Raw genomic sequence first — 72089 nt, 5'->3', positions numbered from 1 at the left:
GCTGTTGTACTAGTGCTATTAATGTACCTCTCAATCAATACCTTGCAGTTCTAGGTGGTTTTTTTGCCGAGCTTCATTTCACTTCCATATTTCTTATCAATATGACTGATGAAAAGCCTGGTTTTGTCTCAAACCGTTGCCAGGTATTCCGGGTCTCACTGCATGGGTGGGTATGAATGTCATTACCCAACTCCAAGCCAACGAGGAGGTCTTCATTTCTGCTGCAGCTGGGGCTGTCGGGCTTCTTGCTGGCCAGCTATCCAAACTCAAAGGATGCCATGTTGTGGGCAGCACTGGGACGGATGAAAAAGTAAGTCATCTGGCAAATTTGACAGTTTCAGATGCTCTCTGTTTTTGAGAGAAGAAATTCTGTATTTCTTAATGATAGAACCTTTAGTAAACAATGTATTTGTTAGCATTGCATTCAGAAAGCAGCTCCTTGTGTACTCAAGCAGCTTTTGCAGGAAGTAGCCACTCATGAAATATTTTCTTGTGCAAGATGAAAGACCAGTTTTGCTTGAGTAAAGAACAAAAATTTCTGAGATGCTTACAGATTTTGGATATCAATCAGTCACTTTGAATATGTTGCCTTCCACTGTCCATGCTGCATCACTTTGTGGATTATTTGGAAGGCTCGTTGCAACCAAGTGCCGCGCACTCAGAGCTGGTGCACACCTAATTATCTGATGCTCCAGCTGACTTGTAAATACGTGAATGCAAGCAATGGTGTGTCCAAGGAGTAGTGAAAGGGTGGCAATCTGTCCATAATAAAGCCGCGCAATTGTAACCAGGTCTATATATGTGCATACCGGCATCTCACCGAACGACGACCTGAAATCTCCCAGAGGAAGATACTGATCTAGTAAGAGCCTCAACCATGCACAATCCGTGTTATCATGCCCTCACCGACCACCTTGGTCTTGCCAAGGTTCACAGACAAATCTCTTTCCTCTGCTTAGCTCTGCAGTTGTCTTTGTAGCCCCTCTGGCGAGCAATTACGAAAACAATATATATGATCTGTGTAAAGCAACAAGAGTGATAACTCTACACCTCTATCAATATACATACCAAAAAGTATAGAGAGAGCCGATATCCCTGCTTTGGAGTGAACAATTTATGATAGGCCAAGATACTGCATGTAATCTCACTCAAAACTCCCTATTTGCATCCATGCATCAATCTCTCTTTGCGGAAATCCACAAAGCACTATTAAATATATGATTAATAGTAGAAAATCCTCTCCTGAATCCAGTTTGTTGTCCCTGTGCTTGCACACCCTGCAATCAAGAACCAATACAAATTGTCTAAGCAGTCTTCTTTTATTAAAGACTCTTACATAGGGATGCAGCCTAGTGGCTTTTAGACTGAAAAGGATCTATGTTTTTGCATACCTTAGGTCAGCTATGAGGTGAAGAACATAGCCAAATTTTAATTTTACCAAAATTACTACCAAATTAAGATTATGGTGATAAGTTTTAAGATGAAAAAATCATAGAAATTTGGTGTAGTTTTAATAAAATTTCCATAAATTGGATATAACTTCTCATCAAAATAAGATGTTTCATAGATTTCAAAGTGTATGGATAGGAAAAAACTTATTATTATAATAAAGCAAGCTTCACGACTTAGTTATGAGACCACATTTTTGTTATAATAAAAAACCCAAATCTTGAAAACGTTGTCAAAAAGGAAAATTTTGGTGTATCAAGGCCTCTTTCATTAACATGATGAGGTTATGGGACAAAACTTAAGATCTGTGATATATCTATAGGCCAACGCCTATCAATAAAACATTTTTCAAGGTTTCAAACTCATAAGCATCTTGTAATTTAAGCTCATTTAAGAAAATTTGTGTCTTGCATAGTTGGGAGTGGGTACTGACTTGTACATATAAGTTATGTCAATAGTTTTGGATTTTGCATTAACAGATTAAGGAAAGTTGTATAGGTGAGAATGTTGAAGGAGGTCTACCACTTCGACGAAGCTTTCAACTACAAAACTGAGAAGGATCTGAATTCAACTTTAGAAAGGTGCCTGAGTATATTGAAGACTTCAGCTTTACATTAGTTTTTTGTTGTACTAAGTATACTTTGTGCATGCAAACACTTTCTGTTTAGATGGTATTCTTTCTAGGAAAGATCAGTTACAATTCAGTTTTCGGCCGGCTTATACGTTTTCAAACTCATCTAAGTGGTTCATTACATGTCTGTCATCTTTTCAAGGTACTTTCCAAGTGGGTTTGATGTTTATTTTGAGAATGTGGGAGGAAACACACTTGAGGCAGTGCTCGAGAACACAAGAAGAAAGGGGCGAATTATTGCTTGTGGGATGATTTCTCAGTACAACAAGGTACAAACATATGAGGAGCTCATCTCTTGCAATAAATCTTTGTTGTTGCTTTTAATGTTTTCTCAACAGATATTGTCTGTACCGGTCTAATAAGTTGTTGTGTATGTTGAAGCAAAAAGTCTACTTCATAAGTTGTCCTGGGATTAGTTCTTTAAGCAACCGTATTAGGCCTTCACTTAATCACGGCTTGAATTTGTGTGCGAACTATTGGCAACAAAATCATTCAAAGCTCATTGGGGCCTCCTGCTAACATTCAAGAGTAGAGAAGCTTTGCTTGCTTGTGTGTGTTCATGTACATGGGTGAAAGCATGGTAACGTGACTCACTTTTTTCTGCTATTTTGCATATTCATATGAAAAAGTTGGGCATACGGTGAAATTTTTACAAATAATATCAGAATTTGTCGGAGTTTGTACATTTGGATCCTTTATTTCAAGAGCTTCTGACTGATATATAATATGACATAGATCTGTGAGATCTAGCCCATTTTATTATGCAAGTAAGCATACTGCAAAATTATGCTAATTAGCACTATCCGGGACATCTTTTTCTGTGCACGTTAACATTCTTTCACCCACATGCATATGCTTGCAAGTAATGTCCAAGTCGTTGGCCCATTAACTTGCATTTTCACTATGGATTGTGATGGCAGGAGTACAAGGAGAGGGACGGTGTGCGAAATCTGATGCATGTCATTGGGAAGAGCTTGAAAATGGAAGGATTCATGGTAGGAGACTATCGGCATATGAGGGATGACTTTATCAAGGAGGTAGGCAAGTTGTTGCAACAAGGGAGGATCAGTTACCATATGGATATCCTTGGAATAGGGATTGATGAGTTTACAAAAGCATTTGTTGGATTGTTGGGAGGCAAGAACATTGGCAAAGCTGTCTTGCTTATAGACGATGGCGAGAACCATGAGACTTTGCTTTGAGCTTCTTGGCTATGTCACTCAGCCATGGGCATTATAGGCAATGTACTTCATGTCCCCTTTGTTTAAAAATTACCCCACCTTTTACTTCACATTTTGTCTCTCATCAATTAATCATTAACTTGCATGTGCCTAAATAAATTTGGAATTTGAATGCATACATTACTTTATAAGCATCTCCTTCACGTAAATACATGTTTCTCCTTTTCAAGAGAAGACCCAAAAAATTTAGCAAAGCCATGTTTGGCAAGATTTATTTGATATCTTGGAGCGGCCCTATACAGTATCGTTAGGAAAAAAAAGAGTGAGGAATGCTTGACAATTACCTTGAAGGCGTAGTCCATAAAAGCTCTATTTCTATTGGAGGAGTTGGCCTTAAGGTATAGCCCCAAATCGTCCTCAAATCATCTGAAAGACAAATGGACTTATCAAAGACTTCATTGAATTGTAGGTTGTTGACAAGGTAACAACATCAACCCACGCCCTAATTCACGAGAAGTTTTGGACAAATTCGCACAACAATTCTCACATAGTGACTTACCTCAACATCATGAGCTAATTCACAAGAAGTTTTGGACCAATTCTCACATAGTGACTTACCTCAACATCATTAGCTTCTGTGAGGGAGCCAACGCATACCTAGCTAGGTACGATCCCACCGGGCCGGTGGTCCCCTGCCCCCAATCGTACCTAGCTAGGTATGCGGTGCCTCTCGAGCAGAAGCTCATGATGTTATGCATTGTATGAAAAACATTGAAAAAGACCTTGTTTTCCTACGTGAGAAAAATTCTAAATCTTCTTGTGTAACACACGTCGCCAGAGTAGGCGTCCCCAATTTTGCAAGCAGGTCTCATTAAGAGAAATCAAGCAAGATACCTCGACTCTTGAGTGAGGCGAGAGAAAAGGCAAGGATAAGGTGACGTGAGGGTGGCTAGCTGGCACGAATCGAGCATGAAGGTGCCAAACGTTGAGAGGAGCAGAGAGAGAGAGAGAGAGAGAGAGAGAGAGAGAGAGAGGGAGATTTCGTTGTGCATGAGATTGAGCTGTGTCTCTCTCTTTGCGAGAGCCAGACAATATCGGGGTGTGTCTGTGTGTGTGCGTGCGAGGCATTATGCAGGGAATGGTTTGTGCTGTGTTGGCCTGTCACAGCTGCAAATCCTCGTGCGAGTAGCTCTCTGGTTTCTGCCATAGCTGGGCGCATCGCGGAGGGGGGTATCCATCGGAGCTGTAGGGCAGAGGTTGCCACGCGGGAGGGTCCTTCATTGCACTGTAGATGCAGCAAGACGGCAGGGCCGCAGAGGGCAGCCATGGCGAACCACACAGGGAAGAGAGAGGAGAGAGAGGGTCTTTTTTTTGGAGGGGGGCGGGATCTAGGGAGATTCTAGTTAATGAGAGCGTAGACCCAACAGATAAAATTGACATTTGTGGATGCGTTTTTGGACTTCGGAACACTTCATGTAGTTTAGGTTGTTGAAAAGATAAAACCTTCCTACACTCGTTACCTAAATAAATATGAAAGAATGGCATTTGTGGATCCTATACTTCGGTATTTTGCCTCTTCATTAATTAATTACCACAGAAGATTCCTTTGCAAACAATTCCAAAAGCAAAGTTTGCACCCTTGCTCGCCCAGTCCCTGCAGATACCCGCTCTTGCATATGTTCTCGCTTCCATGTCCGGCCTCATCCTGCACTGCAGAGTCACACAAGAGCCAGAGCAACACCTGCTCCTGAGAACCTCGAAGCCTGTCCGGCCTCATCCTCATCAGTCTCCCAAACCACCTGCCATCACTAATGACAGCGACTCCTGCAGCCCCAAGCCTGTCATCCGCACCGCTATTGCGACCAGCATTAAACCACTCAACAACAACTCAACAATAAGTCACACCCACATCATTAAACCAGCAAGTCACACCCACGGACGGAGGTAAAGGGCACCGCCGTGGCTTGCTCTGCACCCCCCTGGGACACCGCTCTCTGCCTCGCAATGCTAATGTGCTTTCTCAGCATAGTCCCGCTACTGTCTATTTCCCCCAGCTCGCAGTCTCGGAGCAAACAAATGAGAAACTCTGCCTCCTGCACTGCTGCTCCTGCGTGCTGTTTTGGCCCGGGTCATACCTCGCTACTCACCCCTTCCTGCCTGGCTTCGTGCTTGCTCGATCTCACTGGCTCGTGGCATGCACTTGATAGACGTCTCTCTCTCTCTCTCTCTCTCTCTCTCTCTCTCTCTTCCCCACACGTGTCATCTGCACGCATTTTCTCCTCAAGGCATTGGCATGATCTTGCTAGATTCTTGCTAATTTGACTTGCTTGGAAAATTAGGAGGACATACTGGGTTTAATTTCAAATTGTTCAATAATTAGTTCGGGAGATTCCAAGGGAATCTATTAATCGAAAAGCAAAAGATGTCGCATCCCTCCATGTTGCCATCGCCATTTTGCAGAGGCGTGCATCCTCCTTACACCATCGTCCCCTCTGCAATCTCATCCTCTTTGTTCTTGTGCGGATCCACTTCCTACCCCCTTGTACGACTAGATGTTGCCCCTTGCTTCATCTCGCTTTCTCTGTTTGTCTGTGTTTCCCTCCTCCCATCTGCACCTCGAATGTCTATCTGTTGAAAGCAAGCCAAAAAGACACTAACACGCTAACCAATTCCAACCCCAAACCATAGCTCTCTCTCACTCCGTCTTGTGCCACACAACTCCCACCTGCACGAGGGCAATCAACACACCTGCAGTGTTAAGAAATAAGATGTAGCTAAATAGATTTTTGAGTAGATTACTTAATGGAGAGAGATAGATTTCATACACAAAAGATTATAGAGTAGAGAGAGAGAGAGTACACACGATATACGTGGTTCACCCAATGTGGGCTACGTCCACGGGAAAGCAACCACTCAATGGCTTTAGCACTTCAAAAGAAGAAGTAGTTTACAAAGGGATTAAACCTTTAATAGAGCTCCCGCCTTGCTTCACTCTCACCACCTCACACTCACCTTGTTGCATCAACACACACTATGAAATGTGTGTAGAAATGGCCTCCTTTTATAGGCCAAAAGGGCTGCTCTCTCTTATGAGAGACAGCCATGTGTAGCCGCCCTTGTGCGAATAAGTCCAAATCGGACCCTCCAATCCGCCCATGTGTGGCCGCCCTTGAGAAGACAAGTCCGCTTTTGAATTCGGCCACCGGCCACTGACTTCCGACCACCGGCCACCGGCCACCGGCCAACCGACCGGTTGTTTTCCGACCACTTTTCGGCCGCCGTCCGGCCATAATATTCCGGCGAAAAAAAAAGTCTCGGAGGCCTCCGTCCCCGAGGCCTCTAAAGTTGCCCCTGATTCTTGTCCGTGAAAATTTTGGTTTCCGGTGAGTGATTTTCCTTCACGCACGATTGCTTCTCCTCATAATGGGGGCCTTACAAATGTGCGTTTTTACCACAGAAAATTACAAGGGTAAATCAGGCTCCATACTTAACATACGGAATGACACTCAACACACGTGACCTCCTTTGAGTATGCTCTGTCGTCCAGTCCAGCATACACTATCCCTCCACACCTCGGACCTCCAGTAGAGAGAGAGAGAGAGAGAGAGAGAGAGAGAGAGAGAGAGAGAGAGAGAGAGAGAGAGAGAGAGGGATGATTCACTCTCAGCCTAGACCTCGCTCGTCACCTCTGGCCCGTCTCAGTGCCTTCAAAAGGAATAAAAAATATTTGTTTCCATGCTCCCTCCGCATTTCTGGATCCTGCTCTTGGTGACGAGGACACCCATCGCCTTGCAGACAAATAAGAGGCAAAGACAAGCATTGCCCCCCCCCCCCCCCCTTCCCCCGGGTCGTGCTGCCCCATGCGGCGAGTCAGAGATGGAAAGAGAGACAGACAAAGACAAAGGCAAAGCCAAGCATCGCCCTGCAGAATCCAACAACCTCAACCCCTCTTAACGACATGCTTGACTGCGCATCCTTGCGTACCTCTATACTTCGCTTCCTGTCCTGTTACACATGGTGCAGCTTCACATGCGGCCGATAAACAAGACAAATAGAGAGGGGGATGGTGCCGCACCCGCACCCACATTAAAAAAAATCTACTTTCTCTCTCTTCATCTCTCTCCACCGCGTGCCCTGCCCAAATTTTCTGTCTTATTTCCTTTTGCTCTTAAAACAACAAAGCATCTCCACAGATAACGTTTAATGAGCCCCAAAAAAAACGTTTTGGCCACCTATTTTGGGTCTATTCTTAAACTCATTAATTAATTAAGTAATCCTAAATATTCCCTCCCTTTGCCCAATCTCAAAGGGAAAGTCCCCCATCACTGTTGTTCCCACGCACACGGATGCGCTCCACCTCCCAACATCATCCATGCTTATCCTTCCTGGCACATCCTCTCGCTGAATCCCTCTTACTAACATGCAAGGCAGGGCAACATATTGCAGATCATTGAGAGAAGGAGAGACCTTGCCTTGCAACTTCTTAAACTGTTGCAAAGCACATCAGATTGGGAGAGCTACAAGCATTTGCCCCTCCCCCCTTGCTCTTTGATGCCCTCGTAGGATTGAATCCACCACACCTCCGCCCTTCCCCCTGCCTACGATCCACCAACTTGTAACGCTCGCATCTTATTGCATCCCCCAACTCTCATCTCTCAACACTGTGCGTATGCCCCAAACTTCCTCATCCTCATCGCGACACTTGTTCAAGCTGCTGCCATCAACCTGATTGCTCTAGCACGCGTCTCCGCGGTTGCAAATTGTGTGTGTGTGTGTGTGTGTGTGTGTGTGTGAGAGAGAGAGAGAGAGAGAGAGAGAGAGAGAGAGAGAGAGAGAGAGAGGTGCCATCTCCTCTTGTCTCACTGCCTGCACTGTCACTGGTCATCTCCCTCAATCGTGCATCACTTGCAGACAAATGGAGAGAGAGAGACGTACTGCCCCTCGCCCCAAAAAATCGTCGCCCCTCTCACTCTTCCACGTGCTATGCCCTACCTTTTTGCCTTCAGAATAAACATAAAAACATCCGTCTCTTAACTTTGTTTTTCCCTTTCCCAACCTGAGATGTATCTCTTAATTCCTACAAAAAGAAATGCAAAAAAGATTAGAGGGACATACTTTGTTTTAGACTTTGATTGTTTTCAATAGGGCACACAGCTTGCCTTTAAGAAAACCGTCAAGTTTTTATACGAGTTTTAGTGTAATTACCGGGAAAAGCTTCAAATTTTGACCTAAAAACCGGGAGAATTTCAAGTCTCCCCTTATTTTGATCGGTTATCCATAGTAGCTGATTTTCAATAGGCACTTTGTCACTCAAAGCCCCCTTTTTGCATATTGATTTACGTCCCAAAAAGATCACATCTTAGCCGATGACACCCACAGCCCTACAATCGTTTTTTCAAGCTGGTTGACTACATTGGGACAGTGACCTAATGAAAAACCTAAGCTAGGGATGTTGCTCTCTTAGCTCTTCTCCCCAAGCCAAGCCCAAAGCTGTTGTAAGGTCAAACCCCCCGCCGCCGCCCCCCCCCCCCCCCCCCCCCCCCCCCCAACAACATGCATGCTGCTGCAAGGAGGCAAAAAAGGGCTACTAATTAGTGTGTATCTTAGAACTCCAGTGTGCTGATTAGAGCATATTGTAGTGGTCTTACCTGGCCAATCTGGAAGGGAGGTATGACAGTGAGCCCATTGTCTTCATTCATGATCTCGCGGAGATAAGGATCGACAGAAAGCCAAAGAACCTTGACGAGCAGGAAGCCTGGGGGAGGTGGTACCTGGAATACAAGCTCCGACCGCCTTACTTCGAAGTTGGCTTCAACATGGCATCCCTTGCGGTCTAGATACCATCACCACTTCCTTCTTCCATACTCGCCCTTCAAAACCCCCCTCGCCCCTCCCCTCCCCCCCCCCCCCTCCCCTCTTCCCTTCCCTTCCCTTCCCTTCAAATGTTTACAACTCAACAGCAAGCATCAGCAATATATATAACCAAGAGGGCTTTTCCCCAGCGGTCCTAACTATTGCCAAGTAGCCAAAGCTTCTATGCGCGCGCGCGTGTGTTTGTGTGTCTGAGAGAGAGAGATCAGAGATGCGCGTACGGAAGCCCTGAGGGATGTCCATATTGTAAATCATTAGAGCTTTTCTATCTACAATGTGGTTAACGGCCAACTGCTCTCTCTCTCTCTCTCTCTCTCTCTCTCTCTCTCTGATATGTGCCAATATGAGGTTGATGGAAAACTTCTCTCGACGCCAATATGAGGTTTTCTATCTACCAATATGAGGTTAACTTCTCTCGACGCCTCCATTCAATTACTCGATGCATATCCTTAGCTACTGGGAGCCCGTCCCTTTTCCTGAGTTGATTGATTATTTGACACCCCTTCTCTCATGTGGAATCAATGATCCCTATTAATTGGGGGCGACGGGATCTTATATATATCTAACACGGGCATGGGAGATGGGATCAAAGGCTCCCATCACTTTTGGGCTTCGATATTAAGAGCGCGTCGTAGATCTTGTCGCATAAGTAAACTTGAGTATATTTGTAAACTCGGGTACTACAAAAATATTCGAGTTTACTTTTTCTCACGTTGATACTTTTGCACATTAAAACTCCATGGACACGTATACATTCCACGGGTGATGTGCGCGGGTGAGATGGATAGGCCACATGGCCCTCAAACCCCAGGTTGTGGGTTCAATCTCGGGGGGCGGGGGGGAAGGGTCGAAGTAAACTCGGGTACCCGAGTTTACATTGCCCAAGATCTACAGTCCTCAATCATCCACCTTAGATCCCATCTCCTCCCATGCCCGTGTGAGATATAGGTGAGAGCAGCGGGATTGGTTTTGCGCCATCCGATGGCGGACTAATCCCCAAGTGATCACAATCGAAGTGAATCCCAAGGAAACTCAATGTGAACATCCATCGATCTCTATGTGATTTTCAATTGAGATGTGATCACACTACAAGAGGCTCTTCATATTAGCGACGCTCACACAGCGACGCTCAAAAAAAAATTTCCCGGCGTCGCTATAAGCGTCGCTATGAGCGTCGCAAATTTCTTTGTAAATTTGCAATGCTCATAGCGACGCTCATAGCGACGCCGGTTGGGGTAAAAAAATAACCGAGCGCGCCCAAAAACTCAGATCTCAGATCTGAGTTTTTCGGTGTCCTTAAGCAAGGAGCAGGTAACGCTCTCCCTCACTCTCTCTCTCTCTCTCTCTTTTTCTTCTCCACACACACACACACACACACACACACACACACACACACGAGGAGAGGAAGGAGAGCCAGGTATGCTCCTTCCCTCTCCTCATTCTCATGTTCCCTTCCCCTCTTTCTCTCTCCCTCTCTCTCTCTCTCTCTCACACACACATACACACACACACACATAGTGTTTTTGAGAGAGAGAGAGAGAGAGAGAGAGAGAGAGAGAGAGAGTACAAACAAAAACAAAAACGCACACACACATACATAAACAAAGAATGCACACACACATTGAGAGAGAAAAAGAGAGAGAGAGCATGCATAAACAAAAAACGCACGCATTGAGAGAGGAAAAGAGAGAGAGAACATGCATTAACAAAAAACGCACACATTGAGAGAGGAAAAGAGAGAGAAAATATACATACGATCCAAAAAAACGCACACACATTGAGAGAGAAAGAGAGAGAGAAACTAATTTAACGTCGTAGGAAACTAATTAAAATTAAAAGACCTAAAGATCTAGCCGACGAGGAGTTGAACTCAAGACCTATTATTCAAGAGGGAAATGGCATAATCAATCTATCATACTTGGCATGGGTGATAGAAATGTTATACCATTTATCTCTTTTTATTGGCACACACATCCACACACGCGCATACACACAAGAAGAAGAGAGTTATAACGTCGTAGGAAACTATCTTAAAAGACGTTAAAGATTAAGTTATATGTAAACTTACATTAAATTAGATTTAGGTTTATTTTTAACTAGATTTATGTTTATTTAAGCTAGATTTAGATTTATGTTATATTAGATTAGATTTAGGTCTCCATAGACTGCGATGCCTGCATGAAGCGGGTGAAGAAAGCCCTCAATGGAATATAGGGTATTGCTGCCTTCACTCATGGTGGGCTCCGTCGATCCAAAAGTACTGGTGAAATGTCTTCAGAAGATAGGGAAGAAGGTGGATCTTCAGGGCGGCAAGAGTCACTACATCCCCGACACAATGACCATCTAGACAACCTCTAGTCATTAGACTTACGTTAAATTAGATTTAGCTTTATTTTTAGTTAGATTTACGTTTATTTAGATTTACGCTTATTTACGTTAGATCGAGTCCACGCAAGAATTACTTACGGTTTAGGGTTTAGAGTTAGACGAACAGTGAAAAGATCTACTGTGAAAAGATGTTAAGATGAAGTGAAGTGCTACAGCTAGAGAAGAGGCAAAGGGGTTTTGTCCACTACATGCAGTATCATGTAGACGTGGGTGTGTAGATTTCTTGTACCCACAAATATAGGTATTGACCAATAAAGACGAGATTATAACCCGGTGGTTCTGATCTCCGTGCACCTCTAGACCGAGGTGTGCGGGGATTGGACATGACTAGAGAATGTGAGGTAAAGAGAGAGAGAGAGAGAGAGAGAGAGAGAGAGAGAGAGATAAGACGAAGAATGCCAATAGAATATTAAATTTGTTGTCCAGGTTATAAGTTTTTTATCCTCATTATGAGTAGCGACGAGGATGTGGGACCGTCCAACCGAAACACCTATCTCTCAACGAGGGTCTTATGTCCTTGTAATCAATGCAAGCATGCTGTGCGACGGACAAGACGTGTTTCTTTGTAGCACGTTCGCGAATTTGGCGAGTTCGATCCATCTATTATAGATCGAGTTGTTGCCAATTATAACTCGTCGGACTCTGACGCTGGCCAACAAGCAGCAATCTTGCAACCCAATAGACGTGTTCGCAGGCGCTTTGGTCAAGCAGCATATGTGAGGCCACAAGATGTAGCCTCTGACAGCTCGGGGGATGATCATGCAGAGCACATTCCCAACGAGGCAATGTTTGAGCGCGAGATTGATGAAATGATCGAGACGATCATGGATTCAGAAAGGCTTATCTATGATGATATGAAAAGTGAAGCCGATACGCCATTGTATAATGGAGCACGTATGTCTAGATTGAAAGCACTCCCGGTTCTTCTCAACATGCAGGCAAAGTTTGGATGGAGTGACACTAGCGTCACAGCGCTTTTCAGGTGATCTATTACAATTAGTTTACTTTAATAGAACTCTAAATGTATAATGATCTGATAGATTTTTACACGACTATATCATATTTTTATGTTGTGTAGATTGCTGAAAGAGCACATACTACCAGCTGACAATGTGATGCCAGATTCCCGAGATGAAGCAAGAAAGATTTTGCGAAACTTGGGGATGGATTACAATTCTATCCACGCTTGTCCTAATGACTGCATTCTTTTCAGAGGGGAATACATAGACATGGAGAAGTGTCCGAAATGTGATTCCGAAAGATATCGAGTAGATCTCCACGGGACAAAAATTCCACAAAAGGTTTTGCGACATTTCCCTCTGCTTCCTCGCATCAAGCATTTCTTCGAATGTAAGTCCATGGCCGCCCTAGCATCATGGCATGAGGAGAATAAATCTTCGGATGGTGTGCTACGAATTCCTGCAGATTGCGTAGCGTGGAAACATATAGATGGAACATGGTCGGATTTTGCCAGGGAAGCTCGAAATTTGCGCTTAGGCCTGGCTATGGATGGCGTAAATCCATTTGGTCAAAGATCAACATCTTACAGTGTATGGCCCGTTGTCATCGTCAACTACAACATTCCCCCGTGGTTGACTACGAAGAAAGGGCACCTATGGCTAAGCTTGATTGTGCCAGGGCGATATAAAGTGGGGAATCTGGATGTGTATATTCGTCCACTATTGGAAGAGCTACAACAATTGTGGATTGGCATAGAGGTGGTGGATATGAGCCGACACACAGGACGACGGAATGCTTTGATCAGAGGCATTCTAATGTGGACCATGCATGACTATCCCGGGCTAACAGAATGCTCAGGTGATCTATTGACACTCCTCACTCAGACACTGTAAATCTTGTTTTTTCCCATAGTTGATCTATTATCATGTGTATACATGCAGGGCTTCAAACAAGCGGATACAGAGCATGTGTCACATGTGGACCTAGACTGAATGCACGTAGGGCACCCTCACTGAAGAAGCAAATCTACGAAGGTCATCAAGCGTATCTTCCAGAGAATCATGTGTTACGCGACGGCTTTTTGGGAAGAGAGCCACCAAGGATGTTTACACAAGCATGGTTAGAGCAGAAGGAGATGTGCGATGACGGATTGCCTCCAGGGATGAAGAGACTATCTCTATGGTACGAGTTACCATACTGGCCCCGACTCATGATCAATCACTTGCTCGATCCAATGCACATATTCAAGAATGTGGGTAATCTACTATGGGACCATTTGACCGGCAAGAAAGATACTTTGGGAGCCAGAGTTGACCTTAGAAATGTGGATCGTATGGAGCAATATTGGCCGCAAACAGCGTCTGATGGATCGATAAAACTCCCTAAAGCACCATGGATTTTCACAGGAGCCCAAGAACGCAAAGTAAAAGAGACCATTCGATCTTTGCGGACCCCCACTGGCGTAATGCACTCGCTCCGAACGTGTTTTACTAAAGAAGGAAAGCTTACCGGTTTGAAGTCACACGATTGGCATAAAATGTGTCAGGTACGTTCATAGTGGACTTTAATATCATTGCATAAAATGTGGACTTTAATATCATTGCTGCACATACTTTACAGTTTATTTTACCGGTTGCCATTGAGGGATGTTTGTCTCTCGACATCCGTAACACAATCTACAAACTTGCAAAGCTGGTGCAATGGATCTCACAAAAGGAGATCAACGTAGACTCCATACCATTCGCCAAACTAAATGCTGCGGAGCTTGTGTGCATGTTTGAGAAACATTTTCCTACTACAATGCTAACCATTCAGGTGCATCTTCTTGTTCACATAGTTGATGAGGTGGAAATAGCTGGCACAGTTCATTCCAGATGGATGTTCTTCTTAGAGTGTTTCATGAAAACGCTTAAGGGATATGTGCGTCAAAAGGCACGTCCGGAGGGTAGCATGGCAGAAGGTTGGTTGGTATCAGAGTCCCTAGTGTACATTGGAGAGTGGCTAGACGGATTTGATAAATCCCGGGACACGCTATGGCGAACCATAGATGATGAGCGCATATCTGGGATTGTCATGTGCAATCTCGGTGTTGAGAAGAAGATGACGGAAGATCTAGAGACTAAAATCAACCGATTTTGCATGCTTCACAATCCAGTGATGCAAAAGTGGATTTCACAATATGAGGATGCAAAGCAAGAGCGACAAAGGGCACGAATCGAGTGGAGACGGGGAAGACGACCACCGATGCACTATCCAGCGGTTCTGGAGAGTCTACCAACCTTCATGAGCTTAAGATGGTTGCACAACCAATTGAAAAGCGCACAACAATGCGGCGACGAAGTGACTGAAGAAGAGTGGGAGTACTCTCGGGGTTGCGCGACCAAGGTAAGTTTGCAATGTACGACTAGCAAGTGACTTTATTTATGAACGTTTGAACGGCCACTCATAATCTTTGTTCGTTGTAGTATAACTCATACACAGCAGCATGGTGTAAAGGTCGACATTTTAGGGTGGAACGAATCGACAAAAAGCGTTTTACTCAAGATTGTGGAATCATGGCAAAATTTGAACAGTTTAGTCGACGACGTTCCTCTGATGCAGATCCTGTGGTGGCGGAACTCACTTACTTCGGCACGCTGCAAGAGATTTTGAGGATCGATTACAGAGGATTTTTTGTCGACTTGTTCGACGTGCAATGGTTCAAGATAATCATGGAGGGTCGCAACGCTACTGTGCGTAGAGGAGAGTCTGGTTTTCTTGAGGTGGATTCTACTAAGAAATGGACTGACCTAAGAGACACTTTCGTACTACCCGAGCATTGTGAACAAGTAAGTATGTAAATAGTTAACATCCCCCTTTTACAAGTTATGTGCTTGAAAGCTCTCATGTAAGTTATGTGGCTCTGGCAGGTAATATTTCATCCTACAAAGTCTACATCAAACTGGTGGTACGTCATAGAGGTAGCCCCTCGTAGTGCAAGGACGTATGAAGGCTACCATGTGCCAATCACAACGACATCAATGGAGGAGATCAGAGAAGATGCTCAATCAGAAGCCGCTGCGGTGGTGCCAGACGAGCATCAAGATGCTACTACTCTATATGGGGTGCAAGCAGAGAAGCTACAAAATGAAACAGAGGATATGTGTTTAAACGGAGAGCTCTATATAGATATAGGAAGTTATGCTGAGTTATGCGAGGATGAGAGAGAGATCTCTTAAAGCCACAAATATTGTATTTGAACAATTTTGCTCCGTGTTGTAAAAGCTCTGGCTCTCTAAGTACCTTCCATGGTGTATAACGCTCTTTTCTACTCGCGCTCACATCTTTTGATTGAAAATTCTGAGTTTTCGACTTGCCTCTTCTATCACTCAATTCATTGCGTCATTGTATTTATATGCGTCATTACGTCATTGTATTTAATGGTCTTTGCGTCATTGTCTACTCTATTCATTCAATATTAAGTTTAAATATTCGTGTGTTTAATGCAGGTATGGATGATGAGGAGTTTCTTTCTTCTTTGTCACCGCAGCAGAGACAGTGGTACGTGGAGCGTCAACGCTCTGGCGCATCATCGCGCGTTCCTACTCCATCCGCATCTCCCTCTCTTTCAGAGCATTCGGCGCGCTCCGAAGCTTCGGCATCGACGAAACGAGTTTCACACTCGTCTAGACACCGGCGCTCTAGTGGTGGCGGTGGCGGTTGTTGTGGGGATTCCGCCACCGATGCCTCCACACCGCCTCGTGTTCGACGAGGCTCTTTACGCTCCCCTTCTTTGCCCGTCCCCACACCAGCCACAGCATCGCCATCTACGCCAGGTTTTGCACGGTTGACTGTTCCTAGAAGCTACACACCTCTACCTACTCCGCCAGGAGCCACCCCACTCGACACTCCTCGCTTCGGGGCCCAGACGCCGGTGGAGACACCTGACGTCCGTACCCCCATCGACACGCCGCTAGAGACCCCTGCCGGGACACCCAGGTTCACGCGTCACCGGCCAGAGGGCTTGCCTTACTCCGTCGACATCAGCGGCGGCATCATCATGGATGATGACGGCAAGAAGGTGATCTCGCGCATGCGTGGTCTTTGCTCTCAGCTGTTTAGACACTACATACTAAACAAATGGAGTGAAGTACCAAGTGATTTAAAAAACAGAGTCATTAGCATACTTTATGATGAGTTTCCCGTTCCAACACGGGATCAGCGCTTCAATGAAGACCTGATGAAGATTCGAATGCGCGAATACTGCAAACACAAGCGTTCCGAAGTGCAAAAAGCAATCAAGAATGGGTGGAACAGGCCAGATTGGCTGGCCAAAGAAGATTGGAAGAATGCGAAGAAAGCAGCGCGCGAGAATCCCGACAAGTGGAAGCAACAAAAGGATGCAGCCAGAGCGCGAGTAGAGGCAGGGAGCTCGCACCACTTGGGGAGCGGTGGATGGGCATCATTTGAGGCCGATTTTGTAAGTGTTTTCACATTGCTCTTTATGCATGTTCGATAGTTTAGGGTTTATGCGTTTTTTAAATCTAACATAATGAAATCTTTGTATGTTTTGACAGTGGTCGATGACAGGACGTGATCCCACACCGTACGAGCGCGAGTACGCAGGCAGGAAGGGCTTAAACGCCCTGATGGACATTCTCAGTTCTCGCGGCGGCATGGTTAGTATTAGGGTTTACTCTTTTTTATTTTTTGTATTGTTTTATAAATGTCGTTATATGTTTATACTTACTGAAAGCTGTCTTATTGTCTTTTTTTGCAGAATCCGACGGATACGCCGCTTGGACGCGATGAGACGTCTGACTAGACGACGTCAGTTTAGCCGTATGTATCATGAGACGGATTTTATACGTCTTTTTGAACCATGTATATTATTACATTTGTCACTGCAGTTCCTTTTGCCAATCAATTCTTTATGCCTATGATGTTGTACAATTGTCATTATTACATTTGCCAATCAATTCATTTTGCCTATGATGTGTACAATTGTCAATTTTGCAAACAATGCGTCTTGTGGGTGACTATTTTGGGTCTATTATCTACCCTTGCACTTTTTTTAAAAAGTGAATCAAGTACAATATGGTTGATGGGTGGCAGGGCATTCAATGCCCTGCCACCAAAAAAAAATTCTCTCGGGCGTCGCTATTTATGGCTCTGTAGCGTCACTATGAGCGTCGCTATAGTCTTCTGTGTAAACGTCGCTATGAGCGTCGCTATATAGCGACCCTTATAGCGACGCTCTCATAGCGACGCTCTTAGCGACGGTTTTAGCGACGCCGGGGGTTATAAAAACCCAATGTATTTCCGTCGCTAACAGCGTCACAAGAGCACACAACCTCTTGTAGTGTCACCTTATGAATTGAACCCACCTATTCCAAAGTGATCACTGTGTGACCCCAACCATTCCAAAGTCATCTCCAAGTAAACATTGTATGATCCCCATCGTATGATCCCCACTTATTCCAAAGTGATCATTGTGTGACCCCAACCATTCCAAAGTGATCTCCAAGTGAACATCGTATGATCCCCACCTCGTCACTTTAGCCATATTATATTACGTTCTCACCCTGATTTCAAGTGGCACGCGATAACTTAATAGGAGAGTCGTTGTCTTCGATGTGGAATGTAGTGGGTCAAGTCGCAGGGTAGACTCAATAGAGATCTATTTATTCTTGGGAATAAACAGATGATCCACATCATCCAGAGATCGTGGACCGTCGATCCCACCTGACAAGGGGGTGTCAAATATCACGAGGATCTCCCTCCCTTTGTGCTCTTGGTGTCATCTCTCTCTCTCTCTCTTTCTTTCCATCATATTGCAACAACTCCACCCTACAGAAAACGTGTATGAGAGAGAGATTCTTCTTGTATGCAACTCGCCAACCTCATACATATGTCATATTGTACCCCCTCCCTCGCGATGCTCTGCTCTCTCCTCGCCCTTGTCTACCTTGCCCTTGTCCGCTAGATGCACCACCCCCTTTGACTCTCTGGATCCTTTTCATCATAGCTCTCCGATGTTGCCAGCTGTCTCTCTCTCTCTCTCTCTCTCTCTCTCTCTCTCTCTCTCACACACACACACACACACACACACACACACACACAGCCTACGCAAACACGTACATCTCGAGAGCCCACACTGCAGACACTGCAGACAAGCTTGCGATAGAGAGACCAGCTCTATGATTGGCCATTAATAGTGACGCATGCCTTTGATACCCACAACACTATTTAACACAGGGTCTTAATGACCCCATGATTGTGGGATGGACGACTTCGAGCTTGCTGTGGGAATCTCGAGGAAGGTAGATGGTTGGGAAAAAAGTCAATGCATTGATCCACGACCTCCGTTGGGGACTCGAACTTGGGACCTCACAGTTGACAGTCCAACACCCTAACACGCACCCACGTGGGATTGTTTGTCCCCTTGGCGAAACCACTCTCTCACAAAGTGAACTCGGACAGGGGGGAAGGTAAACACATACCAAAAAAATAAACATGAAAAAAAAGAGTAAAAAATGACAAATTGGACGACATTCGAGCTTCATGAGAAACGAGCTTCAGTTCACTAGAGTGGATCCTAACGCTTACACTTCATTCAATATAGTGTGCCAAATAGGGATGAGGCTTCCAGATCCTCTAATTCAACTTAAAACAAGTGATAAAATCACAAGGCCTTCCATTTAGAGGGAATCATTAAAGTCACAAGCCCTACTCATTTTTTATTAGGTAGAAAGTAAGGATGTTCATAATAATGACTTTATATGTAATCAAACATCAAGCTACTCATAGATGAAGAGAAAGGGACACAAAATCTATTAGCATTGACACACTCTGAGGCGTTTTTGGGTTGCTTTTCAATCAACACTTCGAATAAAGTTCTAGTATGGAGCTTGAAATGTTGCTAAACATGTAGAATAAGCATTTATTTTGCGTGCATTGCACATCACAGGCAATAAATACTATTTTTATGGAGAACACTTACACGAAATGTATAAAAGGTATCTTTTTGTCTTTTTTTTTTAAATTTTATATATTCAACCAAGGAGAAATGATTGATAATAAAGTCTGTGCTACGTAGAATGTATTAGTCTCATGTACCAATAGTGACAAACAAGTGTCTCTAAAGCTTAAGTTGTTTTTGGAAACATTAAAAAGAGCCACCGGTATTAAAACATCGAGTCCATTGTGCTGCAACAAGTTGACTCATCTCGAGTTAAAAGACTTGCAAAAGAGCTTTTCCAAGAGGAAGGCAAGCAACCATTTGCACATGGAAAAATGGTTATTACTTAGAGGAAAATTTCCTAGATTGGAAGTTTAATGAAAACGTTATTCACAAGTAGCAATGAATTGCATCATAGCATACAAAATGCATATTCATTAAAGCCCGTGTACTCCACGTTGACCATAACCAGTGTTATGGGAAAAGTGTGCCTCAGCTTAGCCTTGAGCCGGTTCCAAAATCAAAGTAGCCGGTTGAGGGGAGGGCAAGAAGGATAAAATTCCACTTAAAATACATGAAAAATAGTGTAATTTTATAAAAATATTGGCTAGTACTGTAAAATTTCCAGTTTAGATTTTTCTTGGAGGGATTTTTGTATGTTTGTGAAAATGATTTTTCTCGAACACTGACCATAACTTTTGGTCAATCGGTCACTCCCCATCTTGCCTACTGGCTAGGAACTGCCCACGTCCGTGGCAAGCAGCTCGATATCTAACCAAATCCATGTTTATCTTCTTCTATCTAAACCAGAGATAATGGAAGCATGCTTGTTGTACCTCCCAACTTGGTATTTCTCTTGTGCCTATAGTAGTTTGAACAACATGACTACACTCATTGCCATCAAGGTGAATAACCAAGTCTAGTGAGATCTATTGCAGTTGCATCTTGCATTAGTAACATGAATGTTGAGAGGAACGTGCAAGTCATTGCAGTAAGACTCATTTAACATTTAAGAAGGGGGGGTGGAAATGATGCTCTTCATAATATGGAAACACTCATAGCGGAAGAATGGTTAGTGGCAGGGACATTAAAAAAGAGGACATAGGAACTTGAGCAGTCCCCAATAAGCATGGTGCAGAATTCCTTTTCCTTACAGACCGTGAAAAGTAAGCAGTTAAATTTGCTCAAGTTGTGAAGTGATTATGTAAACACACATCTACATTAATAGAGTGACAAATGCAGGGAGGGGATGTAGACAGAACATATAAGGAGAAACCATCAAGGTGTATTGTCGAGGGCAACTGTGCAATGCCGTAGCTAGCAATTGGCTATGATAATCTTGATGCCATAGGGCCTTGGGAGGAAAGTTTGTGCAACAACCATGATATTAATGTTGGAAAGACGCTCAAGTATCCGAGCTTGGTAGCAGGCCGACAGTAGCAACAAGCGACTTAGGCACAAATCAACAAGAGAGTGGAGGTACATGCCAAATGGTGGCACAAATCAACAAGGGAGTAGGGTCCCATGAATAAATTCAGTGTTGATGCCACCATTTGAGGCCCTATCATCATAATGATGTAGAGGGTAGCAAAGTAGGTGAATATACAACGGCTAGACCGTGCAACTATCAAAAGGGGAGGGATGCAGTAAGGCTGGACAGTTGCAAGCACAACACACTTTTAAATGCTCTACCAACATGGTTGCACATGCGTTCTCATCAACTTCTTTTGGACCCTACCCTCCCTCTTCTGGATTTCCCACCTTCCATCTTTTCCACCACCTTCTGTAGAGCCTGACCTAGACCCTCTCCCTATTCAATATACTGATAGTTTTGATGCAGTTGACAAAGTGGAGAAAAGAGGAGCCACCTGTTAACAACAGTGGGAAAAGTAGCACGAATATCGCAAGGGTCACTCACTTACCTGTTCCTGAGCATTGAGGTCCCTCAAGAAATACCTCACACAAGCCTTGATTTCCTTGCAAATCTAGACAGTTTACTGACCAGCTCCAAAATTGATAAAACCGAGTAGGAAAAGGAACGATTCCGCTCAAATTTTTTTGGCTGCAGCTCAAGTAGCTGAGCTGCTATTATAGGACGAAGGAGAGTAGCTGGAGCTACACCAGGACAAAGGAGGACAAGGCCATCTACCTGCGTAGGATGAAGGAGGGCAAGCCCCATGCCTGGATTGTTCTCGATGACAGAGAGCTCCACAACTTGGAGCTAGATCCTGCTTGCAAAGGAAGCTACGGACAACGAGTTTATGGAGCCGGTTGCACAAGTTCACTAGCTAGTTGTCCAGATAGCGTCATTGAGCTTATTGGAGCTCAAATCCAATTTTTCCGATGCTTGCATGCCACAAACAATCCAATCCCTGGAAAATTTGGATGTACAATCAAATCATGATGACCCTCAGTTTTGGATCTTTTGCGTGAAAAGGGGGCAAAGAGAAATCTCCTCTCTCTCTCCTCTCCCTGTGTGTGTTGTTCTAGAGGATGTCTCTATCGTCGGTGGAAACATCTGCAATTGCGTAGAGTTCTGCGTAGAAGCTAGCATGGACAATAGAGATACTGTGTGTGGCACGAGGGATAGAGGAAAATGAGACGCTTGCACGTCTGGCTGAAAGAGAGAGTCCATGTGTCAGGCCCATGGAGAGAAGGGCAGAGAATACAGGGAAGTGTGAGAAAGCGGAGAAGGAAAACATCGCGGATGCATTTAGCATCGTTGCCGAGAGCTAGGATGCGCAAGAGAGAAATAGCGATGGTGTATATGAGGCCGATAGGGGAGAGAAGAGAAGAGGAGAGAGGTGTAGGTGCCACGTGGGGAGAGAGGGAGATGGCAAGCAAAACTCTAGATGCAACGATGGTGAGGGGCGACGTGTGGACAGAGGGCATGATGAACAAGTGATAAAATTACAAGGCCTGCCATTCAACTAATGCACTTATGCACTTAAGATTAAAAGCAAAAGCAAATGAATGATACTTAAACTACATTAATGTTTCAAAGATTTTATATAGAAAATAAAAAAATACGATGAAGAATGGAGAGTGTTTTGTGTTTTGTTCACAAGGCCACACTTTGGCTTGCTATGTAATTGAAATGCCACTATGGCTTGCAACATGCTCAATGCGATTGAGATGCCAGCTTGAGAGAGAGAGAGAGAGAGAAGAGTTTTAACATCGTAGGAAACTATCCGAAGAGACCTTAAAGATCTAGCCGACAAGGAGAGTTGAAAGAGAGAAAGAGAGATCAAAATGGAAACTCCTTTGTATATACCCCCCTTTCTCTTGATAGGCAGTGCCAACAAAAGAGAAGTACCATTTTACATGTCCTCCCAATGGCTTCCATCCCATTAAAATTGGAAGGAAAGACATGGGATATGGAGTCCTGGACCCTTCCTAAATTGATAAAGCTAGTCCTCCTATAACATCATACAAACAAAGACATCATGTCAAGTCTCCAAGTGCCAAGTGGAAAGTAAAGTCTAATACACGTCTTGCAATGGCATCAAAAACTGTCTCCACAAGTGAATGTTTAGGAAAGACCACAGCAAATCAATCAATTGCTCCATGAGATATTTAATCTCTATAATAAAAACATCAATTTTGTGCCTCTTCCATAACCTTGGACTCTGAATGTTTATGTAGGTACACAATTTTTGCCTTATGATGACCTGCATGCAGTTTCTCTAAGTATAATATGCAAATAGACATACAACAATAGCCCCCCAACTGTGAGCACATAGCTAAGTACTATGACCTTAATTAAGAGAGGAGAGAGCAACCACAAAGATCAGGAGAGCACAAGGTGAAACGCACATGGCGATGCCTTCAAAGGTACCAAGTGGTGTGAAGAAAGGACGGGCTTGAAGAGGTTTTGTAACTCTCAGCCAAATAAAAGCGAAAAACTCCCAACAACATGCCATAGCTGTACAAAGCATTCGCCGATTAAGTGACATCCTCAAATGACAAAAACAACAGGAGGAGAGCACCCACCGGAAACAGAAGGATGCAGATATAAGGCATGTTATATGATGAACTTAATGAAAAAAGTGCAGGCGAGATACCCATGTCTGCCATGCCTAACACCTGGAATGAGTTGTTGCTCATCTCTGCCGCAAATAACCCCACACAGGAAAGTGTTACTCCCAGTTCCATCCACCATTGAAACCACCAACCACAACCTCTTTGCCAAAATCGAGTAAAACCCAATATCCCATTCACTTCGCACCATGTCAAAGTGTTAACCCTCGTGGCTCACGGACACCCTATCGCCTACGACGGACACCGTAACCGTATTATTTATTTAAGTAGAGTCAGGCACCGGGCTTGTCGGTCCAATAGGAAAAGGTAGAGTGATCGCCGATGAGAGGCGCACTCTAACACGAACATGCTAGGGTTAGTTGGCTAAGCATGGGCGCCTAAGTGTGAATGGGGTGAGCTCACATAAAAGCCAATTAAACCTAAAATTGAGTCATTCTCTCATTGTGCAATAGAAGCTGCTCTTGCTCCATCTCCACCTTCTCCTTCACCATCTCCTTGTGTGTGTGTGTGTGTGTGTGTGTGTGTGTGTGTGTGTGTGAGAGAGAGAGAGAGAGAGAGAGAGAGAGAGAGAGAGAGAGAGAGAGAGAGAGAGAGAGTGAGAGTGTGTGTGCGATTGACCGTTGTGGCGGCACGACGGCGGCGAAGCGGTTGAGCGCGGCGTAGCAGCGTCTCCCTCTTCTTCGTGGCGCGGGAATCCTTCATTCGCAACTACGCAGGAAGGTGAGTGACACGCCGTTCTTCCTTGTGAGCTTGTCTGTTGTATGACTGTGTGCTAGGAGCCTTTGTGGCTCGCACACGGCGCGTAGCAAGTCCCTAGCCTTGACATTTTTGGCGTCGCTGCCGGGGAGCTGCTACGCGTGAAGCTCCAATGGCGACCTGTAAATTGTATTGAAGCTATTTTTTATGTAGGAAAGGCGCGGCTTAAGTTTGATCATTGTTGTTATGCAAAAACAGTAGAGAAAGACACAATGTTGTTGACTGCATTCAAGTTTTCTGTGTTCTGTTAAGCTCTGTTTTGTTAGTTCTATTAAGCTCCGATTTCAGCTTACACAGTTAGCATTTCTTGCGTTTTTGCGTTTTTTGCATTTTCTGGTTTGCACTGCACAGTTCTGTCAAGTTTCAATTTTCTGCATTTTCTGGTTTGTGCACAGTTAGGCGCACAGTTAGTTAATTAAGCAGGTTAGTAATTAAGTGAACCACTGATTAGCAGATAAGTAGGTAGGTGGAACAGTAAATAGTTAGGTGAGGTCAACGCGCACCAAAACGCGTACCAAATAATATCCAAAAAAAAATCTTTTTCGAAAAAAAATTTAAAAAAAATCGAAAAATAAAAACGTGAGTGAGGGGAGGTTAGATGTTCGATAATAAAAAATGTGAATTATAAAAACGGACGGGTTGGTTTGTATAGAAGTTAGATCGGGATCGGGAGCCCAAGCCCAGGCCCAGGCCTTAGTCCTCAATCTTATGATATATACTACACTCACTCTTATATATATACCCTACCCCTTCAAGAGGGAATGAGAGCATGTGGGACAAGTCCTCCACTCTCCTTCTTTATCTTCCCACTTGCACCCTTAGACTTGCTATTTGGAGCCTAGTTCCCCAGCTAGGAAAAGACTGTTTCGGGCTTTTCTGGAGCAAAATAGAACCAAACGGTGGGCTGTAAAGCACAGCGCGTCCCTCCTAGCGATACGCTCGTTTCGAGCTATCACACGGCCCATTCCACGACACGCTCTAAAAAATCTAGCAAAAAAACAAACAAAAAACACGCAAAAAACTAGTCACAAGGCCTCCTAGAGCAGCTTTTTGACACCTTAGGGTATCAAAAGCACATGCACTTACGCTCTGGGCGGGTGCTAGAACACGAGCATATTGAGGGTGCCTCTGTTCATACGGACACCCATTACCCATCCACGATAGGCTCTAGACCCTCAGCGGGGACACAAGGTAGCACCACCCAAGACCCTAAAATAGCCGCTAGTGATTTCTCCTCCGACTTAGAAATCATGGAAGCATACCCTACCCAAAACACTAAGAGAGAAGGCCATGCACCTCCCGAAGCTCCACAGCCTAGTACTAATATGTTTAGCCGTTTCATGGAAACATTAGATAGAGCTACTCGCTCGGAACCTGATGCAAATGAAGCACACGAAGGGGGTGGGGAAGTGGACTCTCCTTTCACATCGCACGTGGACCCCACACCCCCAAAGAGTGTCCATGTGGATATCCTGCCAACTTCTTACCAAGAAGGCCCTGTTGAGCTGCCTCCTTCAGAAGTTCCCTCTAGAGTACCATTGGTGACAAGTAAAACCACGGGGAGCAACATTGCTTCTACCTCACAAGAAACCGTTAACACGTCGACTCTAGAAGGATTGTTCATTAACGATCATTGGACATACGACCTCCACACTGAGGTGTTGACGGATCTACACTCTGGCCACGCCTACCATGTAGAATGGATAGAGATTGTACAATCCACCTCTAGTGCCACGAGCATCGAAGATCAACAGAAAATGATCTGTAATGTTATCCATGGCATTATTCAATCGGAAAGGCAAAACCGAGGGGTAAATATACTCTCAACTGGCCCCATGAGATTTATGGATACGAGCAAGGCTCAACAGCCTACTCTATCACAAATGGAGACTCCTCTAATGAGTCCCATGGACCCATCTTACGTCATTTCACCTGGGGTCTCTATGCAATCTGAGCCTCCGAGCGACAACTTTAGCTTCCCTAACTTGGCTCAACCCTCTATTAAGGAAAACACAGTGCTCACTCCAAGGATAAGCCTGACAGAGAATGTACCGATGACATCTACGGTTAGCGCAGTGCCACTACCTAGTGTCGTAGTACCTAATATGGGGCCTCGACCGTATGTGCCTCTAGCCCCTTATGCACACATGGCCCCCACACCTCCAATTGTACCACTTGTTTATGCTCCTCGAGTGCCGCTCCCTAGACCTTATCCGAGTGGACCTATGCCCGGTTATGTTCCATATCTTGCATCATCCACACATATGCCAAGACCGGTACCCGTCCCTCTCCCACATATGATTCCAAGAGTACCTCCACCGGCCCTGCCTCCTCACATAGGTGACTTGGCAGCATTTGCTCAAACCATAGGTCGATCTATCGCGGAAAATATGCGTCATGCATATGATAGAGAGCCTAGAAGTAAGGCAGTACAAATTGCCAAACTCACGCAAAAATTCAATAGGGACGAAGATGCTAGAAAACACATTGAAGTGTTTGAACAAGTATGTGATTCCTTAGGGGAACGCAACGAACTACATAAGTGCAATGCCTTAAGCTTGACATTAAGTGGGAAGGCTGGAGATTGGTATAGAATCCTAAGGGTGGACGAGAAAACAATCTACCCTACCCTTCGAAGGTTGTTTCTAAAGGAGTACATACGAGAAGGTGTGCTTTGGGGTGTAGCATCTCAGCTACAAAAGGCCGAACGTAAGGAAGGAGAGTCAGTAAGGGATTTCATTAGTCGTCTAAAGCACTTAAACTCTCGCTGCCCTGTAAATGAGCGCTTCAACAATAACCAACTTCTTGATCGATTCATTCGAGGGTTGAGGAATGAAGGAATCTATAATGGACTAGTGATTAGAGGTATCACAACCTGGGAAGATGTCACTGCCAATGCAATCCAATTAGAGGACAACTTGATGATAGCAGGCATGAGGGTGTCTACTGACACGAGATCCACTAGCTCACAAGCCATTGTGTATGAACCCATGACTGCAAAGCCCATTGCCAATGAGCCAAAGGTATTTGAGACATTCTTGACAGACCTCACCAAGGCAATCCAAGAGTCTCTGAAGGATAATCGACCCCCTCAAAATAGTCACATGTATCTAAGAAGGGAGCAACAATGGTGTTCCATTTGCTTAGGTCCACATAGCACTAGTGAGTGCCCTACGTTTAGAGTAAAATTTAATGGAACTTGCAACGCATGTGGTAGGTATGGTCACCAAGCTAAGGATTGTTTAATGATCAAATGTATGATGGCAAATAGACCACCTGTAGCCTGGACGGATGCACCTCGAGCTCCTGTATTGATGCCTGCTCCACCTGTTGAGCAACTACCGCAACACATGGTCCCTAGATCTCAAAATGTTGTACAAGCTACACCGCTACCACCTCCTGTGCTAGGACCGCAGCCCCCGCATCCAAGAGTCGCCCCTATGAACCAAGTGGGCTACCCACAAATATGTGGACAAGTTTTGGTATTTACATCTCAAGGCTACTATCTTTCAAAAAAAAAAGACTTCACAGAGAAAAAGCAAAAATTATGTGCGAGATTACATGAAGAAATGGCCGAGGACATCAACTTTCAATGGCCTGGTTGTATCACCAAAGTAATCCACCACAGTATGGTTGCTTTGTGCATCAATTTTCAATAAGGAGCTAGAAGGAATGCCAAGCCCATGGAAAGAAAAGACAAAAGTGATGCAAAGGGGAAAAACAATGCCCAAAATTCTTCGCAAGGCAACTCCAAGAACAACAAAACAATTGGTCCAAGGAGAAGGGAGTTTACAAGGGTAAACACAAACTCTCTCCTAAAGAGCTAGAAGTTAAGACTCCTAGAGCTTCCACAATTGAAGCTCCAAAAGAGGATGCTCATTGCAAAGGATCACCTCTCTCGCTGCTTGGAGAAAAGCAAGGGAGCATGATGCCTTCATCTTGTTTGACCCTGGCTCTACTTACAATTTCATATCAACGGAGTTGGCCACTAAGTTGGACATTCAAGCTTTCAAGATGGGAGATATTGTAACTATCGATGGAGCTTTCAATGGACAACAAGCCTCCATTACTCCCTTGATTGGGAAGTTGAGTCTTCATGTCCAAAGCTACTTCAAAAGAAGACTTTTCCATCTCTCCTCTCCAACATGAGGATGTTATCCTAGGGGCACCATGGTTCAACCGCCTGGCTGTCAATATGATGTTTCTTGAAAGGAGAATCTACTTCACCTACGAGGAAAATAGCATGTATATAGATTCTAGTGAGTCCAGTCGTACTATACCACTTGTAAACCCACATGCTTTTGATAAGTCAATGCAAAGCTCCGTTTCTGCGTACATGATCTTTGTCAAATAGTCTCTAAATTATGCTAATGTTTTAACAAGCAAAGTGTTAGGAATCAAGAGATATTAGACTTGTCCAATTTTCTAAATGGATTCCAAGATGTGTTTATTGATGATATCCCTATGGAATTACCTCCAAAACGAGGGGATGATGAGGATCAAATTGAGCTCCTACCAGGAAGCTCACCACCTAACAAGCCTCCTTATTGAGTTTCCCAAGCTCAACAAGAGGAGATCATGAGGCAAGTACAAGAATTGGTAGACAAAGGGATGGTGAGGCCTAGCTCCTCTCCCTTTTGTTCTCTAGTCCCTTTAGTGCAAAAGAAAGATGGTACATACCGCATGTGTGTGAACTATCGAGCGTTAAACCATATCACTATCAAAAATAATTTTTTGTACCATGGGTAGAAGATTTTTTTGATAAGCTACAAGGTTCGACCTACTTCAGTAGGATTGACCTTAAAAGTGGCAATCATTAAATAAGGAGAGTAAATGAAGATATCGTAAAGACCGCGTTTCGTACAACGTTTGGTCTTTATGAATATCTAGTCATGCCTTTTGGCTTGATTAATGCACCAACCACATTTATTTGTTTAATGGAAAAATCTTTAGACCCTACCGCAACTTCACTAGAGTGCTCGATGATATTATCATCTACTCCAAGTCCTTGGAGGAGCACATGCAACATCCCCAGGTAATTTTTCAAGCTTTGAGGAAGAACAAGCTTTTTATCAATCAAAATAAGAGCGAATTTTTCCTTCAAGAGATTCAACACTTAGGTCATATTATCTTACAAGACGGTATCCATATGGATCCATCAAAGTTGGAGGTAATAAAAGCATGGCCTAATCCAAGGAATCTACATGAGCTACAAAGCTTTATTGGTATGTGTGCATACAATAGACACTTCATAGAAAAATTCTCTCAAATAGCAAGACCATTGCATGACTTAACAAAAAAAATTGAAAAATACTTATGGACTGCTAAGGAGCAAAATTCTTTTGACAAGCTCAAAGAGAAGCTTACCTCCCAACCAATCCTTATGCTTTCGGATCTCTCAAAGCCATTTGAGGTCCAATGTGATGCTTGTGGTGATTGCCTTGGAGCAATTTTACTTCAAGAAGGGCATGCCATAGCATATGAGAGCCAAAGGCTCAATGCCGATGAATGAGTCTTGGACATATACAAAAATTATCTTTTAGCTATTCTACATGTGCCCTAGACACATGGAAGCACTATTTATTAGGGACCCCATTTATTTTGTGAACGGACCACCAAAGTCTCAAGTACTTCATGACACAAACCAAGCTTTTCGACAAACAAATGAGGTGGGAAAAATTGCTTTCGCAATTTATTTCATATTGCTCACATTGCTGGTAAGCATAATCAAGTGGCCGATGCACTTTCACAATGACCAAGAGTTAATGCGGTGTCTATAGCAACTCACACTGATCTATCTTCTATGATAGACTGACTATGATACTAATCCCAACTTTAGAGACATAATGTCAGCCCTTGCATTGGGGAATAAAGAAGAACCATTCACCATGAAGGATGGTTATCTTCTCCATGGCAATAGGCTATGTGTTACCCACTCCCTTCGTGAGAAAGTCATCTATGAATCCCATGCTCCTCCCTATGCGGGGAATAGAGGTATTCAACCTACTTGTTGAGGAGTAGAGATGTACTTCTATTGGCCTACCATCAAAGTAGACATACAAAAGTATGTTTCAAAATGTGTGGTATGCCAAAAGACCAAGTATGATAGAGGGAAGCAACCTGGATTACTCCAGCCTTTCCAATCCCTAATTCACCATGGGAGAGTATATCCATGGATTTTATCTTTGGATTACCCAAGTCTATCCATGGGAATACGGGAATTTGGACAATAGTCGACAGGTTTAGTAAGCAAGCACACTTTATTTTTGTGAAAAAGACTATTAAGGCACACCAAATGGCAACCCTATTCATATCTCAGATTTTCAAACACCATGGATTGTCAGCATCCATCCTGTCAGATAGAGTTCCTAGAATGACAAGTAATTTTTGGAAAGGTCTCTTTGAAAATCTAGGTACAAGATTGAATTTCTCTTTGGCCTATCACCCACAAACGGATGGCCAAAGTGAGACAGCTAATCTTATGATTCTCAATCTACTAAAGACTTATGTTAGAGAAGTAGATCAACGCTCACAATGGGAAAATTATTTATCCCTTGTAGAGTTTGTGTACAATAATATTGTCCATACTACTACGGGAAAGGCACCTTCTGAGATCATAGAGGGAAGACCTAAAAGTCCCTTGGTACTTAAAGTACATGGGAATATCTTCGCCACCGATGAGTATAGCCGTGACCTACAAGAATCTTTCCAAAAGATTAAGGAGGCTATATCCATCTCTCAACAAAGGCAAAAAGCTACTGTTGATAAGCACAAAAGGGCCTTAACATTCAAAGAAAATGATTAAGTCTTACTCAAGTTTCCCAAGGCTTGATTTAGGCAAACAATGGACAAAATCCTACGGGCCATCAAAAGTATTATGCTAAACTATCAAAAAGATAATATGGTCCTTTTCAAATCTTGAAGCCAATCGATGACATGGCTTATGAACTCAAGTTTCCCAACCATTGGCTCATACACAATGCTTTCCATGTGAGCCAGCTTAAGACCTACAAAGGCGAGCCACCAAGAGAACCAACTATTGAAGACCCTCCAAAAATTGAAGACCAAGAAGAGGTGCTACAACCCAAAGCTATCATTCGGCATGAAGACAAGGTATTAGGACATGGTAAGATTATTCGACAGTATCTTATTAAGTTCAAAAATTATCCTTTTGAAGATGCTAGATGGATGCAAGGAATACAGCTTAAGGATAGTATGAACCTTGTCAATGCTTACAATGCTACATTAGAGTAAGAAAATGTACATGTTTCTTTTAAATGATCAATGTTTTTGTCTTATAAGACTAATTCTCTTTTTATTGCGGCACAAATTTAAGTAGTATGCATGCTTAGAATCATGTTTGTGTGACGACGTCTCTCAAACACCAAGTAGAATTTGTCACTCTACTTTGGGAAAATGAAATGGACTAAAGAGCAGACATGCTTGCGGAAGCTAAGTCTCCCAAGCCCCAAATGGATTAGTCATCCATCTTGGAATGATGTTGTAGGGTAAAAAGGGATCCTCTAACCACTAAGAAACATCAACTGACAACTAAGACTTTATCTCTTCTACCTCATAGTCGAGGACGACTATGATTTTAAGAGAGAGGTAATGTCATAAAATCTAATATCTAGCCAAACCAAATGATTTTCTCATGTTGAATTGATCATTTAATGTGTAAGAATAAATGGTAACAAGGGTTAGAATATAGACATGTTGTAATGGGAATGGCCTATGAACTTAGAGAATAGCGGAATTAAGAGAATTAGAGTGAGCAACTTTGAGAGCATAGATGGTGAACTTAATTGGTAGTAGCAACTTAATCATAACACTTAATTAACTAGGCATGAGCAATACCTTTGCAAGAGAGAGAGAGAGAGATGGAGAGAGAGAGAGAGAGATTTTAGAGAATATGACAATAGTTGAGGACCGGATTTATGTGGAGCCGGTCCCCCCTCCAAAAGGCATTTGTATTATAGATTCTCTCATTAAGAGAGACTTGGTACAATACAATATTTGTGTTCCTTGAGACCTCTTTGGCAGTATGGAGATGGAAGCTTCATACACCAAGCTTTTGCATAATATCAACAATCAATCTTAGCTTGAAAACAATCAAGAACTCGTGTGAACATCATTAGTCTTTGTGTTCCCTAAATCATTTGAGTGCATGAGGATGTATACTTTTATGCATCAACTTGTGCATGAGGCTGTATACTTTTATGCATCAACTTGTGCCTAAATCATTTGAGTGCATGAGGCTGTATACTTTTATGCATCAACTTGTGCCTAAAGCAACAATTAATCTTCCTTGCAATACAATTAATCTACTTGCATTAAGTAACTAATCTACTTGCAATAAACCATTATCCTTCTTGCAATAAGCACATCTTTTGGTATACCATACATTTTGAAACAAACTCTTGTATGTCCTTGTTTCTTGGTAAGCCAATACAAGTATGCTTTTATTCCTAAAAGAATAAATTCGAATTCCTCTTTGCCCCGCATATGGGAGGAGCATGGGAAGTGAGGAAGATATAGCCTATTGAGGTATGGAAGATAACCATCCTCTAACGTGAGAGGTTCTTTTTCTTCCATTTGTAAAGGCTATTATTATATCCCTAAAGCCTGGGTTAGAAGCATATTTAACAATCATAAAATATAGTTCATTGGTAAGTTGCTATTGATATCCTATCTACCCTTGGCCATCGGGAAAGTGCATCGGCTACATGTTTGTGCTTGCCAGCAATGTGAGCAATGTAAAATTTAAATTGCAAAAAGAAATTTGCCCACCTCATTTGATTGTCGAAGAGCTTGGTTTGTATCATGGATGGAGTCCGCAAGAATTACTTCCATGTGTCAACAGCATATAAAACAGCTCGTAGTTCCTTTTGTATATGTCCAGCATTCGCTCATTGGATTTGAGTCTTTGAATCTTGTATTCTATGGTATTCCCTTCTTGAAGCAATTTTTTGCTTGAAGGCATGCATCCAGGCATTACATTGGACCTCAAATAGCTTTGAGAGATCCCGTAGTGTTAGCATAAGTTGAGAGATAATTTTCTCTTTGAACTTGTCAAAAGTATGTTTCTCTCTTTGTAGTCCATGTACACTTAACGTTCTTTTTTGTTAAGTCATGTATTGGACCTACTATAAGCATGAATTTTTCCTATGAAACATCTCTAGTATGCACTCATACCTTTAGAGCTTTGCAACTCATGTAGACTCCTTGGATTAGGCCATCTTTTTATTACCTCTACCGTTTGTGGTTCCATACAAATACCACCTTTAGAGATAATGTGACCTAATTATTGAATCTCTTCTTTAAAAATCCACTTTTCTTTTGGTTAGAGGAAAGCCTAATCCCTCTCAAAACTTACCAGTTCATGATATTGCCTTTTGAAATCCTCTTGTGGAGCTTATAAAGCTCAATAAGGAGGCTTATTAGGCAATGAGCTTCGTGGTAAAAGCTCCATTGCATGGTCATTGTCCCCTCATTGTGGAGATAGCTCACGGGGGTATCATCAATAAAAACATTTTGGAATCCATTTAGGAATGTAGAAAATTCTAATTCCTCTTTATTCCCGTCTTTTTTTTTTTATTGTTATTGGTTGAAACATTGAATTCATTTACAGAATTTTCAAAAAAAATCATGTATATATGAATATATAGATTTTCATTAACTTACGAAAAGCATGCATATTTACATGGTATAGGATTCTACCCGACTCATAAACATGTATGTACATATCTCCTAGCTTAGGAAAAACAAAAGCCTTTTGCTATGAGAATCCTCTTTTGGAGTTTCCAGCATAGAAACTCAAGGCGGCTTGTTGCATGCATTTCTTTGGGGACAAGCACGATAGACATGCCCTTGTTGTCCACACTTGTAACATTTGTTATCCTTACGATAACACTCTAGCTCTGTTGGAGAGAGTCTATTCTTACCTTTGTAGACTCCTTTCTCCTTAGATTTGTTATCGGTGTTGCTAGAGTTGCCTTTGGAGGAAGTTTGAGCATTATTCCTTCCTCTAGGCTCATTTTGATCCTTCACTTCCATGGGCTTAGAGTTTCTCTTAACCCCTTGTTGAAAATTGATTTGAGAGGCGACCATGGTATGGTGTATGACCGCCGATATGGCATTAGGCCTTTGTGAGTTGATATACTCGGCCATCTCATCAAAAAGACCCGCACAAAATTGTTGCTTTTTCTCCTCAAAGCCTATCTTTTTGTAGACACTGGCCTTGAGAAGTAAATCCCAAAACTTATCTACATACTTCTGGATAGACTCGTAGGGGGAGAGAGTTTCAAGCTTTGCCATTCTGTGAGGACATTGTCTTTAGTGTTGCTTGCCAGCAATTTTTTCATGATGGAGGCTCTTAAAGCCTTCCATGTCCTTGGAGCTTTCCTTTGGCCTCGTAGGCTTGCCCACCATTGACGAGCGGAGCTCTGAAAATGCATAGATACCTGACGCAGTTTAGAGGACTCCATAAAGTCCTCATCACCAAAGGCCACATCAAATTGTTGGATGAAGGCCAAGATCTTGTCCGTTGCACCAAAGGTGCCATCATAGGTAAGAAAAGTGGTGTCCTTTCCTCCCTCCTTGAACTTCTTCAGCTTCTTGGACCTTCTCCATACCAGATAGGACTTGCGATGGCCTTTCCTTTTGGGCTCTTTGAGAGAAGATCCACTACCTTCATTGGAATATGAGGAAGGTGATGAAGATGGAGAAGAGGGCGACCTCTTTCTCTCCTTTTCCTTCTTTTGGTACCTCTCTTCCTTTTTGTGAGAAACGAGGAGGAGGACTTTCCGGCAATCTTTCTCTCTTGGGGGGAGTTGGAGATCGTTGAGGCTGCCGTCTTCTTGGAGCCACATCTTCAGAAGTATTGGGAGACTCACTTCTTTCTCCTTTTCTTGGGGAAGGCTCTATAGTAGACACTTCACCTTTCTTCTTGGATGGAGGTAAGCCCGCTAGTAATCATTTAAGCGCTTCATATGGGTTCTCCTCTTCTCTCACCGTAGAGAGCCCTCTCTTGGAAATCTCTTAAAGAGATTTATCAGGTGCTCTCTCTTTTGGGGGATTTTGGAGAATCCCATAACTATGAAGTTGTTGGAAAACTTCACCTTGTAGGGCTGGGTTTCCCATAGCTTGTTGCAGCTTAGAAACAAGTTACTTGATAAACATGGGAGCATCATATTAGCACCTTCATGTGCAAAATCAAAGTTATCAATACTCGTTCTACTCTCTTGATTATTGTTAGCCATGTTAACAAAATTTATGTATGTACTTAGTGTATGATTTGGCAATTCAAAACCTTAGTTGCCACTTCTCTTAGCCTTTGAAAATCAGCTCTTTAGTATCTACACCCATGGCTCAAAGTAGTTAATTATAGAGACTAGAGGAGTAGGTCTAACATAGCAGAGTTGCTGAGGGTTAGCTCCTTTCGGACTTCTTATGGCTCAATAATGGTAAAGCCATAGGCAAGTCTAAAAAGACTCCATTATTAAGTCCAAAGCTCTCGAGGTGTGCACCATATCCCACATAGTGGGCTCAACAAAACCGATAATAGATCCCAGTTCCACTTACCCTAATATAATTAACAACATCAACCATTTATAGGCTACTTAAGGACCTCTCTTCTTAAGCAAGAAAAGGGAAACCAAATGCTCTGATACCAATGTAATGGGAATGTCCTATGAACTTAGAGAATAGCGGAACACACACACACCATCACACAAGGAAATCTTGGTCTAAAGAATCAACAAGGACGCTTGTCAAGTTCCTCACCATGTTGCTCTCATGGTGTGCCTAAAGCCTATTGGTTGGCATCTCAAGGGGTCCAATGATAATTTTTAGTCAATTAAATTGATTTTTTATGCATTTATCAAGTCCTCTCTCTCAAAGGGAAAGGGGGAAACTTGTCCTAAGGCTAGCATGGTTTCTTGTTGTGACTAAAGCATGTGATTGGCTACGCTTGTGCGAGCCATCAAATGCTTATGCAGATGGCTGTGAGGAGAAAATAGACACTAGTATTGCCTACGGACTTGATACATTGGAAGAGTGTCCTATATACTACATGGAAGATTGTTGGGGGCAAGTCAAGCCGGTTTATCAAGCTGCTGCTCTCGCATCCAGAGGTCAAAATATCAACACCCAGGCTAGGAGGCCACCTCTTCAATGCTACGAGTGTGGTGGACCACATCGGGCAGCGGAGTGCCCTATTAGGCTGCAAAAGAATGCTGCACAGATGCAAATGAATCAAGGGAGCACGTCTGCAATGCCAATACTCACATGTAATCGTTGTGGCATAGATCACTTGATTGCCCAATGCCCCTATAACCCAAATGCACCTAAAATCACACCCCTAAATTTGGTCGAAATTGCTAGTGTGACATCGCCAATACCACCCGTCGCACCCGCTTATGCGATTACACGGTCCATGCTTCAAGGGCCAGGCCATATTCTCGAAGAGAGAGATACCACGTCAGTTATCCAAGCAAAGAAAAAGAAGACACGAAGGAAGAGGTCGCAGAATACGGGAAATTCAAAGCCAAGTTCCAAAACAAACATAGGAACAGGAGATGACCTCGTGTATATGAATGACCTCGAGGATGATTCAGATTCAGTAGAGACAATGGAGACTAGAACCAATACCACAAAGGGAAAGACAGACAAAGAAAACCGTAACATGGAACCAAATGAAAACCGAATAAGAGAAAACCATAAAGAGCCTCTGAAAACACCACAAGTGTTTCCAAATCCAATCCAAGACCCCCAAGATAAATCACAGGGGCAAAAAGGGAAGAATCGTAAAAAGAAGATTGGGACGTACCCAAACCCAGTAGACGAGATTGAGCAGGTGAAACATCTAAGAGATTTAGTGGAGGAGACTCAAAGGAAACTAGAACCAGAACCCATGCATGTCAAAATTCATGACACAGTGTTTCCCACGCAAGTTCATCCACCCCACATGAACCATAGACCGTTAGCCATATCTAGTATCATCCAAGAAGGGAGTGAGGACGGGACATCAGAAAGTGAGCATATACCCTTCTTGTTGGAAAGGATGTTTAACGAAGGAATACCTGATCCCATTGAGGAATATGAGATTCCATCCTCACCAGTTCCTAGTCAAGGACCTACACCCTGCAAAATGCCAATGAATGTTGCCAAACTAGTGGACTTCATGTCTTCTGAGGTCCGAACCACGATCATAGCAAAGCTGTATGGAGATCCTGAGTTATTCCTTGCACTTCGAGCATTCCTTAACGGAGAGCTACGAACGGGATTACCGCAGTTTGCGCAACCAAATAGGCCTGACTCGATTATGATTGATGAGGAAAATCATGTGCAATCACTTGACTTAGATGGACACGAGTCCGTGATCGAGGTACCCATTAATGAATTAGGACAGTATTTTGAAGGCGACGTGTCTAATGCGACCCTACCCATTACTACCAAGGGATTAACTATAAAGGGAATTCTTGATGGTGATGCGGGAGTTAGCATCGTTACAAAAGATTGTTGGGAATCCATGGGAAAACCCCGCCTCAGTGTTACTAACATTGTGGTAAAGATGGCAAATGGTACCATAGCCAAACCTATGGGGATGGATGCTCAAGGATCTTAAGATCAAAGTTCTAGGACACAAGGTACGATATACGTTCATTGTAATGGATTTCTCTAAACACCTTATGTCATATGAAATGATTTTAGGACGACCATTCATGAGGGAAGCACAAATGGTTCATGATTGGTCTAAAAATCATGTCTATTTGCAATTCCAAGACTCTGTCCTTAGAGTGGATTTGGTGACTGGTAAGGTACACCCCTTAGGGAGTAAAACCATTATTGATCATCGCTCTGACACCACAGTTTACTCGGCCCCACTACAATATTGTTACACTTGTAAGAAGGATACAGACATTGGCCAAGATTCTCCTTACATGGATGTGTTACCGGGTATGACGGAATCAGACAACGTAGACTGGGTACACCTAGCTGCAACCATAGATACCTGGGGAAATAGAAGAACCACTTGGGTCACACCAGAGGGGGAAGAGGTACCACAAATTGCACCTCTGAACATGATAAGTGTCATACATGCGTCTTCTAAGGGCAAGGCAATTGTGGACCAATCTGACAGTGACACCGATAGCTCAATAGAAGACTTTAACCAACACGACTCAGACACTGACTTCCACAGTGAAACGGATTCTGAATCTCATGAATTAAAGAGTGGAGCAAGTTCAGAGTCAAAACATTCGGAAGGACCGAGCACATCAACCCATGATAGCTCCTCCGAGAGTGAAGAGGACACCAACGAGGACTCCTTTAGTGAGCCAGATCTAAATGCAAATCAAAAGCAGGTCTCAAATAAGAAAAAGAAAAACTTTAAGAGGCATCGATATCGAGCCAATGTACGTGCTAGGATAAAAAAGAAGAGATCCTCAGCATAATGGCTCAGTTATATAGGAGCATGTGATGCTCATCGAAAATTGGTAGACGATTGGGGTGAATATCTCCAAAATGTTATGTGGTGTAGACCACGACCCCATGACATAGCCCAATTAGAGATCATAGACAAGCCAAAGTTGAGCCGCACTGCAAGGAGGCGTCAAAACCAAGAGTTAGCTCAACAACACAAGAAAGCAGAAATGGAAGCACAGACCAAAGCACAACCAGAATCCACAGACTTGCATCCTGCACCAGAACATTTCAAATCTTACACCACAGGGGAAGCAAAGGTTGTGTACACAAAAGCCCAAAGAATACCTATCGATGGGAATAATGGAATCTATGATGGTCCGGCAATAGTTAAAGAAATAGAATTAGCCGACCCCGGTGAAGAATCAAAACCTGTTTTTATTGCCCAAGACCTCACAGAAGTTGAAGAGGCGGTCCTCAAAGAGCTTCTCAAAGAATTCAAGGACATATTCGCTTGGACATACCATGATATAAAAGGTGTTCCACCTTCTGTGGTCCAACATACAATCCCTATGATTAGCACTGCGAAGCCCGTACAACAAAGACCCTACCCGATGAATCCTAAGTACGCAAAGATCATTCAAGAAGAACTAGAAAAGCTTATCAAATGTGGGTTCATATATCCTATTGAACACTCTGAATGGGTGTCTCCAATAGTTATCGTGCCAAAAAAGAATGGGAAACTCAGGGTGTGCGTGGACCTCAAAAAAGTTAATGCAACTACTAGAAGAGACCATTACCCCCTACCATATTCCGAACATGTACTCGAAAGAGTTGCAGGCAAGGAAGCTTATAGCTTTCTAGATGGGTACTCAGGCTACAACCAAATCACGATAGCGCTAGAGGACCAAGTTAAAACTGCCTTCATCACGGAATTTGGCGTGTTTGCATGTGGTGTGATGGCTTTTGGCTTAACAAATGCTCCTGCTACATTCCAACGATTAATAAACACTGCTTTTAAAGAATATTTGAGAGAGTTTTGTGAAGCTTTCTTAGACGACCTTTGTGTTTACTCTTCTTGGAAAGAACATCTATCATGTTTGCGGAAGGTGTTTGAAAAGTGTAGGTTATATCGTATCTCATTGAACCCGTTCAAATGCCAATTTTGGGTCAAGCATGGAGTTATTTTAGGACATATAGTATTTAAAAATGGTATCTCAACCGATGAGAGCAAAATTAAAGTGATTCTAGAGTTACCACCACCAACCAATTACAAGGGAGTTCAAAGGTTCATGGGACACGTGGGTTATTATCGACGGTTTATTTTATTTTTCGCTGAGATAGCACGTCCTTTGTACAAGCTTCTCATTGAATTTAAATGGACTGAAGAGTGTGACCAGGCCTATGAACAATTGAAGAAAACACTAGCAAGTGCTCCGATTTTAAGGACACCTAACTGGGATGCCATTTTCCATGTGCATATTGATGCATCAAACTTTGCTATTGGGTGTGTTCTCACTCAACCAGGAGAACATAAATTGGACTATCCCATTAGCTTTGCAAGCCATCAATTGAACGATGCTGAAAGGAACTACACCACTACAGAGCGAGAAGGTTTAGCAATGGTTTATGCAGTAAAGAAATTTCGCTACTACCTTCTGGCAAACAAGTTTGTATTTTATGTGGATCATCAAGCGTTGCTGTATCTGGTAAACAAGCCATGCTCCACAGGAAGAATCACACGATGGTTGTTAATTCTTCTGGAGTTTGATTTCACGATTGTAGTGAGACCCGGTAAAAGGCACGTCATGGCTGATCATTTGTCTCGCATACCCAATGGTAAACCCCTACAGGAGTTGATGATGAATTACCCGATACTTCCCTATTCATAGTTGAGACTATGCCTGAATGGAGTGAGAACATTGTTAACTTTTTAGTTAATGGTTTTCCACCCAAGGAACTTCGTAAGGATATCGCTCGAAGGCTAGTAAAAGAATGTGAACCCTATTGTTTGATTACCGGAACTCTGTATAGATTAGGCAAGGACGATATTCTTAGGCGTTGTGCCTGCGAGGATGAATATTTGTATATCTTGCAAGAAGCACATATGGGCATAGCAGGAGGACATTTTTCAGGAGACCTGAATGCTAGAAAGGTGCTGCAATCAGGCTATTGGTGTCCAACTTTATTTAAGGATGCATCACTTATTACAAAAGGGTGTGATGAGTGCCAACGTTACAAGACCACACAGCGCAAAGACAGAATGCCCTTACATCCGATTAAAGTAACCCAACCATTTGAAAAATGGGGCTTAGACTTTGTAGGTCCAATTAGTCCCGCAGCTCGCAACACTCAATCTCGATATATTCTAGTTGCTACGGACTATGTAACAAAGTGGGCTGAAGCTAAGGCTTCACAAAAAGCTGACGCGAGGACAACAGCTAAGTTTCTTTTTGAGAACATTATCACAAGATTTGGTTGCCCTTTTGAAATTGTTAGTGATAATGGTACCCATTTTATAAATGAGGTAATAAGAGAGCTTACCACGACCTTTATGATATCCCACCATAAGTCTACACCTTATTACCCGCAAGCTAATGGACAAGCCGAGAGCACCAACAAGACTCTAATCTCTATTTTAACCAAGCCGGTAGAAGCTCATCGCACTGATTGGGATTTGAAGTTGACATTTGCTCTATGGGCTTATCGTACTGCTTATAAAGTGGCTATTAATTGTACGCCATTCAAAATGGTATACGGACAAGAAGCGGTTATGCCTTGGGAGTTTGTCATTCCTAGTCTTAGGGTAGCTTCGCAAGAAGGATGGAATAGTAACCCCTTAACCGAGCGTTTGTATATCTTAGAAAAACTAGACGAAGAGAGACAGTTGGCTGTGCAAAATGCTCTTGTGGAAAAGGATAGGAGAAAGAAGTGGTTTGATCGCCATGTGAAGGACAAGGACATCAAAGTTGGTGATAAAGTCCTTATGTATGGAGTACGTAAAGAGAAGAAAAAGTTGAAATATGCTGGTAAAGGACCATATAGAGTATGTGAAATTACCCCACAAGGTACCCTTCGTGTGGAAACTCTTGATGGAGTTGAAACCATTGGATTCCTCAATGGGAGTAAATTCAAAAGATATTATGATCCTTTAAGCCAGGAAGAACTACAGGCCATTCATCAAAAGAAGGCCGCCAAAGCAGAGACCGAGTTAAAGAAGATACAAGCTCAAGCTGAGGCTAAGGAGAGACAACAACGTATAAGACAAAAACGAGAGGCTAGCCTTGGAGTCACAAATGCATTTCACGTGGAAATCAAAGAGGATTGGTTGGACTATGACACACCTCTACGATACCCTATTGAGTTAAATAGTGCCTATGGAAAAGTGCTATATAACGCCTTATTGGACACGGGTGCTAAATATAATCTGCTATCCTATGGGGTGTGGTGTCAGTTAGGAAAGCCACCTCTATCTGAGAGTATTATCCAAGTCAAGGGTGTCAACAAGAAAAAAACTACGGTTTTTGGAATCTGGCACACTTCTTTCAGTTATGACAATGGAATTGTAGCTCAAGACTTTTTGGTCATGCCTACTGGAACTATGGAGGGTAATATAAACCTAGGCCGCACGTGGATGATAGCCACCAACTGCACTATTGATTGGGGGACTGGGGGTGTTACAACGCAAAAGCCAACTCTTAGCCCTACCACTCAAGCCATAGTCCCTGAGATATTGCCTAAGGAAATAAAACCCAAGACATTGCATGTCCAGGAGGTTGAACCATACGTCCCCATAGCCCAACCCTCTAGAGCTTCAACTGATGTAGTTGAAAGAAAGCTTGAGACACACAAGAACCATCCTAATATAACAGAGAAAACATACAAGTGGGTCCCTAAAGCTTCTGTAGTGAGCATGGTTGATGCAAAAAAACGGAAACCTCGTAAGAACCGTCCCACTCTCTCCAAGAAATGTAAAGAAACGTTGCGTTGGATTCCTAAACGACTATTGGAAGCCCAAGGATACTATGAAGGAAATGATCAAATCTGGGTGCCCAAACGTAAAGTGTACTCTTACCTGTCACCTGGCCCATGTAAACCCAATCCTGTGGCTCCAAAACAAATTGAAAATCGCGGAAAGGAAAAAATCATGGAATGTTACACACCCGCTCTAGAGCTAGTTTGGGTACCAAAGAAAGAACGATTTGTTCCACCTAGCTCCGGAACAGAGAAATCAAATGAAGCTTCTTGCTCTTCATGTAGTTCCTATACGCAAATAGAAGCTTCGACACAACCTCCACCTACTACTGTACATATCCATACAAGCACGAAAGAGTTTGCACCTCCCGGGGTAAGTTCACCACCTACAACAATGTTGCAAATAAAATCATGGGAGAGTACCTTACCACCCTTGCAACTAGATGAAACGCATAGGGCGGTCGAAAACTATTGGTTAAAGCCTTCACCCATAACAACTTGGAACAATTGGTTTCAAAAGGTGACGACCTCATTCCAAAAGGTATGATCTACCCAAGGAAGGGGGGAGTGTTTGCTAACATCAATCATTCACTCGCTCCCCTCTCAACCTTCCTCCTTGACCTCTCAATTCCAATCTTAGGGAATGTATATATATAGCCTTATACTCACAAAAAACAAAAATAGTAAAGAGCAAGAGCGACTAGCAACGAGAGAGCACCCTATCAGATCTTACATATAAGTCCAAATTCACCGTGTCAATTCAAGCAACACACAAAAACAACTCTTATGTTTTAAAGGCCTAACCAAATCTATCTGTATTGTCAGAAATGGCTACTTCACCAGAGGCATGCACTTCTATTTTTGATGAAAGGTACCCTTTGTCTTTTCCTCAAGTGTTCTACGTATACTACCCTATACTTTCTTGCGAATGGGATTTGATAGAGAGCCTTGCATGTGAGAGAAATTTTGAGGAGTTAGAATGGCTGATACGTCTATGGCTAACTAGTGATCCCTACCCAGTAGTGAATGTGTCTCCAGTGGCACATGCTTATTCTTTTGCACAAGATGAGTATCCACGCATCGCGAGGTTCTTGATTAACATGCTTGCACAAGAGGATGATGAAGAGGAACTAATAGAGACCGAGGAAGACTATAGCCTCACGGACAACGATTTTATTTATCTAGATGATGAAGATAGAGGCCTAGCCTTAGGGTGGCCACCCGGTTTATATAATATCCTCTTCCCTTGATTCTAAAAGGGGTGACAGATAGGTAGGTTAGGGGTCTAGATTGTGTTTTGAGTTTGTTTTTTGGGAGTTTTAATTTTTCACACTGACATGCCTCCTAGAGGTATAGTGCCTGTTTTTGGATGTGTTAGGTAGGACTTATATGGATCTCTGTCCACATGGCTGAGGACATTTTGCTTCAACGAAATGAGCCACTCCATACCTCCACGTGTACTACTTTCCATGATTCATGTTGGTGGATATGTGTAATTGCTAATAATGGATTTTCATGCTTTGTTTGAGTGCAATAGTTATGATTGTTATCTGCCATTATAGATGTATAAATTTGTCTTTGATTAAGTTGATTGAACTCCAGTTTAATCTTATGGATGAGCCTGGAGATTAGGAGACCGTGACTTTAGGTTAACTCATTTACTTGACCACTAAGCTTAGCTAATAAAATTATCCGAGTATTTGAGACCTTAGGAATGTTTTAGGCACAGAAAGGCTTGCTCACTTAAACAACAAAAAACACTAGTGCGAATACTAAGGAAATGGAAGCAAAAAAAAACATAAGTGCCACAAATGAAAAATCTTACGCTGGAAGAGAAATCCTGGCTTGAATTGGTACTTCACTCACATGTATTGTCTATGGTACTAAAGCCCTAGAGGTTCCCAGTGTGGGCGCTTTTCCTTGAAAAGCAAAAAACCCCAGACATACAAAATAAGCACACACGTCACATGATTGGGACTCAAAGTAAAAAAGTATTTATTAAAAAAAATTAATAAAGAAAAATTAAAAGACTTCCATTGAGCTTACAGTTAACATTTCAAGCTTTTGTTTGCAGTTGTGAGAGCGAGTTGGCTAATCAAAGCTGAAAAGTATAATTAGGGAATCTTGCATTTAGATAATCTTTTTAGCTTAGCTAGTACTAGAGTAGTTGTTTTAACCTTAGTCATAGCTAACTAATTGATAGACTCACCCATAAACTCAAAACTCTTGATTAATTAATTTACTCAAAAGCAATTTATTTGTCTTTAATGGCAGTCTAACATTTCATAAATCTTGCATTTACTTATTTTCACATGTACTTTACATTCCCCTCATGATTTATGGCAATATAATTCCGCTTGCTAAAACAGTGACTTTGCCTTGCAGATTCAAATCTAGATGCTCTACAACATGGACATACCAAGCTTCAACTCAATAGCTTCCGAGGACGGAATCTACATCAGGAAGGGAGACAATGTTAACCCTCGTGGCTCACGGACACCCTATCGCATACGACGGACATCGTAACCGTATTATTTATTTAAGTAGAGTCAAGCACCGGGCTTGTCGGTCCAATAGAGAAAGGTAGAGTGATCGCCGATGAGAGGCGCACTCTAATACGAACATGCTAGGGTTAGTTGGTTAAGCATGGGCGCCCAAGTGTGAATGGGGTGAGCTCACATAAAAGCCAATTAAACCTAAAATTGAGTCATTCTCTCATTGTGCAATAGAAGCTGCTCTTGCTCCATCTCCACCTTCTCCTTCACCATCTCCTTGTGTGTGTGTGCGTGAGAGAGAGAGAGTGTGTGTGCGATCGAGCGTTGCGGCGGCACGACGGCGACGAGGCGGTTGAGCGCGACGTAACGGCGTCTCCCTCTTCTTCGCGGCGCGAGAATCCTTCATTCGCAACTACGCAAGAAAGTGAGTGACACACCGTTCTTCCTTGTGAGCTTGTCTGTTGTATGACTGTGTGCTAGGAGCCTTTGTGGCTCGCACACGGCGCATAGCAAGTCCCTAGCCTTGACACAAAGACACTAGTCCCTGCTAGTTTAGGTAAAAAATATGACAACCCTACCAACACCAACACCATGGCTTTTGGAAAAGATCTCTTAAGCTACTCCACTTCCCCTGCCAAGGTGCTTGCATTGTCCCAAAAGTTGAGATTCCAAAGGAGAATATTCATAAAGATTTGCCAATCTATATTTTGCAAGTCGACGTCCAGCCATTTGGATGGTTCTCATCTTGGAATAGCAAAACCTATCCTGATAACAAAATGAAGAAAGCAGGCAATCCCTATAGTGACCATCCACCAGCCAATAATCGTCAAACCCTTATCGTTGAGGTAAGTCAAGAGGCCTATGAACACAAAGCACCCAACAATGCGACCCCATCCTGACCCAATAGTGGGGCAAGATGGGCTGAAGGTAATCAAGGCAAAGAATGGGATATGTTGCATTCTATATAATTCCAGTTGTTCATTTCCACCACCCTTGAAGAAAGCCCCAGAAGGGCCCAAATGCAGCCGAGGACAAAAGGATGTACCCACCATTCTCTAGGAGTGTTGTGGCCATCTTTGCTGGGCTTTCGCATGCTCCATATAAAAGGGAGATATAAGGAGGCCAAGAAGGGACAACAACTTGCACATCATGCTGCTCTATACTGATAGGCCCTTATGACACTTAAAAGAATATTAGGAAAATTAGGGGAAAAACAATGAACTTCCAAGGAGGTATGGCTCAAACAACCTTTTTATAATAATCATCCATTGAAATGAGCGAGCTCATTGAATCTCTATTGCCTTGTACTTTTTCCATTTTCAATTCAAATTGCACTAGAAAACATGTGATAAGGAAAATTTCTTCTACTTGAACTCAAATGGGGTCTAATACAATTGCTTGTAAGCTAAGCAGATTGTTATATGCATGGGTCATATGAATGGATAATACCATTCTCATCATCTGCTTGTGTTCTACTGGATTTCTCCACCTTCACCAAGGCAGATTTGAGCAATGCAAAATTTACCAACCAGGTAACAATTCACTCTTGGATGAGTAAACGCTGAGAAGTGAATACATCAGATTTGTTGAACGTTTCAGCCAGCTCTACATAGACAAAAATCCTTGTTTAGACTACTTCCTAACAAGATTAGCGCACATGCAAATTGAAAGAGCAGAAGACCCAAATGCACAAATTGTAACAAACTCAACAAGAAGAGATACTCAGAGACACACTGTATTTGCTTCATCTCGATGAGTTCCCAGCACTCCCGCTAGTTTTGTACAAAAACATTTTAGCAACCAAAAACTTCCATGTATCAAAGTATTTGTCCCATCCTAAGGCTCAGTAGAAGAGAGAGAGCAGCAAGTCAAGGCAGAGTACAAATGTCAAAGACGAGGCCCAAGAACTAATTGCCATAGCCATCAGCAGGGAGTTATGGTAAGATGGGAAAATGGGGATAGAAATAATCAGCTCCATAGTTGGAAGATGCATCGCAGCTGATTGATCGGCGATGAGACGACCCGATGTCATCAAACCATTGTCGCCTCTCGCTGTCAAACCCTTTTCAAATATAATAAAAACAGTGTTGATGTTGCTGAAGCGGGCGGGCTCAGATACTTGATCATTCCGTTAGCAAGAGTAGTCGGCTGTTGTGGTTGCGACTCAGAAGGTACCTTTGCATCACAGGTTTACAAAAACACAACGTGACCTTAGGATTTGTAGCTGCTGCGAGGGTAGGCTGTGTATATAGGCTCATGCTGCAAATCAAATGGAAATGACTGGTAGCCCTGCAGAGATGGCGAGCAAGAAGGGCGCCCGACAGTGTCGGCAAACAGAACGAAAAGCACAAAAGCAGGTTGCAACGAAAAGAAAAAACGTGGAGAGAGGGCATAAGAGAAGGAAGAAGAACCTCACAGCCAGAGATGAGCATGGAGATGGCCACGACGGATATGAGGTTGAGGGCGGGTGGTTGGGGCTTCAACCACATGGGCGGCGTCAAGTCCCTCAAGGCCCAGATCATCGACCTCGGCCATGCCATGCACTACATGTGCCTTTCCCTCATCCTCGGCGGTTGCTTTGTTCTCCTTTGCACCTAGACTCTGACAGTGTCCCTTGCTCGCAACACCCTGCATTCAAGCTCCAGAGTCCCATCTTCCTCTCGCGCGTACCCGAAAAGAGACACAGATAGACCTGCAAAGCCTCAGCATAAGTGAGATAAATATCTAGTGTGTAATTCGAAAAGCATTTGGCCCAGGAGGTGGACGCATAGAGCATTGCTGTATATGAGGCTACTACGGGAGAGAGAGGTGCAGGTATCATGCGGGGAGAGAGGGAGATGGCAAGCGGAGCTCTGCCTACAGCTATGGCAAGGGGTGAAGAGGGCATGATAGTGATTTCTTAGTGCTCCGTTACTTTCCTTCCGATTTCCAAGATTCCCTAGGAATCATACGCACTAAGAGACTGGTCACAATTCCTATAGCTAAACCCTAAACCCTTCCTTTTCCTTTCGACCCCAAGCCAAGGGATCTTTGTTGATTCCCCTTAACGAGACACTTTGGCGGACCTGCAAAAGTAAATGTCCATTATTTATGTCCTTGGTCCAATAAAACAACAGACACAGCTGTGCAATTTTGAAAAATACACAAATGTCGTCTAAATGAGTGCCTACTATTTTATTTCAACCAATCAACATTTTCGACCTATCAAAAAATGCCTGAAAATACAACTTAATATTTTTTCTATTTTAGTCAGCAAAAAGAGAAAGCATCGCTATAGCCTTTGCCCTTTGGGCAGGCCAAAAACATGATGAATGTGTTTTGCTTTGTTGCACAGATAGCATTGGAGTATATGAGGCCGATAAGGGAGAGAGAGGTGCATGTACCATGCGGGGAGAGAGGGTGATGACAAATGAAGCTCTACCTGCATCTATGGCAAGATGCGAAGTGTGTCCAGAGGGCATGATGGCGATTGCTCAGTGCTCCTTTCCTTTCCTTCCGATTTCCAAAATTCCCTACGAATCATTGCAAGAGACGGCTCAAAACTTCACATCATGGTCACAAGTCCCATAACTATCTAAGTAAATGTCCACTATCTCTATCCGCGTCCAATAAAACGACAGACAAAGTTGTGCAATTTTTTAAAAATATACACCCGTCATCTAAATGAGTGCCCACTATCTTATTTCGACCAATCAACATTTTTGACCTTTAACAAAATGGTTGAAAATACAACTTCATTTTTTCTATTTTAGTCAGCAAAAAGAGAAAGCATCGCTATAGCCTTTGCCCTTTGGGCAGGCCAAAAAACGTTGAACCGACCTACTTGCTCCAAAGCTTCGTTTCCATAGGACTTTAAAGGCTTTGGTAGGCAAAGGCTAAATTGTCATTGCAAAGGCCTTAGGTTGGTTTCAATGAGCCCGGAGGAAGAAAACCCTAGTTCAAGCCTACCCTCGCCTCGTCTAAACAACGTTGTAGGTGAAAGAGCGATAAAGTGAGAGTTGTTGAGAGAGGCAACGGCTTTTCCGAGGGGGGGGGGGGGGGGGGGGGGGGGGGGGGTCGGAGCAACTTTGGCGGGCCTAGAGGAAGAGCTCCTCACGGTGCAGTGTACCAGCTCCAGCCTCGCGAAAAGCACGCTCCTGTCAGTTCGAACCATCTTGAATCTAAGTTTTACTATAGATTGTAAAGACTCTAGAAGGCACTCACAAAGATTGTGAAGACTGTAGAAGGCATCTTGAAAGATTCGATCAAATTGAATTAGGAACGTGCCAGTACATGCCTATAATTTAGGACGTAGAGAAACTTTTAGAAATTATCTTGGCTTGGACTAGTATTTTCGCATTTTCTATTGGTAAAAAATGATATACACGCAATGGTGTGAAATCCGAAAACATTGCATTTGACTCGACCACTTGTGTGAAATCATGAAATAATATTGCTTCGGATGTGATTGATGCTCCACCATAGATTTTTTGAAAAATACCCCTCTAATTTGTGGAAATTCCCAAAATACCCTTGTTTTTATTTTGATTGGATTGTTCAAGATCTTTATTGTTTTTGACAATTGAGATCCACTTTTGAGTGCTTAGCATGTAATTTGTCACAAATTACCTCACAAAAAAAGACAAGTATGGCGCCCCAATTTTGGGAAGCAGCTGAAATAGATAGAATCTATCGAGATGCTGTCTCGATTAATCCATGCAGGGCTGATTTGTCACGCGCGACGCGTCGCAGGTAGGCTCCAGAGAGGCACGGGTGGATTTTTTCGGAGCATGTTTCACGGCCTGCTCGCAGTGTACCTCAGAGCTGCTCCTCCCTGGACTTCTCTCCAAGTGGTCATGACACACATAGGTACTGCGCTAACCTCTGTTGTCTTGTTCTGCTGGTGTCGACACCAGCTGGTGGTTGTTTGGTTCTGTGTTAGCTGCATATGCCATGCATTCTTTGCTGGATATGGTAGGACACGTCAGTGCTTATCCTATCTGTGGTACTTGTGCTGAGCTCTCTTGTCTTGTTTTGCTGGTGTCGGCACCAGGTGGTGGTTGTTTGCTTCTATGTTTAGCTGCATACGCCATGCATTCTTTGCTGGATATGGTAGGACACGTGAGTGCTTATCCTGTCTGTTTTGGGTGCTGTACCTAATGAGGGAAAATATCAGGCTATCGGGTACACACAATGAGTAGTATTCGTTTGCACAGCGCTATCACAGCCTGTATTTAGATGCTCTGTACAATGCTTATCCTCTCTGTTTTGGGTGTTGTACGTAATGAGGGAAAATATCAGGCTATTGGGTACACACAGTGAGTAGTATTTGTTTGCACAGAGCTACCACAGCCTGTATTTAGATGTTGTGTATAGTTTGCTGATGTGGATTTGATGGGGGCGTTGCTGAAGCCACTTTGTGTCTGACAGTGTCCACACAGTAGGTGGCTTGAGAATGGCCAAGCTAAAGTCTGAGGCGCGGGGCAAAGCGACGGAACCTATCACGAATACTGAAGGTTGTAATGTCGGTTCGTCAAAACTGAAGAAACCGGAGGCGAGAGTAATGGAAGTCAGTGTGACCGTATCTGTCGGCGGTGGTGATATAGATGTAGGGTTGCTGGGGTGCATGCAGTTATTTCTTGAAAGAGAAACTTTAGCAGGACTATGTGCATTGGAGAGAGGAGGAGTGCTACTGCACCTTCACCTACAAATTATTATCCGTATTTGGGCAACTTCATTGATTGCTGTCAATAGGAAGATAAAAGCGTACTTAGGTTGGGCTAAATCGGCACCTGCAGGTGCAATGGTTTTGTGCCGTGGGCTAAAGCAGCACAAGATGCATACATTTGAAGGCATGGTAGGCTATTGTCTGAAAGACCAAGATGAACCACACTTTCAAAAGGTTGTCCACAATATAACTAGTGACGATGTGAATGCCGGTGTAGAATTGTATAGCTTATATGGTGTTGATCAGTTGAAGAATAGGGTCTGCCTAACACCAGCAAATATCTTTGATAGAGCGCTAATGTATTGGAAATTTAAGCTTCGACATCCAGCAGGAAACTACTTTTTGTCTACACTACATATAATGTTGAAGACTGGGAATTACTACCCATCATCATGTTGGATAACTCCTTACCAAGGCCGTGGAATGCATCTTGCAAAAATCAAAGCATTGTGGAGATGTATGATATACCCATCCACAACAACGTATGAAGACATTTTAAATATATTGGTTAGTGATGATGCCTATCTGAACAGTCAATTTCGTGCCGAGTGGTTCAACTCCCGTTGGCAAGAGACACAAAGGTATGCTTATGATAGCCTAACCATGATTGCATCTATTGTGAACTTTCTGACAATCGTGTATGTCTTTTGTAGTCCATTGAGAATTCTTGTCAACGATTTTCATGCCGAACCCGCAATAAGAAGTCCAGAAATAGGAGATGATTTCGCATTAGGAAATTTCAGAGGTCATTTGGAGGGCCATATGAAGAGAGAGAAAAATAGAGCGCGTCCAATGAGCATGAAGGCTACGTTACGTAGGAAAGTACGTGGAAAGACTCAAAAAATAGGAAAATAGCATAAAACTTTCACGAAACTAGGATTGTAGCATAGTAATTTCCTTCCTTTTACCGAGCTTTTAGGTGCTTGCATGTGGTCCCACTTCTGATATTCTCTTATGGTCATTAACGTACTGGAGGGTGACCATTAAGCCCGCACAAGATATTGGAATTCTAAAACACTTTCCCTCCATTAGAATGCTTTCAAAGTGAATCTCCCTCCACTAAAGCTTTTCTCTGAGAATTATGGCGTCCACGTCTTCTCGCCCAAGAGCCTCCAGGTGTTTACTGTCTCTCACACCAACAACCAACAACTGCACTTTGCCTAGAAGGCCAAGTAGTAGCATATCCTCAATTACAATACCAGCTTCAATAAGTGCAGAGAACCAATGGGTTGGACAAAGGATAAACAAAGGTTCATGGGTCCTCATGCAACCAAGAAGACCCAAGAGGTCTAGTGGTATCAACGTTTACCGCTCAGCATGGAAGGCCAGGTTGTTGGATTTCAAAGTTGAAATCGGCAAAAGATCTGTAAAGGAAGTTCTTGTTCAGCATGTGTTTACCCATCCAGAGGTGATAGCAAACGGTGGAAATGTATCAGATATACATCAACCACGTTGCAATTGTAAGTACTCTTGACATGTGAACTTACTGATGCTCTCATTATAACTTTTCTTATATATTTTGCAATGTTTCTCCCGCTTGTGATGAGTAATGTCTCCATTCTTCACAGCTCAATTACATTAGATTTGTCATTTGTACTTATTGATACTCTTAGTTTAACTCTTCTTATATATATTGCAGATGTTTATCCCTCTTCTTATGAGCAATGGGAACCTGTGGAGTGCATAATAGGCCTCTTCCATGTTGTTCATGCCCACATTGGTTCTCTACAGTACTCATAGAGGAGCAGCAAAAGACTGGCTGATGAGGGAATCTTTTTTTATGACCACTTTTACCAACTCAGCTCAGGGAATAAGAATGGCATGTTGGTGAAAGTGCCTCTATCAACCGATTGGAACACTGTGGACTAGCCAGTTCCCGAGGAAACAATGGTGGAGGCAATGCAAAGTAAGCTCTACAAGGATATACAAAGGTCTCTTCGTAGCTCTATTCCTACCAAACTGGTTAGAATTGCAAACTTTTGTCCTGTTGCACTCTTCATAGAGCTGTTTCATAGCTACAACATCCGAGTTACAAAAACTATGTTCATGTGCAAGTCATTTCAGCAGTCATCCTGTGACAAACTTCTTGACAAAGGATGGTATGCAAAGGAAGAGATTGGTTTACGGTGCGAGGTCGCGCTTGATACTCTAGTTGTCAAGTACATGATTGCAAGCCAATCACTGTTACTCTCATTTTGGTATATGCGATCACAAATGCTAAACGGTAAGTACATTCCTATGGACCAGGTTTCTGCAGGTTTGGAAGATAATCCTACTGTGGATGTGGAAGTGATTGATAAAGAGCATGGCCTACTATTGGTGGTTACAATAAGGGAGCTATGCAGTCTTCAGCATTTGCGAAATGACATCATTGAAGAGTCAATGGACAAGGACCTATCAGATTTTTCCTTTTTCTTAGCTGGCCGTAAGGTGATGCGGCGAAGGGAAAAAGATATTTTGTGCAAAGAGTTGGATGGTCGGGTTGAAGTAGTGTCAATGTAACAGATATTCTTGTGAACCCAAGTGTATACAAATGAATTTCAAGACATGAAGTTTATTGATCTCATTTTTCAATTGTGCCCTGTGAAAAAGTGTGCTTGAAATACATTTCTTTACCACGTCAAATCTCTCTCTCTCTCTCTCTCTCTCTCTCTCTCTCTATATATATATATATATATATATATATATATATATATATATATATATATATATATATATATATATATATATGTTAGACAAGACAAAGACATGATAGAAGAATCATCTTAACTCATTAGAAAGTACAAACTCGTCCGTGAACAATGGACTGAGATACAATTTTTGTAAGTATGGAATCAGAATGTCTTCAAGGTAAAAATCGAAGGAATGCCCCTCGAAAGAAGGTGGTGAGATAGTTGTTCCCGGCGGATTTAGTTCTCCCTTTTCAGGAGTATCATCAATTAGTAGTGTATTAGTTGCATCAAAGGGTACACCGATTTGGCTAAACGGTTTGTACAAAAGAGGTAAGCCTGGTTTTTTAGGGTGGTAGTGGCCCTCAACGGTAACGCATTTTCTTTGATCATACAAAAAGGCAAAATCTGACGTGTGAGCTTGGCATACACTGCAAACTATTGCAACTAGTGGCGACAAGTTTTGCCTTTGCATTGAAGACCATATGGCAACTCTGAAGCGCGGAAGAAGAAACTGAATAAATTCCTTGGTTCCTGGACGAACCACGACTCGACAAGTTCCCATCCGAAACGTTTGCAAATCCTCAAAGGGTCCTCTGTCACCGAGAGGCACCCGCATCAGCAGCAATCCATTGACGTCCAAGATAATCAACCTCTGTAAAAGTTGACAAGTACATATAAGTAGTTAGAAGCTGAACATATTTTGCCATACTTGAATAGACATTACCGGAACAACCGTATCTACAGGTAGCAAGGGTCCATACTGGGTCTCTGTAGTGTTCATGTCGTTGTTGCTCTCCTCCGCTTTATCTTCATAGTCATCATTCACATCTTCATCAGGGGTCTCCCCTATGGCTCTTTCTGCCTCATTCAAGGTTTCTTCCAAGGTCTTTTCGTCTCCCTCGGTTGATCGGCTTGCCTCATACATCCTTGCCTGATCCATATCATTTTGCTCATCCCTAGGCCTGCTTTCCTCATCCATATCCTTTTGCTCATCTATAGGCCTGCTTTCCTCATCTTGGGTTTTAGCCATAGGCTCTTTTGGCTCCTCCACTGGCTGACTTGGCTCTTTCATTGTCTCCTCCGGTTGAACCTTAGCACCTTCCATATGCTCATTTGACCTTTCCTCATCCTCGGCTCTTTCATCTTCTGCTGATATGACCCCCTCGGCCCGTTGCAATTCCACTGTATCGGATGTAGGGGTTTGTCGTGGTGGCACGTCATGTTTTGTAAGATCAATAGTGCGCTCATCCAAGCCGCTATCTTCAAGCTCTCTAGGGCTAGACATAGTAAGCAGGTGTTGTATTAAACTTACCCGGTATCTTTGCAAATAATCATATGTGTAGTTTTTTAAAGCACTCTGCAAAATTGAAAGACCACATGGTGAGAATTCTTTTATAGACTAAACCAAAACTAACTGAATGCATTGCCAAATGGGTACCTTAGTCATGAAAGGTTTTAATGCAAAGTAGCTTTGCAGGACATATTCTGCATGGAGAAGACATCTCCAGCCGCAAGAATTCCCATCGGTTTGATTTGGGACAGGTACTTCTTTGATTGGGGCCTTGTATAGTTCATACCTTCCACATAGCTTGCCATAGGCAAGCAACAACCTCTTTATACAACTGCACAAAGCAATGTCAAGATGTTAGCATGAGGCTTCAAATTTACATGGATATCTATAAGAAACACTTTCTGATACAAAACACTTACAACCTAATTTCAGGGTGGGTTCCTTTTATTGAATTGAACACCCACACTGCTGGTTGGTCAACATCAAGGCATATGAGACTCCAGTGATGGTTGTTCTCATATGGAAAGATGATCACAGTAACTTCCAGCATAGCACAGTGGAGAAACCAACTCTCAAAGGTCCCAGATGGACTGTTCTTTTGTCTAATAATTACTGACATTTGTGGATCAATGAGAAACACCTCTGTGTGAGTGTGCAGTGGGAGTTGACTTTTGATCAGGCTGCAGAGACTCTACCTGAGTTAGCAAACCTATTATCTGAGTTTTCAAAGCTAGCAAGATAGTAACACTTACTTAAGACAAGCATAGATAATTGTGTCTGAAATCTGAGCATCTGGATTCTGCAATAAATCAATGTCCACTTTTTCCAGAGCTAGCTTTCTGGCTCCATCTACAAATGGTATCTCTGCAAGCAAACCATTCTTCATTGAAAGTAGAGTTTCTTGATTGCTTGCCTCTATAGACAGGGTCACATTGCACTCTGTTTGCCTCTGGGACTCCACTGCTACTTTTGATTTCTCCTTAAGCTCTGCTTCCCTCATGTCCTCTGTTTGGCGAGCAATAGTCTCTGCCCTTGCCCTTGTATTCACATCATGTGTGACATCTACAACTGTGAGTTGTGGCACTAGCTCCGGGGGGTATAACAAAATTTTCCTCATTTTCTTATCCTTGCAGACATTGGGGACCAGCAGTTTGTCATACCTCCACCTTATTCTTTTCAGTGTCTCACTATCTTTGTCCATTATAGTAACCCTGTGGGCATGGGCTGCAACAATGGTCATGTCACTGAAGTACTCCAGTAGGAAGTCCTCTACTGCTTTCTGTAGAGCCATTAATGCCACCACCTTCCACCTTTTGGTGCCCCAGGTAGCTTCATCACATATGGACCTCACCATCCTCTGGAAGGGCAGCTTTGGTATGCATAAATCTACACATTTCTGTGCCTTTCTGATTTCTCTGAAAAGTCCCATGCAGGTTTGCAGCTTCTTCATCCTTGGCCCTTTCAGAATTTTATTTGGTTTTTTAGGTCTTTTCTTTGGGGTTGCAGATCTGCTACTTGCTTTAGATGCTAATCCTGGTCCCTTGCCTGCCTTCCTTGCAGTGGCTTTTGTTCTAGCCATCTCACTGTACACCAAAAGAAGAGTCTCTATCCCCTTCTCTCTTTCTATGACTCTCTCTCTCTCTCTCTCTCTCTCTCTCTCTCTCTCTCTCTCTCTCTCCTTTCTATAGCTTAGCTATGCTAAGCTATAGAGAGAGAGAGAGAGAGAGAGAGAGAGAGAGAGAGAGAGAGTGCGCATTACTAAAGGCGCGCGCGGAGCACGTTTTTACCTCAACAAACACCTCCGCGCACCGTTAGTATAGGGTAAAATAATACACACATACTCTCTCTCTCTCTCTCTCTCTCTCTCTCTCTCGTCAATGCACAGTACTAACGGCGCGCATAGAGACATGCACTACGGGTATGCCTCTCTACGGGCGCCTTTGGTAGAGAGAGAGAGAGAGAGAGAGAGAGAGAGAGAGAGAGAGAGAGAGAGAGAGAGAGAGAGAGTATGTGTGTGTGTGTCTGTGGGTGTGTGTGTGTGTGTGTTTGTATTTTAAAGATGTGTGTCTGTGTGTAAGTGAGTGTGTTTGTGAGTGTGTGTGTGTGTGTGTGTGGGTGTGTGTGTGGGTGGGTTTGTGAGTGTGTGTGTGTGGGTGTGTATGTGTGTGTGTGTGTTTGTATTTTAAAGATGTGTGTCTGTGTGTTTGTGAGTGTGTGTGTGTGTGTGTGTGTGTGTGTGTTTGTGAGTGTGTCTATGTGGGTGACAGAAACAGAGATAGAGAGATAGAGGCAAAGGCAGAGGGAGAGGTAGACCTTCGTTATGTCGATGGGTGGGCTTGCTGTCGGAGACGCAGACGACGGCTCTCTCTCTCTCTCTCTCTTTCACTCACTCTCTTTCACGAGGTGTGGTTTTTCTCTCTCTTGAGCTCTTTATATGACGTACAAAAGTATACGGTCTCAATAATGACCACACGTGTGACAGCATGCAAATATACTATAATTTATAGTGACACGTGGGGCGCCGCCGTGTGTATCCGTTATAAGTGTGATTTTGAGAGAGAGAAAGAGAGAGAACAATAGAGAGAGAGAGAGAGAGAGAGAGAGAGAGAGAGAGAGAGAGAGAGAGAGAGAGAGAGAGAGAGAGTGATCAGATTGTCACAGAGATAGAGAGAGGGAGAGACACAGATTGAGAGAGAGATAGAGAGAGGGAGTCCTTACTCTCAGAGAGAGAGAGAGAGAGAGAGGGAGGGAGAGAGACAGAATCAGTTTGACACACAGAAAAGCAATGGAGGAGACACCTCCCTTGGAGTTCCTGCAAACCCCACCAACAAAAGGTGATCTCTCACTCTTTCTCTCTGTATTTCCAACAGTTGGTACAAATTGTGTGTGTGTGTGTGTGTGTGTGTGTGTGTAAACAAAGAAAAACCCAGACTGTTGATCAACACACACACCTCAATACCCATACTTCCATAGACAGAGACACAGACACACATACACACAGACACACACAGAGATATATATACATTGTCTCTTTCCCTACCCTCTCTGTACACGTTACTAACGGCGCGCATAACCAACCAAATATTGGCTCCAGCTCTCTCCACGCGCCGTTAGTATTGTTATGACTCTCTCATTTGTACTTAAGGCGCGCGGAGAGAGTTGCAAAATGCACTTTTCCTTCCTCGCACGCCTTTAGTCAAATAGAAAAATACAAAGAGAGAGAGAGAGAGAGAGAGAGAGAGAGAGAGAGAGAGAGAGAGAGAGACTAGGTGTGTTTTTGTTTGTGCTTTGGTGAGAGACAGATATATATATATATATATATATATATTTATATCTATCAGAGAGAGAGAGAGAGAGAGAGAGAGAGAGAGAGAGAGAGAGAGAGAGAGAGAGAGAGAGATCATGATGGTTTGGTTTTGGCAGAGTTGTCATGTTTCCTGATGGTTTTGACTTGTCATGTTTCCTGATGAATAGGATTAAGGTCTAGTAGGCAGAAGAGGCTGAAACCTGATCCAGAGCTTGTGCCAGGATTTCAACCCTTGCAGGCTCAGTTGCTTAATGTATCTGCCAAAAGAACTGTTGACTTTTGTCAGGACATATCTGAAGAAAAGTCAATTGGTGAAGATCAATCAGAGAGGTCACCAGGGCAAGAGGATCCCTCACCCTACAAGGCTGTGGTGCCCTCTACAATACTTCTGAAGAGAAATACAAGAAAGAGGAATATAGACTTCTCAGATGATACAGATGTGCTAGAAGGAAGTCCCTGTGCAACTAAATGTAAAGACAAAGAGGATGTGTCTTCTCTGGAAGACCCAGCTGCAACTGATGAGAGGCTGTTTGATTTTGCAGCATCTTGTGGTGCTGGGGACAAGTATGATCTAGTTCATTCTATGTTTAATCCAAAGTTTGACATTGAAGACCTGTTAGCTCAACACAGTAATTTCTTGCAGTCCTACAGAGATAAGTTTGAAGTGATGGTGCAGGTAGGAAGGGTTTTTCTGCCTACTATGACTCTTGTGCATTTAAATGACTGTGGTGGAAAGGGATAGGGAGTGAAGAAGTATAGGGAATTACCACCCTCTTGCCAACATTCAGCCTGCCCTTTGCATCAAAAAGAATGCAAACTCATTCAGGAAGCCTTTGGCTTTATGATTTACCTGAACAGCCTGTTTGGATTCCTCATGCAGAATCCTGATGATGTGTTAGAGGAGCAGGATGCAGCACCAGATGAGGAATGCGAGGAGACAACTCATATGCAAGAAGTCGAGGAGGTTGAAGACACAGTCGACCTTGAGGTTGAGGCAATTGAAGTACAAAGAAGTAAGATGCTCTCTGTGAAAACCACAGAAATCAAACTTCCATTGGATGTCAGTAACTTTACTCAGAAGCATGCTCAGATGATGTTGCCTGCTGTGCCTGACTTCAGGATTGGAGACAGGACCTATATCTTCTTACATGATGTGCAAAGTGTGTTTTATTTAAGGGAGGATTTCTCCTTGGCTATTATTTCCAGAGTCCAAGAGGAGAGGAGTGGATTTGTTTCAGAGGATAGTAGTGATGATGAGGCAATGGAAACATCCAGCAATCCAATGGAATGCCTTCGAAGATGCTTTGAGAAAGCTGAAAAATACAAGGAGACACTACCTGATGAAGCCACCTTCCAAGCAATAAGACAAAGCCTAAGACCATCGAAAAGTAACAAAGAAGTGGAGGATTGGTTTAACCATTCAGGTCAGGGATCAACTACATCTGTAGACCTGTGGCAAGAAAACCTCTTTCTGCAGGATGAGAGCTTCATGGTAACTCTCTCTCTCTCTCTCTCTCTCTCTCTCTCTCTCTCTCTCTCTCTCTCTCTCTCTCTCTCTCTTTGTGTCATTTCTGACATTGTATGTGCAGTCTTGGATTGCTGACGAGGATGACTTCCTTCGGCGCCGGACAAGAGAGTATCGAGGAAGGGATGCGGCCCTAGCACAGTACCTTTCAAAGCTTTGCTAGTCGCCGATAGTAGTTTTTCACAATTCCATGTCACAAGAGGGTTCAATAGCAACTTACACATTCAAGACACTATCACGCTTCTTGGGTGGACCGGTGCTGCCCAAAAGTGCAGATAAAGTCATTCTTGTGGACAAAGTGTTTGCTAGAGATTGTTTTGGTTACTGCCCAGGCTATAGAGGTGGTCGGGCAGCGTATTACTACACCTACACAGCAATGGCACTAGCTCTTGGTAGACAAAACCCAGATGAACTTTTAGAGTATGGCAAACATCTCATGATTCGTTACAAGGGTGACGTACCAAAAAACAAAATTGAACCTGCAAAATCTTGATACACTTCAAGTAGCAATTGTATAAGATCATGTATTACATAAATTTTGTACAATGTCATCCACTCAGAGTATCTTTCTCCACTTGTGATTCACATACACCATTGTCTCTCTCCACCTTCGTTGACTTTCACGAGCTCCGGAGTTGTTGTATGCCATTGATCTTTTAGCTTTTTGTTGTTGTAAATGTCTGATGGCTTGTGCTGTTGCTGAATTTGCCAAGACTTCTTTTGCCTGCATTCGATGAATGATTCTACGATAGAACCATTCAAATAGTTCTCTCAAACTGTTAGCCTTGATTCGAGAGCCACCATGTCGTGTGTGCCTGAAATAAGCATTTCTCGCCATGTAATGAGACTTTTCCATCCCTTGGGTATTCCATATTGCCGGGTTCCCATACTTCTGTATAAAATATGGCAAATGATTGAAGATGATGTGCTGGATATGAAAACAGATTAGTTAGAATGTTTTACAGTCACATATTTGCACATAAGAGAGAAAGAAATACATTATAATACCATGTAGTGAGTAATCTGGGTGTCTGTCCATGCTGTCTTGAATGATTTTTTCAGAAGGTTGAGATTTTCTTTGAACTTGTTCATATCACCTTGTGACCAGTCATCTTTGTCGCACATCAAAAATAGGATGTCTATTGATCGCCAAACCTCAGCCTTCGCGTTACGAGTAGTTGGTTCGTGGTCTTTGACTGCAATATGTAGCTTTTTCCAGCTCTGATACTCTACCTTGCTAACATAAGATGTGTTATATATTTTTCCATGTTTTGTTAGCTTTGGATCTCTTGTACCTTGGGGCTTAGATAAAAACCTCCGTGCCTTCACCCCACCGATGGATGGTTTGCATGGGACATCCTTCTCAGCAGTTGATCTCTTTTCATCCCGCTGGATTTTCACATTGCCACCATGAAGCCCCATATCCGACAATACCATTTCTAAGCACTGCAGGGCTACTTGTCGTTCTGCGGAGTTCTTAATCTTCCAAGAAAACCCGATGTATAAGTAGACCAATTTCTCCACAATTCTACAAAGGGCATGCATTGTACAAATGTGGACATTCACAAGTGGTATTTTCAAAACAGGTCGAAAAGCAGGATCCTCAATGTGACGTGTTGGAGCTTTTCTCCACCACTTTGGGTCCATGACCTTTGCAGGCTCCATGCAGAACAAACACGGTGACTTTGCCATTGCACCCATTCCACAATTATACATGCACTTTAATGTTTTAAGGTCACCTGCAAGATGCCACTGAACTTGAAAGTCTCCCCTTCCATCTAGACGTAGTACCTCTCCCTGGTTAGTCTGTCGATCAATCACCTCCGGAATATTAGTTCGATGGAACACCCAATATAGAATCTCATGATCTTCTTTCTTTACCTGCAACACAAAATAAATGAAACTTAAGTAGATCTGAACATTTGAGCTTACTTGAGAATATCTCTTACCTCAAACGCACCAAGCCACCATATGTTAGATTCTGATTGAACACTAAAATATAAAGGATCATCACTGGGACACTTTGAGAGGGCTCTATTCATTAAAGTAATAGTAACACGCTCTAGCTTTTTCTCTTTAACAAGCTCACACTCATCCAGTTTTAACACAAAATGTAATAGCCCACGTGACTCTTCAAATGTGATGTTGTAAAACTCCACCATTCTCTTCTGTAGTATCCGCAGGTCCATAAAAATATTGTTGAACTCATCATATGCCATGTTCGCTCCATGGCCACTGTAAGTTGCTTTAATATGAAAGGGCTGTCCAAGATAGTCTCCCTGTGCCTCGTTAAGCTGAAGCCTCTCTTTCCAAACACTTGAGGCTGATGGTAGAAGTTTGGATTTTATACCCTTCCTAACAAAGATGGATGAGACAGACTTTTGGATAGCCGAATATCCTCTTTTGCTTACACCAAGTGAATCAAGTGTGCCTTGTATCTCTTTTGCAGGCACTAAGTTCTCTGAAATAAAGCGGTCCACTACATTTCTTTGTAGAACCTTAAACTTCTTGTCATGTACTATATTTGCTGCCAGGCTTCTACTTATAAGTGGCTTCAATCTCTTTCCTATATTGGCTTTGGGGTCAATGTTTTTCTTGTCAGGATAGATTGAATCTCTACATGAAGACAATGCATAAGTAAATAACAGAAAATTTGCTTCACTAACACTATTTAGGCACATGAAAACAATGCATAACAAGAAAAAACAAAAAGATTACTTAACTAAGACAATGTAGCCAACCAAGAAGCATCACCTTAATGCTCGGATTCTTTTCTTGAGACCTCCTGATGCAACCTGCAATGTTTCAAGATTGCGCAATTTCTTCTTTCGGATACGACCACCCAAGATGGTGTCCTTCATTTGACAACTTCGCACCTTTCCTTTCAGTTCTTGTACCTCTGTTTTATGTTGCAAAATGGTAACCTGATCTGTAGAATGTAAATGTGAAAGGCGAACAATCTCACATTGTTGAGCTTGGAGAATGCTCTTGTAAGTTTCAGCTTCTCTTGTAAGTGATTTACAATAACCCAGAAGGCCCTTTTCTCCATCACCAGCAAAGGTCAATAAGCTTGTAGGATTGACAAATGGTGGAGATGCATTAGTTATTGGATTCTTAGGGTAGAGAGAGCCTCTCGTCCAGATATCTATGTGTTTAGCTCCTTGAGCTCTGAGCGTGTCTATGGAAGCGGGAGGTATATGTGTGTTTGTTTTACTGCGCTTAATCAATGGTTGGTACTCATTGTCCAAATCAATGTGAAGGTGATATTTGGCTCGTTTCTGGGTAACATTTGTGCCATTTGAGGAGTGCGCCATTAGCCAAATGTGCAGGTTTAATGGAAAGTGAATAGCGGCTGCGGATTCATCCCTCCATGTTAGCCTCATTCCCTCCATATTGACGTTGTTCATTCAATGCAGCTGAAAAGAGGATTATCCCTCAATCACTACGAACGAATGTTCAGAAGAGTAAGGAATCTACTTAAAGTACACTTTTTGAAGTTTTACTATGAAAGACCCAGCTCTTTTATTTGCCATTTTTTCTAGAGAGAGAGTGCAAAAAATACATTTTCTTAGAAGGCCCTCCAAATGACCTCCGAAATTTCCTAATGTTCCGCTTGTACACCGTGTTGATGTAACGACAGTTGCATAGTCCGGTCTGTTTGTTGGCAATAACAATGTTACTTTTCAATCTGACCAAAAGATATTAGCTCATGATGATTTATTTTTGTTGTAGCGATCAGATGGATGAAGAGAACGAAACCCGCCTTGTTCATCTAAGCGAAACACAACCTGATGACTCTTTTGCTATGGTAGAAGACGCACGTATTGATAGGATAGAGGATGCTCTTGCTGCAGTTTTGAAAGAAATACTTGGAGACCAAAGCACAAACACGCGTTCACTGCGGTCAGAAATTATTGAAGCGATACATAATTCGAGAAACACTATTGAGGAGTATGCAATCAATGTTGCAGACGTACAAGTGACAAAGCTGGAGGAGCAGATTTTCTCGTTCGGCAAAGAACTAATGGCTTCGAAAGCACAAGTCAACCGGCTAAATGCAATACTATCTAGGTTTTCGAATATGCTAAATCGCAGCCAGAATGCATGATAAATTCTGGACATCCTATTTGAAGTTCTGGCACTTTCTAATAATGTAAATCAAGCAAATTCTGTGGATGGTTTGACCTTTTTGTCTGCACAAAATATGTAGCTCCTTCTGTTATGCAATGTACAGAGTGTTTAACAGATCTTTGTCTCTCTCTGATCTCTGTGATGACCACCAGCAGTTTCTGTGTACTCCTAATCTTTTCTGCTCCTTGTCTGTCCAAAATCTCTACCTGCTTGACAATTTGCTCTCTCTGTCATGTTTGCCATACATCGTCATGATTGCCAGAGCGTGTGCACAGTGTCACAATTGCCACAGCGTTGGCAGGGTATCTGCCACAGAGTCGATACCAAAGGCTACGGCTGTGACGAATGCTGCAGCATCAGCAGAGTATCTGCCACGGAGTATCTGTGCGCGAAAAAAATCCACCTCAGCAGCATCTGGGCGGATTCGGCTTAATGCGCTCCTAGACCCATTGAGCAAGCTTGAAATTGAACGGGTCATAAAAATAATGAAGCAATTCATCTCCAAAGCCGACATGACGAACTCAAATTCTATTTTTAGCATCTTGTATTGATAAAGAATTTATCTTCTTATAAAAAACTACAAATTTTCACAGAAATTTAATCTCACAACCAGGGGTATTTTGGGAATTTTGAAAAATTTGAAGGGCATTTTGGGAATTTTTGAAATTTGAGGGGTATTTTGGTAATTTTCCTTTCAAAAAGAGATATATATATATTTCCTTTCTCCTTCACAAGGTTTCTCATTACGGTTGTAGTAGTTGCCATTGCTCAATCATCCGCATCTTCAACGCCAGCACCAAATCCATTGCAAAAAGTTCCTAGTGCCATGCCGCTCCCCTTTGTCAGAGCTTTATGCCACCCTCTACAATCTACTCCTATTGGAAATGCCCTTGTCGATGGCTAGCAGACACGTCCGTGTGTGTGCAAGTTGTCCTTGAAGTACCTTACAACACTTTTGAGTTATGTGTTGTTGTTTGGACCCGACCTCATCAGCTGATGATAGTAATGCACAAGCATCTCTGTGTGTTGAGCCTGCCAAGGCTTTGGCCTTTGAAGTTCGCACCATATTGCTTGTCCTATAATATAAGACCATCGAATGCTCCACACCAACAATCAGTAAGCTTTGCACATTGCAAACCAAAAACATTGAGAGTGAGTTGTTAGTATCATGCAAATATGTGGTGCACAATCTCAAGGCTTCCTATTTAGTGGATCATTTTCAGGTTTGCAGTTTTGTGCGGGGAATTGGTAGGGTTTTCTTTTGAGACATTCCACATTGAACATTGATGTGATATGAGTGTTTAATGAGGTCACAATGAAGTAGTGTGATGTCAAAAGAATTTGAGTAGAATAGCCTAATTAGTTTATATTTCAAGTTAATTTTGCAGATGGCAGGGAGTGGAGTGGACTTTTTTGTTTGTAAGATGTAAAGGGTGTCACCCTTGTTTATAAGTGACACACCCAAAGTAGAGGGATCTACGGCGGGGTTTAATTGGCGGGGTTTAATCCATCCTTCATCCCATCTAGATGGGATTTTAAAAAAGGCTCCCCACCATCGTCACTCGCGTCTCGAACCTCAGACCTACCCCTACATGCTCCTACACCTAATCCAACTCACCTGGCACGATACATTGGAATGAATGCAACTCTTTCGCTATAAAAAACCTGCCCCCCCCCCCCTCTGCGACAATCCGACGGCCCAAATTTCTCGCGCCACCGATAAAATTTCCCTATCGTCGATCCCTTTACTTTGACGCCATGTCAGTTATAAACGAGGGGGTGTCACGATTGTTATTGGACTATTTTACGATGCAAGATTGTAAGCACCATCCCATATAGAATCGCTTCCCAATGCCTCTTCTTAATATTGGCCACCAATCTCACCATCGTTCACTCCGTTGTCACACATCTAACGTCCTCCTACAACTAGGAACGTCGGGAGAGAGAGAGAGAGAGAGAGAGAGAGAGAGAGAGAGGAAGAGAGTTTCGAGAGAAAGAGAGAGGCGGCAGGCCAACTGAGCCTCACTCTCATTATGGATTCTTCCACCCCCTCTCTCGCCCACCGCCTCACACTAGCAGAGCTGCATGGCTCCCACACGTCATGCCGAGAGAGAGAGAGAGAGAGAGAGAGAGAGAGAGAGAGAGAGAGAGAGAGAGAGAGAGAGAGAGAGAGAGAGAGAGAGAGAGAGAGAGAGCTGTCAATGAGCTATCACATTGCTGCAACCGGTTAAGGGCACGTCCGCATGGCGGGGGTAGAAGCCCTTGTGACTACTTGACACCCCCCTTGTCAAATGGGATCAACGGTCCACGATCTTCGAACTATGTAGAACGTTCGTTTATTCTCAAGAATAAAAATATTTCGATCAGTTGAGCCCCCACGACTCGAACCCACTACCTACTCCACCAGAGGCCATGACTCTCCCACTAGGCTATTGCGCGTCACTTGAAATGGAGGTGTGAACATAGAGTCATATAGCAAAAATGACGAGGTGGGGATCACATGGTGTTCACTTCGAGATCACTTTGGGATGGTCGGGGTCACAAATCATTTTGTAATGGATGGGTTCACAAGGCGATCACATATTGATTGGGATTCACATGGAGATCCCCTGGCAGTCACTTGATGTTCACATCAAATTTACTTGGGGTTCACTGTAATTGTGATCACTTGGGGATTAATCTACCATCTGACCATGTAAAATCAATCTCGTCGCCCCCAATTAATATAGACCATTGATCCCACTTGAAAGAGGGGGTGTCAAATAATCATGAGGGGTAGAACCCCAGTCACTTGTCATCACCTTTGTTGCATAAGATAATTGATGTCAGCACGAAGGAGTTTTTGTCGAGACGAGGCAGGGATAGCTAGCTTGTTTTCAAACTCTGTCGATTTTGGGCAAAGTTGAGCCTCCCAAGCTTCACTTGTTGAGACAACGGGCTGGGTTCCACCCCCTCCCATGTGAAACCGCTCTAAAAGATAGATTCGGGCTTTTCGTGCTTGATCTGTGCACCACAATTCATTTAAAAATATTAAAATAAGAGATTCCCTTGAAGATGCCTCATACTCTCTCTCTCTCCCTCCCTCGTATTTGGCCGGCTTAGAAGGCGCTATCTCTCTCCCTCTCGAACCGCCTCTGTGTGTGTGTGTGTGTGTGTGTGTCCGCTTGCGAGCTACGACAACCTCCTCTCTCTCTTTTGTGCCTCCTCTCGTGGCATTCCTCCCTGTTTCTGCTGCGAGCTTTGTTTTCCTCTCTGGTGATAAAGTAGGTGTTGGGCTCTCTCCTTGCTCATGCAACAAAGAGTAGGTGTGTGTATGCATGAGGTAGGGAGAGTATCTCTCTCTCTCTCTCTCTCTCTCTCTCTCTCTCTCTCTCTCTCTCTCTCTCTGTGCGCACGTGCGTGTGTGTGTGTGCACACGCACGACAAAGGGCTCTCATAGAGGCCGCGGGGGGGCGGGGGATTTTTAAGTCGTCTGTGTGTGCAAGGGAGGAGACAGGAGAGGAGAGTCAGAGAGCACAGGAGAGGCAGAGGAGGGGGGAAGGGAACCTTTGAGAAGGGTGGGAGAGGGAATCTCATAAGTTGATTAATGCTTTTAGTTTCGCGTGAGCCATTATGAAATCGTACAAATATAGGACATACTATTGCCTAACGATAAAACATTTTGATTTGCATGTGATAACCTTAGTTATCTATACTATATATAATGGAACTTAAAATTTTCAAGGAAGGATACGTACTCAATGTCCACCATTGCCCTCAAGATATTATCATATATTGATCTTCCTTTGTGAGGAGAGATGACTCTGTCAAGGAGCATTACAAGAGGTACTTCACATTAGCGACACTCACAGTGCGACGTTCAAAAGTGAAAATTCACGATGTCGCTATAAGCGTCGCTAGTTTATTTGTAACATAGCGACGCCCATAGCGACGCCGACAGAGGTAAAAAATAAACCGAGAGCGCTCGAAAACTCAGATCTCAAATCTGAGTTTTTGGCGCTCAAGCAAAGAGGTAACCCGCGCTCTCCCTCTCTCTCTCTTTCTTCTCCACACACACACACACACACACACACACACACACACACACACACACACACACGCGCGAGGAGAGAAAGGAGAGCCAGGTATGCTCCTTCCCTCTCCTCTCTCTCATGTTCCCTTCCCCTCTTTCTCTCTCTCTCCCTCTCTCTCTCTCTCACACACACACACACACACATTGTGTTTTTGAGAGAGAGAGAGAGAGAGAGAGAGAGAGAGAGAGAGAGAGAGCACATGCATAAACAAAAAACACACATACACACATGCATAAACAAAGAATGCATACACACACACACATTGAGAGAGAGAGAGAGAGAGCACATGCATAAACAAAAAAAACACACACACACATGTATAAACAAAGAATGCATACACACACACACACACATTGAAAGAGAGAGAGGAGAAAACAAAGAGAGAGAGAGAGAGAGAGAGAGAGAGAGAGAGAGAATAAAAAACCAAAGAGAGATAGAGGGGGAGAAGACGAAAGAGAGACGTAAGGGGAGAAAACAAAGAGAGAAAGAGATTCGGTTAAAATTTAAATTAAATTAGGTTAGATTACATTTATATTTATGCTTCTATTGAGTTTAAGATTATGTTAGATTTAAATTTATGTTAGATTAAATTTAAGTTAATTTGGTTAGATTAGATTAGATTTAAGTTTATTTTGAATTAGATTTACGTTAGATTAGATTTATGTTTATTTACGTTAGATTAGATTAGATTTAGGTTTATTTTGAGTTTAAGATTAAATTAGATCTAGATTTATGTTCGATGGACTAGCTTTTTTAGATTTAAGTAAAGAGAAAACGCTAGTTACACAACAATATGTATATTCCCATCAAAATCTAACACCTATTAAGTCACATGCTAGCCATATTCAATTAGCCGCGAATCACCACATATTCATTTATGTTAGATTTAAGATGAGATTTTGGATTGAGTTTTTATATTAGAGTCTACCTTCGAGATTACGAAAAAAAAAAAAAGAGTTAGACAAACGGTGATCCCTCTCTTCCTCTCTACGGATGCGACCTTAAGCTGGAAAGCTTTCAACGGCATGATGCTCAGATTGGAGGCCAACATGTAATGTGCTAAGTAATCCCTCAAACAAATATCTACTGTGAAAAGATGTTAGATATTGTGAAATGCTACAACTAGAGAAGAGGCAAAGGGGTTTTGTCCACTACATGCACTATCATGTAGACGTGGATGTGCAGATTTCTTGTACCCACAAATATAGGCATTGATCAATAAAGACGAGATTATAACCCAGTGGTTCTGATTTCCGTGTACCTCTAGAACGAGGTGTGTTGGGATTAGACATAACTAGAGAATGTGAGGTAGTTTACAGTGTGAACAAAGAGAGAGAGAGAGAGAGAGAGAGAGAGAGAGAGAGAGAGAGAGAGAGAGAGAGAGAGATAATAGACGAAGGATGCCAATAGAAGGTTTAATTTATGTCCAGGTTATAAGGTTTTTACCCTCATTATGAGTAGTGACGAGGATGTGGGGCCGTCCAACTGAAACACCTATCTCTCAACGAGGATCTTATGTCCTTGTAATCAATACAAGCATGATGTGCGATGGACAAGACGTGTTTCTTTGCAGCGCGTTCGTGAATTTGGCGAGTTCGATCCATCTATTATAGATCGAGTTGTTGCCGATTATAACTCGTTGGACTCTGACGTTGGCCTCTGACGTTGGACAATAAGAAGCAATCTTGCAACCCAATAGACGTGTTCGCAGGCGCTTTGGTCAAGCAGCATATGTGAGGCCACAAGATGTAGCCTCTGACAGCTCGGGGGATGATCATGGAGACCACATTCCCAACAAGGCAATGTTTGAGCCCGAGATCGATGAAATGATCGAGATGATCATGGATTCAGAAAGGCGATATGAAAAGTGAAGCCGATACGTATGATGGAGTACGTGTGTCTAGATTGAATGCATTCCTGGTTCTTCTCAACATGTAGACAAAGTTTGGATGGAGTGACACTAGCGTCACAACACTTTTCAGGTGATCTATTACAATGTGTTTACTTTAATAAAAAACTCTAGATGTATAATGATCTGATAGATTTTTACACAATTGTACCGCATTTTTTTTGTTGTGTAGATTGCTCAAAGAGCACATACTGCCAGCTGATAATGTGATGCCAGATACCAGAGAGGAAGCAAGAAAGATCTTGCGAAACTTGGGAATGGATTACAATTCGATCCACGGTTGTCCTGACGACTGCATTCTTTTCAGAGGGAAATACATAGAAATGGAGAAGTGTCCGAAATGTGATTTTGAGAGATACCGAGTAGATCTCCACGGAACAAAAATTCCACAAAAGGTTTTGCGACATTTTCCTCTGCTTCCTCCCATCAAGCATTTCTTTGAATGTAAGTCCATGGCCGCCCTAGCATCATGGCATGAGGAGAATAAATCTTCGGATGGTGTGCTACGGATTCCTGCAGATTGCGTAGCTTGGAAACATATAGATGAAACATGGTCGGATTTTGCCAGGGAAGCTCGAAATTTGCGCCTAGAACTGGCTATGGATGGCGTAAATCCATTTTGGTCAAAGATCAACATCTTATAGTGTATGGTCCATTGTCATCGTCAACTACAACATTCTCCCATGGTTGACTACGGAGAAGGGGCACCTACGGCTAAGCTTGATTGTGCCGAGGCGGTATAGAGTGAAGAATATGGATGTGTATCTTTGTCCACTATTGGAAGAGCTACAACAATTGTGGATTGACATAGAAGTGGTGGATATGAGCCGACACACAGGTTAATGGAATGCTTTGATCAGAGGCATTCTAATGTGGACCATGCATGACTATCCCGGACTAATAGAATGCTTAGGTGATTTACACTTAAACTCAAACACTGTAAATCTTGGTTTTTCTCAAGCTTATCTATTTATCATGTGTATACATGCAGGGATTCAAACAAGCGGATACATAGCATGTGTCACATGTGGACCTAGACTGAATGCACGCCGGGCGCCCTCATTGAAGAAGCAAATCTACAAAGGTTATTAAGCGTATCCTCCAGAGAATCATGTGTTACGTGATGGATTTTTGGGAAGAGAGCCACCGAGGATGTTTGCACAAGCATGGGTAGAGCAGAAGGAGATGTGTGATGACGGTTTGCCCCCAGGGATGAAGAGACTCTCTCTATGGTACGAGTTTAGGGTTTAGGGGCTTTTAAATTCTAACATAATGGATTCTTTGTATGTTTTGATAGTGGTCGATGACAGGACGTGACCCCACACCTTACGAGCGCGAGTACGCAAGCAGGAAGGACTTAAACACCCTGATGGACATTCTAAGTTCTCGCGGCGGCATGGTTAGTATTAGGGTTTAGTCTTTTCTATTTGTTGTATTGTTTTGTACTTATAGAAAGTTGTCTTATTGTTTCTTTTTGCAGAATCTGATAGATACGCCGCTTGGACGCGATGAGACGTCTGATTAGACGACGTCAGTTTAGCCGTAACTAGATAGCATTAGTTTCCTTTTTTCATAGCATATGTGTCATGAGATGACATACATCTTTTTGTAACTATTGGAAAACCATGTATATTTTTTCAATAATGACAATGGTGTTGTAACTATTACATTTTCAAAGTTTAACAATCAAGTGATTTTGCCTATGATGTGTACAATTGTCATTGACTTGCTTTCATCAATTTAGTTTTGTCAGTTTTGTATCTTTATTCTTTATTCTACAAACAATACTATGGATGATGGAGTTATTAATGGTTATATTGTCTTGTGGGTGACTACTTTGGGTCTATATCTAAGCTTGCACTTTCTTTCAAAGGTGAATCTCGTCTTATCTTGGATTCATTTAGGTTTAGTCTAATATTGAAACATTCAATATGGTTGATGGGTACCAAAAAAATTTCTCTCGGGCGTTGCTATTAGCATCGCTATATAAGGCTCTACAGCGTCGCTATGAACGTCGCTATAGGTGGCCTGCAAACGTCGCTATAATCGTCGCTATATAGCGACATCTATAGAGACACATATATCGACGGTTATAGCGACGCTCATAGCGACATTCTCGTATCGACGCTATTAGCGACAATCTTAGCGACACCGGGGAGTATAAAAACCCAATGTATTTTTGTCGCTAACAGCGTCACAAGTGCATGCAACCTCTTGTAGTGGAGGGGAGCAATTTTAAGAGCGACAACCTTGGCAATGATTTTGTAAGCCACCAACATCATAGTTATGGGACACCATTGCTTAAGATGTGAGTTTTGAAAAAAAGAAAATCAAGAAAGGAGAGATCCTCCATCTCTCACACT

At 42.9% G+C, this 72089-nt stretch overlaps 2 protein-coding genes, 1 long non-coding RNA gene and 1 pseudogene across 7 annotated transcripts in view; 2 read left to right on the top strand and 2 right to left on the bottom strand.

Moving 5' to 3' along the window:
* Positions 1 to 3345, top strand: part of LOC147438151 (2-alkenal reductase (NADP(+)-dependent)-like) — a 3530-nt gene extending 185 nt beyond the window's left edge. Inside the window, exons 2-6 of the mRNA XM_086485933.1 lie at positions 1 to 54; positions 144 to 310; positions 1948 to 2030; positions 2223 to 2349; positions 3001 to 3345. The exon at positions 1 to 54 is cut by the window's left edge and continues 16 nt beyond it. Coding sequence (XP_086342059.1) covers positions 1 to 54; positions 144 to 310; positions 1948 to 2030; positions 2223 to 2349; positions 3001 to 3282 — 713 coding nt within the window. The 3' untranslated portion in view covers positions 3283 to 3345. The remainder of the gene's footprint in view (positions 55 to 143; positions 311 to 1947; positions 2031 to 2222; positions 2350 to 3000) is intronic.
* The window catches only part of LOC147438150 (uncharacterized), a 24844-nt gene extending 15695 nt beyond the window's left edge, over positions 1 to 9149 (bottom strand). For 3 of the 5 annotated variants that reach the window (XR_015184951.1, XR_015184954.1, XR_015184950.1), the window contains exon 1: positions 8910 to 9149. This is a non-coding gene — a long non-coding RNA (uncharacterized LOC147438150). Of the gene's footprint in view, positions 1 to 3605; positions 3688 to 8909 lie in introns of all 5 variants that reach the window. The other 2 variants (XR_015184953.1, XR_015184952.1) reach the window with 1 other exon arrangement.
* Positions 9150 to 23081: 13932 nt separating this feature from the next.
* LOC147438149 (putative polyamine transporter At1g31830 pseudogene) lies at positions 23082 to 47666 on the bottom strand (annotated as a pseudogene).
* A 2879-nt stretch (positions 47667 to 50545) lies between these two features.
* On the top strand, positions 50546 to 63721 carry LOC147438148 (uncharacterized). Its single transcript, XM_086486706.1, has 2 exons — positions 50546 to 51117; positions 63346 to 63721. The coding sequence occupies exons 1-2, from the start codon at positions 50546 to 50548 to the stop codon at positions 63719 to 63721; spliced, it is 948 nt and encodes a 315-aa protein (XP_086342832.1).
* Positions 63722 to 72089: the final 8368 nt, after the last annotated feature.

The sequence above is a fragment of the Adiantum capillus-veneris genome, chromosome 17 (assembly GCF_014529385.1).
Source record: "Adiantum capillus-veneris isolate H3 chromosome 17, ASM1452938v2, whole genome shotgun sequence".
Taxonomy (NCBI): Eukaryota; Viridiplantae; Streptophyta; class Polypodiopsida; order Polypodiales; family Pteridaceae; genus Adiantum; species Adiantum capillus-veneris.
The sequence above is the reverse complement of the archived record's forward strand: the minus strand, read 5'-3'. Positions and strand labels throughout refer to the sequence as shown.

Bases quoted from the DNA above. Each gene is read 5' to 3' on its own strand.
- LOC147438148 (XM_086486706.1), top strand. From the start codon at position 50,546: ATGGCCAAGCTAAAGTCTGAGGCGCGGGGCAAAGCGACGGAACCTATC. The intron at 51,118-63,345 runs GTATTGGAAATT...TTTTTGTTGTAG, and splicing joins ATCTTTGATAGAGCGCTAAT to CGATCAGATGGATGAAGAGA.